Below are 63,468 nucleotides of genomic sequence, written 5' to 3' on the forward strand. Positions count from 1 at the left end.
CTGTACATGGCTGTACATGGCTGTGCATGGCTGTACATGGCTGTACACGGCTGTACATGGCTGTACATGGCTGTACACGGCTGTACATGGCTGTACATGGCTGTACATGGCTGTACATGGATGTACATGGCTGTGCATGGCTATGCATGGCTGTGCACAGATGAGGCCCCAGATGGACCTCGATGGGAGTGTGATGCTCAGCTGAGTCGGAGCGCGGCACGGCCCGTTCCCCACCAAGGGCAGCCCCAGGGACAAGGACAAGGCAGCTTTTCAAGGCTGTTGGGAAGCTCACAGTGTTCCATTGTACGTTTTCAAAGCGAAGCACAGTCTTTTTTGGATGAAAGGACCTCCTGCCCCAATCTACCCAGTGACCAAGAGGGAACGCCACAGGAAGTGCAGGCGTAAGGCTGTGGGCAGAAGATGAGATTACAATGATCTGCTGCTCTGTAGGGCTAATTGTTCCCCTTACGGGATTAAACTGATTGATTTCCTGTCTGAAGCAGCTCCTGGAAGATCAGGGTCAGAGTCTCAGACGTACTGAGCCAGTTCCTGAGCAAACCCTGATCCTCTCTGCTTCGCCCTTGTGAAATCACTGCAGACATCAGCTGCATGGCTGCTCTGCAGACAGACTACACATCATCGTCGTCATTATTTCATAAGGTAGAAAGCAAAGCCATTGCAGCTACTCAGCAGCATAGGCTTTAAGCCTTTCTTTGGGATTTTGGCATTTATCATCCTACCTCTGGTCTTCACTGATAGCAGTGCTTCCTTTTTTGGGTGTCGTGCAGCTACAGAACACAGGGAATCGGAGAGAAGTAAGCTGAAAGTTTCGAATTCATGCAGGTCAAGAAGAGTTTGCCCTTTATCACTCAGAGATAAGTTCAGCAAATGCAATGTTTTTGGTAGGCTGAGCTCCCCAAATGCCTACTTTAAGCCCTAGGAATCACTGAGGATTCTGTAGGTGGATTTCCCAGAATCTGTACAGTTCATTCCAGAATAATCCACAGACTTAACCTGATGGGGACAGAGAGACAAGGAGCGTGCTAGGGAGTGGGTTGAAGGCACATGGTCACTGTGCCAGGACTGGGGGTAAGCAGGGGGCAAAGCACAACACCCAGCACTGCACTGAGGCCTTTCCCCTCCTTTCTCATCACTTACAGCACCTATACAGAAGTTATCTACAGAGGCATCCTCTGTGTCTTTTCTTGTATTTCTCTCTTCATATTCCCTAACTTGGTGTTTGTGAGATCACAGAAAAATGTAACAGCCCACGTTTGGAGCCCTGAGTGCAGGCGGTAGCTCTGCTGAGTGGACAAAAAAATAGAAGTGATTGCCAGTGTTTGGATTTGAGCACATAAGCACAGATTCATAAATGCCTGCAGGAATGTAACGCATCAGCCTCCTTCGCTGTCGCATCCTGTTCCCTTTGTTCCCATTCTGCTCCTGCAGCGACTGTTGCCACAACACCATCCATCACTGCTCGCCCAGCTGCCAGCAGCCCTGCCTGCTGCCTCCAGTCCAGGTTCCCTCCCTACATGAGCAGTGTTGAGCTGTAGGTGCCAGCCCCTTCCAGCCATGTGGGTGAAGAGGTTGTCCCCTTTGGTTCATCACTCCCCATACCTGCTCGACGGGTTGGCTTTAGCCAGACGAGATGGGTTTGAACAGGTTTGGTTGTGGGCCATCCTCACCCAGGGCTCTGAGAAGTGCAGCCATCCCTGCATCTGGCAGCACTGAGGTCTGCTCACACACAGGGCTGCAGGGCTGATCCCTTCCGAGCACACCCCATGGAGAAACTCATCCTGCACGAATGGTAACCTAATTTCCTCTTTCCCTTCATTCCAAGGATGCAGTTGTTACTAAGACCTGGAAAAGCTGAGCCTGAAAACAGCATTTAAAGTATGTTGAAGGATTTGTCATTACAGGGAGAAGTGGGTCGGCCATTTACTCTGCCAAGCAGAGGTTCTGTGCTGCTTCCATCAGGGCAGCTCAGTTAGGCTGAGTGCTATGTAGCATCATTTGGAGTAGAATTCGCCCTCAGAGTTTAAATGAAACTAAGGATATTTAGGATCCTGTACGAAGCCAAGTCTATCAGGATGGAAAGCTCTGACCGAGATGCAGCGATGCCCATAGGAGTGCTCCCAGCAGCAGCAGCAGGGATGATAAAGACAGTGGGCAAATGATCTGAGCACGCTTTAAGCATATGTCTGCCTCAAGCATGGTGTGACTTTACTGTAAGGAATATAGCTGACCTTTTATTTATTCTTAGGAAAATAAGCCCCGTCTGTTTCTCTAGCTAAGGCAGCTAAGCGCCTTTAACAAGCATTATCTCCAAAATTGTCCTCACCAACACAACAGTAGTACTTCAAGCAGATGACTTAAGGCCATTACCTCTCATCCTATCACTGGATGGGAAACACTGTGGCACCTAATGGTGAACAGCCAGCAGCAAACCAAGCAGGTAGCTGCGCTGAATGCCCCGGCTTTCTGCTGCATGCTCCTATGGATTCAGCCAAAGTGGATCTGTCTGAAATCCCACAGGACCGAGGGCTTGTGGCTGCCCCGTGGTTTGCACCTCTCTGGATAGAGCCCCAGTGAGCAGGAGCAGCTGAGGGCTCTGTTGAGAGAAGGCTATTTCAACTTTAAAAGGCATCGTACGAAGTAGCATTTGTTTGCCAAAGAATATGGAATTTTTATGGATGTGTAGGAATGCAAGGTGAGGTGTTACAAGATCAAACAAAGCCTGGCAGTCCTGGGGGCTCATAAAATGAGAAGGAAGAAGGAATTGTTCAGACCTTTCCATTTGGCCATGACTCGTTGAAGACTTAATATGTTTTTCTGGTTGGCTGTAGGCCATAATGGTGCTCTGAAGCTCACTTATTTTTTTCCCAGCAGCTCTGATGTTCACCCGTGGCTGATCCTGCCATCCCTATGCTGTGTGGGCATCACCTGGGCTCTCCACAGGAGGAGCTTGCAAGGCCCGTGTTGCACCACGTTCCTGAGGTTCATAGATTCTTTCAGGTTGGGAAAGACCTGTAGGATCCCCAAGTCAAACCCAATGCACCCCACCATGCTCACTGTGTCCCCCAGTGCCATATCCCCTCATTCTGGAATACCCCCAGGGGCAGTGACACCCCGCTCCTTGGGCAGCTGAGCCAGTGCCTGACTGCTCCTTCAGAGAAGAAACTGTTCCTGATATCCAACCTGAACCAGCCCTAGGGCAGCGTGAAGCCATCACCTCTCATCCCATCGCTGTTACCTGGGAGAGGAGGCTGACCCCCATCTCACCACGACCTTTGAGGGAGCTGCGCACAGCCATGAGGTCCATTCTGAACCTCCTCTTCCCAAATCAAAGAATTCCACTCTCAAAGCAGCCGGGGTCACAGCCGAAGGAGTGAGCACACAAATACTTGGCACAGGTCGATGTTTGCTGTTCTGTTTTCATGGACGCGGAGTCGATTGTGTCGGTTCAAAATGCCCCGGGAGAACCGCGAATAGTTTAAACATGTGCTGGAGGAAGCTTTCTGCTTTATGGATCCCCTGGTATTTCTCTGTGTTGTGCTTTTGCAGAATTTCTGAAATAGGTGTCATATTGTTCTTTTAAGAGATTGAAACAATAGTCCTGGACAGAAGAATTACTCTTTGCAAGGAAAGTGAAGCGTGGGGTTTGCACTTAGGGCAATCCTTGGCCAGAGGATGGTATAAATTGGGGAAACATTGGGTTTCTTGCATGGCGTTGGCACAAAGGTTTTGTTTTGCAACAAAGAGGCCGCCTGGAATGCCCTGTGCCACTGGGCAGGGAGGAGATCGAACTCACAACGGGCACCAGGGGAAAACAGCCCTGTATTCCTCATCCTGCAAGGGATCTGACAAAGGAAATGGTGGAAGCCACTCTCTGATCTTGGCAAAAAAACCTTGGATGGTGCTGTTAGGAAAATATTCTTCACCACACGAGCGAGGCAGCTTATTGGGTCTTGTCTCTGCTTCAGTGACGGAGAAGACAGAATCCATGAGTAAGAGGCTGTGAAGGATGGTGCCCAATGGAATATTTACAGCACTCAAGGAAGCACACTTTGACTTTCTTTTTGGACAAGCAGTTGTGGTATTTTTAGTCCTGGACAGAGCTTTCTTGTCCTGAATGATGTAAGGTTCCTGTTAGCTCATCAGGTTGGGTCACGCACTGTAAAAACCTAAAAAGAGAGAAAAATCGCCAGATCCATGGGGTCCGAGCAGCAGCACATCAGGAAGGGACGCGGGAGCTGAATGTGCAGCACAGCCTGCCTGGGTTCTGCGGAACTCCTGCTAATTATCTCCATTTAAGGAGCTATTTTATGCCAGACAGCGCTGCGCTACTTCACGGCTGCTTCATTTGAGACGAAATATGTGATGACCTAAACAAATACTGAAACCCACAAATTGCACCCAGGTGTCAAGTTTGGTGTTTGGCTTTTTGACGGCCTTTTTTCTTGTAATCCTCCTAGAGGCGGCCGATCAGCAGGGCTGCATCCTTGGCCGGTGTCAGTCTGCGCCGGCTCCAAGCCCAATAATCTCTGCTGCCTTGTGCCAGCTAGCAGTCTGCCTCATATATTTTCATGTTCTTATGCTGAGAAAACTCATATAACTTTGGTTGCAGTGCTGATATTCGCGGAAAACGGAGGCCTTGACAAAGCTGGAAGGGTTGCTGTAAGTGGTAAGGAAATACTGTAATCGTGTAGGGCCGTGCGTTGCATAATTCTGCTATAAAGGGTTTTCAAGAGGGGCTTTCCGCCTCTTGTTTTTTCTCTCTTGGGCAGTCCAACCACTGTCACCTAAAACCTTCTATGTAAGAAACTCAAGCAATTTCCTTTGAACGCCCATTTGTGGCTCGTTAGTTTATAAAGAGACCTGGTTCCATTCCATCGCCCTTCCCGGCCACTTCCTTCAAATTCCCGAGGAAGCCGTCACCAGGAAGCAGCAGGTGATGGCCTCCAGCCCTCCCTTGGCTCCCCAAACCCCCCCAGCACAGAAGTTTGCAGCTCCTCCCCATAGCTGCTCACCTCTTCCAAGCAGACCTGCAGCGGACAGGTCAGGCACATCAATTTGGAGCAGTAGAAAAGGCAGTGTGGCGTCCCAGCCTTGGTGGCTCAGTGGTGACCCGTTGCCACTGGTGGTGATGTGGGCAGGGAGGGAGCAGCCCGAGGCTGATGGATGTCAGCTGGAGCGGCCCTGTGCACTGAGTGTTGGCTCTGGCCCAAGGAATGTCAGCCCTTTTGTCAGTGTGGCTTTTTGGGTCGGGCCAGAAACAGGAATGGATGGATTGCTTGTGAAATTTCCCAGGTCTTTGCTTTGTAGTCGCTGAATACAAAATCTATCAGGTTGCTAATGGAACAGGGATGTTTCTGAGCACAATGCAGCTCTTGCTTTTGTTTTGATTTCCACAGCCCAGCAATCTCTGACATATAAAACCACCCCATTTGTTTTTCATTGCCTGTAAGTAAACTCCCCTACAGGACCACCGCGGTGCAGATATTACATGGAAGCCAGCCCCGCTCCCAGACACATCTTCTGGCCCCAGCGACTTTCTTCTCAGATCTTTGGTCCCCAGCTCAGTTCCCTGTGCTGGGAATGAAGTCATCACTCCCCGAAGGGCTCCACAGAATATTACTGAGCTGTTAAAGATGTGCCAATGTTCCCTTCACAAGCCTTTGGTTCCCACCAAAGTTAATGGAACGATGTGCCTTGCCGAACTGGGGCCTTAAATGGAGTTCACTTCAGGGTAATGCTGAGGAAACCTGTTGTTTTCAAACCGTGGAAGAAATCATATATTCCACTTGCTGTGATTGCCAAGGAAAAAACTGTAAGGTTTCCTAAGCTTTAGCTTTTCTGCTTCTTTTGCCCTAGGACCGGGTGTTTGCAAAGAGTTCTGCTGAGAAAAGTGTGCTTAGGCCAGTTGCCATCCCTGATGTAAAACTAGTGTTACCAAATGTGCGACTATAAAAGACTGTCCCATTAACAAAATCTGTTCCCCCTCGCCGTGTATCCACTGGGGTTCTTTCACTGAACTCAGTTGGTGGTGGTTAATCTGAGTTGGACCAATGAAGACACAGTCATGACTGCATTCAGGGCAGCAGCGATGCTCTGCAGAGCCTCCTGATTACTTCTGAGAGATGTTTTATGAAAGTGAACTGATCTTTCTGTTCTGCTGTGTCAGATCTCCCTTCCCACAGTTCTCAAGGAAGCTGAATGCAGAGCTGCTGAAGTCCAACAGGTTTGCAATTAGCACCATAGGTAATCTCTCATGGATGTGTGATGCTTCTGTGTGCTCTTCAACCAGCTTATAAGGCCACTAATTTATAAATCAGTTAAATTATAAATTATTGCAGAGCTCAGATCTGTGGATAAGGGCACCTGGTGAATACAGGCTGCCCTGTGCTCAGCACCAGCCCAGCCCCATGCCCCCAGCCATGGAAGCACAACAACCTCCCAGGGACAGCATCTTTGTTCTGGGGTCTGGTCCCCACATAAACCTCAGTATTGTGTGCTGTTAGCTCAGTTGGAGTCTCCACAAAGACGCTGTGTTTTGGAGAAACTTGTTAAAAATATCTATTTTGTTTTCAAGAGAGTCTCTGAGGTCTGTAGGCATTTGCTCTTTATTTATTCCTTGAGCCCAAGCTGCAATTTTTTACCCTTTTTCTGTCTGACTGTAGCCAAAAAACCCATTACAAACCTTGGCCTGCAGCTCTTTGTGAGTCAGTGTCTGGTTTTACAGCGGAGCACAAGCTGGAGGTACCAGTGGGGCTGTTTACATCGGATCCCATTAATTAACTGCTGAAGGTACGCTTTGGGTTTACATCACCTCATTGTTATGGGGCTGTGCTCATCCTGGCAAAACAGTTTATTTCAGCTGCTGCCCTCTCCTTCCCTTCCAGCTGTTCATGTCCAGGAGCCCACATTGCTGTGCCCCAGCATGAAATTTGGATGTTTTAGCCAGAAAACCCAAACTGCTGTCCCAGCCCTCACACTGGTTGCAGCTGGGAGAGCACCTCCAGGAGGAAAGAGGGAGCAGTGCTGGGTACCAGCATATGGAGCAGCTCCTGTGCTGCTTTCTGGGCATCCCAGCGCTCTGCTGGGCTGGCCGTGTGGCTGCAGTCCTCTGCAAACATTGCTCTGCCACCTCAGAACAGCTGAGCTTCCAGCCTCGTGTATTGATTGGCTCACTGCTAATTATTTATTTGGAGAAATCAGTGGTGATGCTTCAATAGGGGTTTTTATTTTTAACCAGCAAAACCATCGCAAGTGTTGGGCTTCCCAAGTGCAGCAGTACTGCTGGTCTCTGAGGTGAACAGCAGATGTGAGCAGGGCCTGGAAGCCCTCCTGATAATTCAGTGTAATAATGATGTTAGCGAGGGCCACGTCGCTAATTGGGTTGTGAATGAAACGAATTGCACAGCCACAGCATTACCACGAATGCTCAGAACCAGTGAAAACAGATTGCCCTGGAAGGAAACCAGTCATTGTATCAAAATGACCATAACATCATGCGTGCATTTATTGCCAAGTATGTTGGCTTTTGGTTGATCTGACACAATACAGCCTCAGCTGCTCTCTGCTGTTGGCACAGTGTCAGGAGGCTGTGCAAAACAGGGGCTCCTATCCCCCAGGCTTTTGGAAAGGAGGTGAAAAAAGGCAAAAGCAACGTGAGGTGTATTTACAGCCACGTCTTAATTACACAGGCGAGGAGTTTGATGGATTTGGTGTGATTTTTATTTCCTCTCTACAAAGAGGGGATCTTTTCTGGGGGATGTGTTCCTAAAGCCTCTCCCCTATTCCTCCCCATGACCTCCTCGTTACCCCAGCTGGGGATGACAGATGTGCTCAGGGGAGGGAGGTGTAAAGGAGGAGTGACTCACACAGCACGGAACCCCCAGGAAAAAAAAATTCTCAATGGAAAGAAGTGTTGGAGCAGCAGCTTTCTCTTAGCCATTCACTGCTTTCTCCCTGGGTTGACTTAGAATTCAGTGCCACGCAACCCAGCTGCCTTTGTGGAGGAATGCACCAGGAGCACCGTGCTTTGGTGCAGGCGCTGTGGGCCTGAGCTGCTGGCACCTGCATGGGGGGGGGGGACCAGGGGCAGCTGCACTCATGGCAGCAGGGGATGGAAACTCCCTCAGGCAGAGGAAGTGCCAAAGTTCAGCTGCGGCTGTGGGATGCTCCATTGGCACAGAGGCATGAAGCAAACAACCAACGGCAGCTCTGCTTGGACAATTGCACTTCTTGGCACGCTGTGTGAGATCTCAAGTTCAAAACTAGACCTTTCCCCCTTGTGCTTGTTTTTTCTTTTTTCTTTCTTTTTTTTTTTTTTTTTTTTTAAATCTGTCTTCATTAAAGGAGCAGAGATGGCATTCAAGTGCCATCTTCATCTCAAGATCTCACTGCGTACATCAGTTTTCCTGTCTTCATTTGGGAAGAGACTCAGGGATGTGCCATGTATCAAGAGTGTGCCAGGGCTGTGCCATGCACAGAGGCTGCCTTGGAGCACGGAGCAGCTCATGCTGCACAGCCCACACTATGGGAGCTGTTTGAAGAACCTGGGGTGCCATTAGCGAGCAGGCTGAAAGCAGAGCTGTGAGCAGCACTGCCATCACCCTGTAGCCCTGTTTCACACTCTTTAGCCTCATCAATTTCTGTGGTATTTCCACCTCTGAGTGCTCCAACATCTGGCAGCCCGGTCCACGCTGGCTTTATGCTGCAGCACCAACATGGGAAACACCGCAGGCTCTGCCCATCTGCCTCAGTGTGGGGTCAGGCTGTTCCCATCACTGCTGGATTTCCCAACAGCCGAATGTTCCTCTGCTGCTTCTCTCACCCCAGCACTCGCCTGCCCACACGCCTGCATCCTTCAGTGCTCACGTGGCCTCCATTCCTGGACAGGGAGAAATTGCATGATCCTATGGAAAATACCAATAATGTTGTTGAGTTTGGTTGCCATAGGAATGGGAGCTCGGACCAGAAGTACAGCAGCAGGCTGCGTGCTGCGTAGGATGCACAGCCCTGTCCTCAAACAATGACATAGCAGAAGAGTGAGGCATGAAAGGCTGCTCTGAGGGCTGAGCTTCTTTTTCTTGTGACCTTTAACTATAAACTGCCCCTCTTGTGATCATCTCATAATAAAATCTTACATAAAATTCTATGTGGTTTTCCATACACTTATGTTAATAAATGGGACAAGGCATCTCCTCCTTTCTCTTTATGTAACTTCAACAAGAAATGAAAGACTCTATTCACCTTCAGCTCACATAAATATCTGATTTTAACGTGCAAATGCACGAGAGCCTCTCTATCCTCTACCCAGATGTTGGAAAGATATTCGATCTTTCAGTCATTTGTTTGGTTACTGTTATCCAGAAAGGAAGAGTGAGATTCCAAGAGGAACGAAGCACTTCTGTGGTTGGTGAGCACATCTGCAGCTCTCATGGTTGTGTGGGAAGGACGCACAGCCCACATATGTCCTGCAGACAACACAGCCCTGCTGAGCCCTGGGGCAGGTGCTGCAAAGAGCAGGGATGGCTTCCCAGTGCTTCTGGCAGAGCAGAACCTGCTCCCACCCTGATTTGCTTTGTCCCCAGAGTCCTTTGCAGCAGCATCTCTTAGGTCCCACTTGTGCTCATGCATAGCTAGATTGGTGTCATTATCCTACAAACATACAATCAGTAGGGTTGGAAAAGACCACTAGGGTTATCAAGTCCAAACACTGACTCAACACCACCATGTCCACTAACCGAAATTAATTAGAACCAAGCCATGTGCTTTGGCTTTGCAGAAAGGCCACGACATGGAGCGAACCCCAAGCATTTCTTTGCTGGGAGTTCTCCACAAAAAAAAGGCAGGTGGGTGAGAGGCACAGATTCACCAACTTGGCCACCACCCCACCTGTGTCAAGGCACAGAAAATGCCCACTGAGAGGAGGGCTCCCGCAACAGCCTGCGGTGAGCTACTGTGGATTTAATCCATGGGAGCCAATAGGGATTTGGTTCTGGGTGGGTGTGGGACGTGTTACATCTGTACAGCATCACCTGCATGTGCAGCCAAGTGTCACAGCAGGAGAGGGGAGGGATAACAAGCTGAGTTAATGCCAAGGAGCAGCTCTGGCAAAGCAGAGTGTGGCAGTGAGCCCCCAACCCCTTGATGGAGTCCCATGGATCATCCCAAGCATCCTCACCCATGGGGCCCTCACCAGCATCACAGTGCCTGGCCATTGGCCACAGCTGTCTCAGCAGTGCTTCAAAACATCTTTATGGGAGGGTGCATTCAACATGCTGCACTGCTGTGGGAAGTAGAGCCAGTTGACTGTGTCTGCTCAGGGCCGGCTGAGCTCCTGCTGTGTTGCTAATTGCCTCTCTGCTCATTTGGGAGGGTTGTCAAAGTTCTGGTTTCACTCTCTCTCTTTCTGGGAGGGTTTCAGCCCCTGCCATGTGTCTCTAAGACAACGCAAAGAAATAGCCCTGGTATGTCTCAGCCACTTCTCCACCCAAGAGAGCTGGTGGTGCAGCTCCTGGCTGGCCAAGGGAAAAATCAAAGGGAGAGCTGCTGATGCTGGCTTGCTTCTCACCCCATTTCCAACCCAGAAAGCAGCAGTGCCAGTTGAAGTAAATTAATTTAAAAACAGCTTCTCCCAGGCCACACACGCTCTGTAGGTCACTGGGGGGGCTGAGGGCAATCGGGCAGCTCGGGCCCCCCTGCTCTTGTTTCCTGGCCTCTCTGGAGATGCGGTGACAAAGGTTGCATTTAGCACCACGTTGTGGTGGCAGCTTGTGGCACTTGGCACTGCTCTGCTCGTTGCTGGAGATTCAGCAGCCTTCATAGTGTGTGCCTTTCAGAGCCAGCATTTGCATGGGCAGCAGGGCAGGGGCAATGGGAACAGATTTCCTTTCCAGCTGAATCATATCAACCCAAAATAATTCTGTCAGGATCAGGAGAGAAACCCGGAATTCCCCATCCCAGGATAATCGAGAGCCCACAAGCTCTGTGTGTCAGCTGAGCTGCTGTGTTTCACACACAGAATCACAGAATTGTAGGGGCTGGAAGGGACCTCCAGAGATCATCGAGTCCAACCCCCCTGCCAAAGCAGGTTCCCTACAGCAGGTCACATCTCCAAGGATAAGGTCAGGATGCTCAGGTTTTGCAGAACGTAAATCCACTCTTCTGCTTTAAGAGAAAATGAGCACACATCCTCAATACACAAATCCCCATTGTTCTGCAACTGGGTTGCAATGGAAGCATTAAATCTGCTTTCTGACTTTTGTGCCAGCTGTTTTGTTCATACCCAAACTATGAACAGCACAAGTTGGCATCGTGTAAAAAACAACAACAACAAACAAAAAAGCACATGTGGTGCATGATGAAATATATTCCTTGCGTGTGTAGCCACAGCGTGTAGGCAAAACGTGAATTGATGTTTAATGGTGAGCCAAGGTAACACGTACACTAAATTACCCCGTTCTGCTTCCTTGGCTAGCGCAGACTTTCCTCTTCGGGGGGAATCATTGCACCACAGCCACGCTGAGCCAACGCGGCTGCCGGAGGGAGAAGGGTTTCTTCCGAGCATCCCGGCGCTGCGGCTCGGGCCGGGCTCGGGCTGCTCCCTCCCGGCCGTCGCGGGAACCGCAGCCGGGCCGCTGCGCTGCTGCTCTACCAGACCCTTCTCTGCTCCTTTTACTGCGAGATTATGGTAGAATCATAGACCCGTTTGTGTTGGAAGGGATCTTTAAAGATCATCCGGTCCAACTCGTTGCAATGAACGGCGAAATTCGCGGATGGATTGGGCTGGAGCATCCCCAACTGCTCTTGTAGTCATTGGGTGAGTCAGGGAACCCGCCGGGGGAATGGGAGGCGGCAGGCAGCGAGGCGTGCAGGGTCCTGCAACAGCACGATGGTAACCCGGCTACGGCGTGAGGACCCAGCGCCGTGTGAGCCCGGCCCTGCCCTCGGGGTGCAGCCCGATGTCAGGTCATCGAGGCATACCCAGCTGACATGGCAGTAGGAACCATATTCAATCCTACGCCACAAAAAAGAGGTGTTTTACCCCCGTGGTGGGCTGGGCTGACCTCTCATTTCCTGCTGCAAAAATGATTCTTAAAGGAGAGGTGGAAAATGCACAGCCTTGCACCCTGGGTACCACCTCGCACGGTGGTATTTGCACCGGGTGCAACAGATTGCATTCTTAAAGAAACCCAGCACAAATGGTAGCTTTGCCTGGGATGCTTCACTTAATACTTGGCTCCTCAAAATCAGTGCAAGGTCTGCAGTGTCAGCATCTGATCTCCAGCTAATTAAAATTAGCTTTGTCTCTTGGGCTTGGAGCTTTGCTGATTGGGACAAAGCCGCTCTCCTGACATCAGGAGGGTTTCGCTCTTTGCACCTGCTGAAGATTTGTCTGTAGGCCAAAACAGTTTTCCTGGTGTTGTCTGCTCTGTCACATCCACACCTGTAACATAAGCCAAGTCCCGTGGGCTAGAAAGGCAACTGAAGATTATTTTAATGATATTTTAATGCGTTTCTTAAATTAAAAAAGTCAAAATGTATTTTCCTTTGTTTCACTTTTCCATCCAGCTGTAGAGAAAGCAAAAAAGCCAAGGGACATTTAAAATCTCTACCACAGGCATCATTAGTTACCCTCTTTGGTTTAATATGATGATTTTTCAAACGTATTCATTTTCTACATTAACCACAGAACTTTGGATCTTCATTAGCCATCATTAGCCTCCGTTCACTAATTGCTAAGTAGAGCTGGAGGAAGTGCATATAAAACAAGAAGCAGTCTGGGAAATATAAACACACAGTTATAGCACCCCAATTATATCAGGAATGACAAAAATCCCTGTAAAGAAACCTTGAATCTGCTAAAATGTTACGGTTACCTCCTTACATGATATGGAATTACATTTCCTGCCATTGCAGCTTAAATCCTTTGCCTGTTTACCTCTTTCTGCCACTTCTTAATTGGTGATTTCGTAACACAAAGGAAGAACACACCCCATCCTGATTGAAGCTCTCGGGTTTATTCACATGTGCTTAGAAAATGAGAAGTTAAAGGTGCTTCCAGCACAGGCAGTGCTCTGCAACCACCATGGGAGCAGAGTTGGGCTCCTGAAGCAGCGCGGGGTCACAGCTCACGTCTCCCATCACGGCAGTGCTTGCTCAGAAATAACCCCAATAAGTGCTCAGTGTGCGTTTACACACAGAGCTGGAGCACGGCTACAAGCAGACGACGTGCTTCCTCCTTCCAGCAGAAGTGAAAGGAACTCACTGCTTTATTTAATACCTCCATGCCAATGTTCACGCTCAGGCATTCATTGTTTACTTATGCTGAGCATACAGTGCGCACACTGTGCTGCCTGGGAAGGAATAAAGATCCACTGTTCCAGCCAGCCAAATATTTTTAAAATCCAGTGACGTGCCAAAAAGGATTTCTGGGGCTCTTGGAGTCACTGCACTGCTGCATTTTGCTGGGCAGACGCTGCTGCTCCAGGAGGGCCAGCACTGCTGCAGCACTGATGGGGAGCTCAGAGGGAGATGATGAACTGTCAGAGCTTGCATAAGGCCAACTGCCCTCTGTGTGAGCACTTCTTGGTCAGCTGGGTTTCCCCTCAGGTTGGGCAGCCTGGTGCTGTGCTGTGCTGGGACCCTTCTGTTCTTTGTGAGAACCCTCCTGGAGAATCATCCCAGCTCCTGCACTGAACTCGCAGGCAGGAGCTACACACCAGGACGACAGCCACGCAAAGCACAGCGACTGCAAACCACCCTCTGCCTCAAGAGAAAGGTTCCGTACCCATCTGACTGCTTCAAGATGTTGTTGGGTTTTTTAAGGCTTTTCATCCACTAATTAGTAGCCTCAGTAAAATAAAGGTTGAGTTTTTCTTTTTTCTTTTCGTGATCTTGTAATGACTTTTCCCCACATTTCTTAACTGCATCTTCCTCTAAACCTAAAAGGAATGATGTGACCGACTGGCCTTTCCTATTTCTGGATTTGATTTATGCTGCAGTCTGTAAAGGAATGACTCAGAGCTGTTCAGCACTGGCCTCATGCGAGGGCTGTGTACAGGCAGGAAGGTCTGCGTGGCTCAGGACAGTCCTCCTCCTCCTCTGTGCTCCCTCCTGGGCTTTATTCTATGTCAAAACGCCCTTCTTCTCCACAAAGCCCTCAGTTAAACCTCTCACAGGTTGCTTTCCAGGCTCTGGTGGTTCACTTGTGTTCCATCAAGGCTTCTGTTTTTTTCAGCCGTTAGCAGTGGCATTGCTGCTCTGCACTGAACATAAAGCTCAGACAGGTGATGCTCAGAAGCTGAGATTCCCAGGATCCAGGTGCATTCCTCCTTGCTCTCACCTCAGGGTGCAATGATGGAGATGGAAGATGCCTGTCCCAGGCTGAGCCCATCAGGAGCTCCTGAGGGTTCAGATGGCTGCCAGGACTCTCCCTTGGTGCAGGCAGGGGCTGTGGGGTGATTCACCGTCCAGCCGTGCAGGCGTAGCAGAGAGCTGACTCATCTGCTGAGAAGGGAGCCGAGCTTTGATTAAGAAGCCTAAAACATGGATGTGATATAGAAAATGTTTCACCCTGAGTGGTGCCTCCCATGCATGCCATAGAACTATGGAACGGCCTGGGTTGCAAAGGACCCCGATGCTCATCTGGTTCCAACCCCCGACTGTGTGCAGGGTCACCAACCAGCAGCCCAGGCTGCCCAGAGCCACATCCAGCCTGGCCTTGAATGCCTGCAGAGATGGGGCATCCACAGCCTTCTTGGGCAGTGTGGATGATGGGGGCTCTTTTCCCAGTGCTTTTGCAGTGCTGTCAGCCTCCTTCAGTGTGTACCAGCAGATTTAGGAGCAGGATATCCAGGACATCGTTTATAAAGTTGCCTCGGTCCCCACTTCACCACTGCTCAGTCAAAGCTGTGGTTTGCATCCCTACATCCCCAAGTACTTTTGGAGGACAGTTTAGAAAGTATAATTAAAATATGGGCAATGTCACTTCAAATAACATCAGGAGGATCGGCTATGGCTGTTCCCTTCCCTGTAGTCGGACCCTTTGAGTTCTCTGTGGGTGCACTTTTAAACGAGCTGCTCAGGCAACTGCTGGTAATTCCTATGTGTGCAGTAGTTTAAATGACCCTGTAAACGTGCAGCTGGGCACGGCTCAGAGCACTGCCAGACCGGCCCCGACTGCACCATAATTACGTGGAGCAGGAATTCGAGCTGTCGGTTCCTCCCCGTGCTCCTCACCTCCCCATGAATCCAGTTTCAGCCTCCCACCTGGCACAGAGACAGCTGGAGCTGCTGCTTGCTATGACAGCCCTTTTCCATGGGAGCGTTTATCTCACACTCATTCTTGTCTGGCTTATCTGCAGCAGGGGGTAAGGAACAAACCCCATCCTTTCACTTCCAGCGGCTGCACTTTGGTATATCCCCAAACCAGAGTGATCCTGAATACTGCTGTGTGCTCAGCAGCATCAGGGCTCGGCACTGAGCAGTGTGAGGCCGAGGGACCATTTGCCCCTTCCAGGAGGATCCTGCTGCAAGTTTGGCTGCTCAAAAAGTGTTCAGAGCAGCAGTTGGTGTGCAGCCAACGTCTCTGTGCATGACAGTGCTGACCTGTCAGTGTTTAACACACTGGATTTGCGCAGGGCAGCACTGCACCTGGGTCATGCAATGCCACTGCAATCCAGCAAGCAGACACTGAGTGAAGCACATCATGAATAAGAGGAGCGACATGGTGTGTCCTTCATGGCAGCAGTGCGCTGTGCATCACCAGAAGAGTAAATTGCACTGACGTTTGTGATATCAGGCTGGTCACGTCCTGCTGCACAGCGTTCTTCCTGTGTTTTGGGCTCCTATTCCTGCTCCTCCAGGATCCAGTGTCGTTCTTTTTTTTTCATTCATAAAAACAACCAGGGAAGTGCAATAAGTACACAGCTAAATTTAGAGTTTATTTGTGTACGAGGCCTTTCTACATGTGTACTTTTTAAAGTACTGTTTCAGAGAGAAATCTGAGCCCCACGGAGGTCAGAAAGAGTTCTGTTACCCAGACACATCCCTGCCTCCTCCGGTCTGACTCAGTGCACTGATTTATGGGAAATACTACAGTGCACTATGTAAGTACTCAGAGATCATTTTAATATTTCCTCTGCTAAGGCCTCAGACAGAAAACCTCGTAACATGAGAGATGAGGGGGCATCCAAAAATGCTTGTGTGTGTGTGTCTGGCAGCCAAGGCTTTTGATTCCACTCTTAGGAAAAGCAGTTGAAACTCCAGCAAGACGTGCAGTTCTCTTGTCCTTAAACCAGATCTCTGTGCCACAGCTCTCCAGGTGCCAGCGGGGCTGTGCTGATGGGAGATCAGCCTGGGCTGCTTGAGTCTGACATTAAAAGCCATCTGTGGCCCTGTGCTCTCTGAGGCCCTTGGCTGATGGCAGAACTCAGACAGGCAGTTCTCAGCCCCAGCGCAGGCAGAAAGGAGCTGTTTTTAACCTGATGCACATCCTGCTCCCAGCCAGGGGATCTCTGCGAGCTCAGCATTTTCCTCTAAAAGGATTTCAAAGCAAATATAGCTAAAGTAAAAATGGTACTTTACAAGAACAGCTCAACACGGGGTGTAGAACCGTTACGGAGTCCAGGCTCCTTGTGCTAATGCTAGATCAAGTTGTATATACAGTCAGAAGGACTGCACAGCTGGTTGTTTGCAAGAGGAAAGCCAGATCCTTGTGCTCACCCTACAAATACACTGTAAGTCCTTTCCACTAAACTAGAGAAAAGAAATCAACGTACTCATGACATAACAGCAAAAATCTGCCATAAAAAGAAGTTTAAAAGGGTCAGAAATGGGTTAAAAGCTCTGGCTGTGAATCACAGCGTTATCTTTGGAGGCTGACACTGTTTGTACAGTCTGCTATGGGCTCCCATATCTGCAGTGCAGTCGCAGTCCTGCAGACCGCTTCTGTCACTGACAGCCATGCGATCCTTTGTAAACAGAGGAGGGAAATTCACTTTGCCTAAATAAATGTTAGTTTGCAGAATGTACTATGTGAGATGTATGGAGTTCTGTAGGAAGCCCCGCTGACAAGGCAGCTGGGCCTTTTTGTTACGGTTTGTGATTTTAGTAGCTGCTAAAAGCTTCGGTGAAATCATACCCGTGTACTGTTTGTTTCCTTAATTCCTCCCTTTCTTTCTGGATTCTGGTAGGAATCATCTCCCCAAATCCCCGAATCTTGGCTCTTCAGCCACGTTTCATTGCATTTCTGCTCAGTGAGCAGAGCGATGATGGAGGACTGAATCTGGAAAGCAGGACGTTGCTTGTTCGCGGTGTCTTTTAAGATCTGATCGAGTTTCTGATTCCAGCTATTCTTTAGGAGGAGTTATTTTTGGTTACAACTGTAACGACGTTCGGCAGCGATCACTGTTCATGGTGACGATTGGTAATGAACGCTCTTAATTGGCGACCGCCTCCCACGGGTGGGAATCGCCCCCACGGGTGCCATGCAGCCTTCGGCCCTCCCCGCCCCACCGCCGCCGTAGGGCTGAGCGGATCGGACCTGGGCGGCCCCGCGCGGCGCTTCCACTCGCGGCATTACGGCGCGGGCGGAGCGGGGGGCGCGGCTCGGAGCGCGGCGGCGGCTCAAGAGCAGCGGGGCCGGGAGCGGGGCGGGGCGGCCGGCAGCGGGGAGCGGGATTGGGATCGGGCCGGGGAGCAGCGAGAGGGGCTGCGGTGAGCCGCGGGCGGAGGGGTGTGGGGGGTCATCGCGGCCGGGCGCGGCGCTTCTCGGCGCCCCGGAGGCTGCGGGTGCGGGGCGGCTCTTGCGGCGCTCCCTCTGCCGCCGACCCGGCGCATCTCGGCGGGGCTGGAAAGAGCCAGAACGGCTGCCTGTAAGCAGGCGGCGTTGCGGGCTGCGGCACCTGGTAGCGGCGACTTCGGAGGCGGTGCCCTGCGGGCGTGAGAGCTGCAGGGCAGCTGTTCCGTGTTGCTGCCCGTGCCGGCTGCCGCTCGGAGCTGCGGCTTTGCGAGGGTTCCGGGACGCGCTTGTTCCGCTCCCAGCTCTTTTCGCTTTCAGCTGGGATTCGTTTTCGAGAAGAAATCCTTTCCCTCCGTCCGGCTGTGTGCTGAGCAGCGGCGGAGATGTGACGGAGATTGGCGAAGAGCTCTGAGGTTCCTGCTCGGGCTGTCGGTGCTCCCTTGGGGGGGGCTGTTGGGGTATGGGGAACAGGGAGCTTCTCCGTGACCTGTGGCAGGGCTGCAGGGGTCCCATAGCTCTGTGCTGGCTGCTCTTAGGCTGCGTCTCCCCCGGGTTGGCTTTCCCTGAAGATAAGTGTGTAATCAAACCTCCTGTCCGTTGACTTTTAGTGCTTTGTGAGGGTGAAGCGGCTCTGGAAGGTCACACAGCCATCTTCTCCAGGCGGGTGCTGCAGCTTGCTGGTATCGAGGCCTTTGGGAATACAGGTATGTTGTAGATATATAGCAAAACCATTAACTGCTGCTCTGATTTCTCATAATGCCACCTGAGAACTGTAAATTACTGTTGCTGTGACTCTAAGGGGCAGGGATTTTGCTTATGCTGTAACTTACTGAGATTGCCGTTTCAATGCAGCTCAGTGCAGGAAGTACAACCATGAACGCGGTCGTGCGTTTCAGGCTGTAACAGCAGGGGGAGCACGATTTACTGCTCGATGCGAGGAGTTGGTTCTGGATTGAAGTCGGGAATCGAGTCTGTTTATAATACTCATGCTGTGCATGTTGGCAAGCTTCCAGAGAAGCGAGCTGTAAACATAGATTGCTTTCCTCTGCCTGGGCCTGATTTCTGTGCATGGCTCTCTGTATGAAGGATGCTGGGTACGTCAGGAGTACGTGTTCCAGGCTGAGTGGAGATTCTGCTGCACATCTGAGCTTAATTCGGTTGTTGTTACCAGTTGAAAGGAGTACCTTGCTGCCCACAGATGTGTCATTTAAAAAAAATATATCTTTCTGAATGGAGATTTTTTTGTGTGTGTGTAATGGAAGGTGAATATGTATACCAAAACTATGGGCTTTGCATGGCAAAATGCAGTCTGGATCTTAATGCTGGAAAGCATATTGCAGTGGGAGAAGAGTGTGTTGCCATGCTCATATGTTCACCAACAGTGTGGAGTCTGGCTCCAGCTGCACGATGAGCTTGCGTGCACTGCGGAGTGAGATGCAGGCAGATTTGCTGTGCTGTGTGAGTTTTCTTGTCTTCTACAGTGCTGGAGAAATATTTTTTGCTATAGTTTAAATAAGTGGAAACTGATCCAGATGCTTATGCTTTCTGGGGTAATATCAGTAAGGATAACACAAGGCATTTTAGCCTTTAAAAAGATGCGTGCTGTTTTGCATGGACATACTGTGTCCTTGTCAGCGCATGCAAATGAACAGCTTTTCCTGTCTTCCTTTTGGCTTGTCATGAAAAGTACAAGGAGATCATGTTGTATTATTTGTTAGGCAGTTATAATTGTTTTCAGATGCACATTAAGCCCTTTGGCAAGAAAGGTGGTGATGTAGGCATAAGCTGCTTTGAGCTGAGAACTTAAAGTATGCTGGAGGAAGGAATTATTAGGTGAGCCTTAAGGGAGAAAAGAACTTGCTTGTGAGGAGCTATGTGATATTGGAAGGAAGCGATGCCTTTTCTCTCCCTCACTGTGAGCAGGAGCTGCTGTTTTAGAAGGGTAACTGCATGCTGACTGATGGTGTCAGTAATCCTGGTGTGAGGTTCAAATCCTCTGAGTGGGACCCTGACAAGAACTTGATTTCGTACTTTTTAGGTCAGGGGAGTGGTTGGATGTTGGAGCACCTTCTGCGTCTGGGTAATGGATTATGGCCCTGAATAATGTCTCAATTGTCTGCTAGCAGTGAAGATTTGCTCTATTGGGATAAAATTCATTTCCTCGCTATTTAATCACTTTAATTAGCTGTAGAGCTGCCATCGTGTGCCAAAGATCTGCTGGCTGTGAGACTCACTACTCTGAGCTGGCTGTTTTTATGGCTGCTTTTCTTATAGCAGTATTAAGAGAAGCTCTTTACAATAATCCTGAATCCATTTACAATTCAGCCCATCCTCTGGCCTTAAGCATGAAAAGAATCTAGCAGGCTTTTGTTTGCACTGCTGTATTTAAATACAATTAGCGTGATGTGCACCCCTCAGGACTAATGGCGAGTTGTTGACCACTTTTGAAGCCACTTGCCTTGCGTGCAGTGAGGGGGATGGAGCACTTTGTGCTGTGTCTGCAGGTAACAGATGCAGGGTGTAAAGCACTGGCATTTGGAGAACGTTGGCTCATCCAAGAGTCCAACCTCCAATTGCTGTTGGAAGATGGGCTGCTCTTCAAAGCCTGGCGTACGGACCTCAGCTGTGTGTGCACTGAGAGCCCATCTGTGGCCTTGAGTGGCTTTGAAATAGTGACTTGCTTGTTACACTGCCCTATGATATGTTAAATTTAGATGCAGTGGGGAAGCACTATTTTAGCAGTGGTTTTCCAGGTCTCTTTAATAGCATAGGCAGGCACAGAAGAAGAGTCAGTCTGTAACCCTCATTTGTGGGTGAGAAGCTGGTAATCCCGGTAGGCGTGCACATAACTTCTATAGGTTGGGTCCATGTTCTTGCATCTTCTGGAGGATTTTTAGTGTGTTTAATAAAGAACTCAGTCTAACTTGTGAAGAAAAATTCCAGCCTGGTTTATTTGGTCTACAAGAACTTTTTCCTGCTGCCTGTGCTCGCTGCAGCCTGACGGCGCTCTTTCCAGCGGGAGCAATGATTCATTGAGGGCTTACACTCCTGAAAAGTGTTTATACAGTATCCATTTGGTTGGCTTCTGGTGCTGCTGGCTGGATACTTTCAAGAGGAGGGAAGGAGCAAAACACAAAGTGTTGCTGTATGTGGTGCTGTTCAGCTTTAAGTGTCCATGGAGTGGCCTCTTGTTGCAGCCCCATAGGTTGGACAGTGGTGCACGTGCTCATCTCCAGGGAGCAAAAGCACTTCAAGGTATCTGTGCCCTTAATATAGCCTATGCTGCCTGCTCTCAGTTCCTGCATGACCCCTGCATGTTTTTAAACTTAGGCTAAACTGAGCTTACAGAACCTGTGTGAGTCTTCTGAAACCTGTTTTAGAGCAGTGTAGCTGTTCTCATTGGAATGAAAGGAAATCCTAAATTCACCTGTCTGGGTAACAGGCATACCATGCTGAAGAGGCTGCTGAAAAAAGCCAGGAGTGCAGGCAGTACTTGTCCTGCAGCTCTCTTATCTACAGAGTTCAGGCATTTCTGTGCAACTAAGTTCTTCCATCAACCAAGGAAAGCAGACAGGCTTCACTGGTCTCTTGGTCCTGGTTTTTGAGGTGGGAGGTGCTAATGCCCCTTCTGGCTCTGTTCTGTGTTAGCAAACAGCCTGGCTGTAGTGTGGGGGGGAAGCCATGCACACGTGTGTGTGTGTACACATGCACTTGTGCTTTCCAAAACTGTGGTTATGACATCACTCTTAGTCTCCTGTAATTCATTATTTCTTGCTGGTTTTCTGAATAACAGCTGTGAAAAGAATGTATACAAACAGTTTGGAAGTCCTACGGCCAGGTGTCTGCTTCTTCAAGCAAGAGCTGGTTTGTGTTTACAGAGGGTTTCTGTTTATTGACTCAAGAAAACCTGAGTAGGATGGCAAAGCTGTTAAAGATATGCTGTAAAGACAAGCTGCTAGCTGTAGTAAGTGTTCTTCTTGGCAGGTATCCTGAGCCATGAGTGCACATGGTGGGGAGGTGCAGGGAGAAAGCAAAGTTGTGTTGTTTGAACTGGAAAGCTCCCTGGTAATTGTTTTGCCAGGCTCTGTGTAGTGTGTCCAAAAAACCACTCTGTGAGACAAGAACAGCCCATGCAGATGGATGCTTCTGGCTGAATATATCCCAACTGATGTGCTTCCCAAGTGCTCTCGAGTCGCTGTGCTTTCTGCTATATCACTTATAGTGGCTGTCAGTGTTGGCAGACCTCTGCGTGGTGCTGTTCATTCAGCTCTGCTTGGTTCTCACGTTACCCATGTATGAGTTCTGAACGAGCTTGAACAAATCGTTTGGGAATATGTGGTTTGCAGGGGGGTGAGAAACAGCGTGGTAAGAAGTATTCTGCATTCCCTGTCTGAAATGCTGTTTTTCTGCTTGCTCATGCTTGCAAAGTCGTGGTATTTCTGACTTCTCACGTAGACTTTTAAGGCAATCAAAAGGAAAATGTAAGAAATACCTTGCAATGTGGTAATACATAGCAGAGCTGTATGCCCTGTTCTCTGTGATGGTGGTGTTGTTGTGTGCTTGTTGTTTGCATCCATGTACCAAGGAGCTCGGATTAAGGGTTGGGACTCCTATCATCATACTGCATTCTTGAAAAATGGAAAGGGAAGGTGCCATCCATCTGCCAGCTCCTCCTATCATCTTCCTTTTGTTCTAATGTGGGGACGCTGGGAGAGCTCCTCTGGTGGCTGTTCTGCTTGCTGAGCAGCAGCCTTAGAAATCCAGAAGCCATAAGGGCTGTGCCCAGAGCCCATAGCATTGGGATGATGTATTTTGAATGATCCAAGTTGGAAATTTTCACTTTAAAGTTTTCCAGCGTTTGCTGCCACTTCTACTCTACAAAATGTGTTATTTATTTGGCTTTCTCACTATTTGTGTTTCTCGTCAGTTTTTATATAACTGTTTCCTAGCATGTCTGTGTCTGACCATTTGACTGGGGCTTTATTGCTGCTGGAAGATGATACAACTCTTATTTTCCAGGCTTGAGCTTTCTAGAAGATGAAGCCCTGGCTGCAGTTGGTGTTCTTTACCAGTGTTTTCTTGATCTGGCATGCAGAGGCAGAGTTCTTCACTTCAATAGGTATGGGAACAACCAGTGCACAATGTTACAATGCAACTAACATGACTGCCAAAACTGTTAAACTTTACAGATGAACCATAGGACTGCCCTTGTGTGGCCCTATCAAACACCAGCTTCGTCAGGGAGAGCAGCACTTTGACATCCTTGGTGCTATTCTGCATTGCAGGCTTTGTATCACTGGTAGTTGTTCACGTTTGGTTAGCTCAGCACATTATGACTAACCTGTACGAGTTTCTCTGAGGTCTTTGAGTAAAAGAAGACAATATCTATGTTTTCTTGAGAGCTGTGCATCTGGTTTTGAATGCAGCACAAAGCTTCATCCTGATTTCATGCAGAGAAATTCTGTGACAAATATGTGAAATATTCTTTCACAAAATGTGGCATATCTTATCTTTTATAGAAGATTTGGGATTGGATTTGAGAATAGGAAGGAAAAATCTCCTCCAAAACCCTTCCTGGTTTTGTAAGGCTTCAGTAAATCTCAATGAATTCATGTTGCTGCAGGTCTTGAAAATAGACTGATTTGATGAAATTCTAGTTCTCGTCTTGAAGCTGTGATTAAACTGTGTGGCTTCTGTAGCAGATCCTAGAAGTAGGCACAGACTGATTTCTGCTGTGACTTGGTCTAATGCTTTCCTGTGGAATAGTGTGGAATCCCCCCGTAAAGATAAGAGGTGAATGGATCTGGCTGTCCTCAACTTTGAGCTCAGTGAAGCAGTGCTTCTGAATGGTAGAGCTCCAAACTCCTGCTTGTTTTGCACTCATGTATGGAATTTATCAGCCAGAGCAAAGCAGTGGAGCTTGAAGCACGTGTTCTTGTGCTCCAAAGTTGAGTAAAGAATGCTTACCTACGTGGCTGCAAGGTTACTGTGAAGGACCACCTGCTCTTTCCATTTGGCCATTTCTGGACCTTTCTTATCTCTGGGAAAAGAACATCCTGCTGCCTTTCTGCTTAATTATGCCCCACTAATAAAGACTTTAGAACACTGAAAGAAAGCTGTTCAATTCAGCTGTTGCTGTGAATATCCATTGGGTCTTTCAGTGTTGCTCTTTGAAAAGCAAAGTTTGTCACAACCCTTCAGATGAATGTGCTGGCAATTCTCTCTAATGCTAATGAGGAGAGACTTTGTCAGTCCATAAACATGAGTCTGAAGTTCCTCCTTAATGGTGGGTTGTGTATCCACAGATACCATACTGAAAAGCTGTAATTTTAAGTGAGTCAAATGGTGGAGTAGAAGCTGACCTCATTTCTGTCCATGTGCTGAACAGATGTTGGGGCATCTGGATGACTTGTTGCTTTGAGCAGTAGCTTCATTAATGTCAAACCTTTATTTTGTTTGCCTGGCACATAATTACAATAGCCAAGTAATTTGGAGATGGTTAAAAAAAGAGGCAAGGCTATGTGAACAAATGAAGTTGAGGCTTTAATAGCCTCTTGAAGCATTTAAATGTCAGACCTGTATGTGTAGTAAGTCCAAAAGCTTATTAGCTCTAAGTGCCCACCTTTTGATTTATCTTTTCTTAAAGGGGCTGCAGCATCTGAGATGTTTGCTGCTGTGGAACTCATCATGAGAGTGATTACTATTTGCTTGTATTCTGTTTTCAGGTCAAATGACAGATCTGATTTATGCAGAGAAGGACTTGGTACAGTCTTTGAAAGAATACATCCGAGCAGAAGAGACCAAACTGTCTCAGATTAAAAGGTAGGGGAGAGGTTTGCATAGTGAAGAGGGGCCACAAAGTGCGTAACCTGTTGTGTTCAGTTAAGCTCACCTTCCTGCTCTGGTTTGTACTTCCCCAGTAAATATAATGAGTGTAAGTAGTGCTCCTGTGGAGAAGACACTGATATCGAAGAGGAGCCTTATCTGCATGAGCTAAATGCCTGTAGATGCTGTTGCTCTGGGCTACCTGTTGTAAGCAGCACACAGCTCCTATTGTCCTGGTGCCTCAAATCAGTTAAAGCTCTTGCTGACAACACACTTCTCCTCAGCTAGGCTGTTAATACTTACCTAGCTGCAAGTTGTACCTAACAGGGCATGACACCAGAATGGTCTGAGGTCTGGGTTGGTAGGAGCTGTGTGCCTGTAACTGGAGCCATGCTTTCCAAGGACTTTCTGAACTCCAGATGGTATCTGGCAGCTTGATCTCCCTTTGGGATTGTTGGGTGGGGATAGGGTTATGAAACAGTGAAATGAGCCAAATTCCTCGTCACTTTTGTACACACAAATATTTATTTCTTGAAAAGTTGCCCTTCTGAAGGAAAATTGTCTCCTGTTCAAGTATGTTTAGAGTTCAAGCTATGTATAATACTTCTAAAGCAACAAAAATCATCTGCATATGTCAGATTTCTCTTTGCGTGTGCTGAATTTGCAGTTGACTTTTTCCTGTATTGGTAAGCAAGAGGATATTTCAGCTGTCACAACACTTGAGCTCTAGTCTGAGGGATATGCTTTGTAACATGCTGAATTTCATCACTTGAATATGGTGGCATTTCTTACAATTGCTTTCTATGCATAGAGATGTTTGATTCAAAACACCCCTGTGAACAGAGAGTAAAACTTCACCTTATTACTACTTTGCAAAATAAGCACTGGATGCAGTGAAAGCTGATTTTGTTAGGAGATGTGAGACGTGTCTCAAAGGTGTCACTAATCTGCCATCTCTGCTAAGGGTTCTCATCTTGCTTTGTTGCAACATCGTGATACGCAGAATAAGGCAGCCTGGCAGCTTGTGCCAATGGCTGTACTGAGCTGCTTACAGCCATGGTTCAGTCATGGCTTGGGGTTAGACTCAAAGGGGATTTCTAATGTTCAGTTATTAGCTTACCTCAAAGCTTTTTTCATACCGGGTACTGGAGAGAGGTTGGCCAAATGCTTGTCACAAGGGATGATAGGGATTTGCACATTTCTCAGATAGACAAGTGATGCTTTTTATTATTTGCTGAAGTGCAATGTGTTGAAAGCGGATGGCTAAGACTCATTGCAGGGGAGATGAATGCCTACTGAGATTTAAATTAATAGGTAAGGAAATAAATCTCTTTGAAAAGAGCACATTGTGATTAAAAATATATATGTCAATGAACCTCACTTCATCTGGTGAAGTTAAAAGCCTTACATCTGGGTACGGTAGCAAAAGCAGCCAGTTGGTTCCAGCTATGTAATTAGGATGACTTCAGAAGGAAGGTATGCATTCAGAAATTGTTCTCAGGCTGAGGAATACCGTTCTCTCTTTCCAGCTGGGCTGAGAAAATGGATGTGCTGACGAGCAAATCCACTTCGGATCCAGAGGGGTACCTGGCCCACCCTGTGAACGCTTACAAGCTGGTGAAGCGTTTAAATACTGATTGGCTGGAATTAGAAAACCTGGTTCTTCAGGATACAACAAATGGTGAGGAGCTGCAGGGAAGGTGTTGGTGGGAGGTTCCCCTACAGCATCATTGCTTCCCCTTTTGTTCTGGAAACTGCAGGCTCTGCTGTGGCTTAAATACCGTTGCTAATTTGGTTTGGAACTTAAACTAATGACTGGGCTCTTGCTTACTGGGTACCCAAGAGGGGAAACTTGCTGCTGAGTCAAGACTCAAAGCTGTTACTTGTCATAGGCACATTACATTTGGCTTGCTTGTGTAGCTTGCAGCAAAGGAGAATAGGATGTCCTAAAGTGGCCAGCAGTTATCAGCTGTTCTATATCTTGTCTTGAGTTCTATATTCCTCTGTGTAACAGCTTACTCATCTTACTTCCCAATCTGCTGCATCACTTCCCAATCTGTAAGCACTCACTTTGGCCATGTTGGTCAGTAAATAAGAATCAAAATGAGATCTGTGCCAAATTGGCAAAGGACTTTTTGTCATTGTATGTCAGTAATTATGTGGTGCAAGTGAATGTATTGATGGTTATTTCTCTTGTCATTTGCCTGTTAACTCTGTTTCTTATAATTGGACAGAAAGCAATGCCTGTATAAATGGAGAGCCTAATGAGAGGTTTCAAATCTAGTTAATTTGAATCCTGGAATTCAGAAACAAAGCAGATGCGTTCTGTGTTAATCTGGTGCTGCACTTATTCAAACCGTCGAAGTAACAGCTTTTCCTTTTGTTTTCCTTTTGCTATGAAGGCTTTATCACCAATCTCACGATTCAGCGTCAGTTTTTTCCAACTGAAGAAGATGAGACAGGGGCTGCCAAGGCTCTGATGCGCCTGCAGGACACATACAAACTGGACCCTGAAACTCTCTCTCGAGGGAACTTGCCAGGCAAGTGCACAATGGTCTCATCTGCTATAAAGAGATGCAAACAGTAACACCCTCAAACTCTCCAAAAGTCTGTTTTGGGTGGAAATAAAGGCCTGTGGTTCTGAAACCGTGTGGCTCAAGCAGTAGAGGTTGCATTTGCTGTAATGTTCTGAGAATGAGTTTTTTTTCTATCCAAGCCAGGGATCCACACTGACAAGTAGCACAGATTTTATTTCTATTTAAGGGGAAATCTGTTCTGGCTTTTTCTGTGGTCTCAGTACCAAAGCTAGGAAGCTGCTTGTGCTGGTAGCTGTGTAGGCAAATGGTGTGGTTGTTTCCCTGGGAACTGAAGAGCTGAGCAGAGGCAATGCTCCCTAATTCACTGCTCTCGTGGCTCTTCGCAAAGCGTGGTTCTCTTCTTGCCCTCTTGTTCTTTATCTATGGAATAAAGGCTAACGATATTTGCCACAAAGTTATTTTTGAGACTAGATAAACATATTGTGATGTGCCACTGTTCTCTCGGGAGTCCCAGTGGGTGTTTGTAAGAGATGTGCTAGCAAGTGTGCTGTTTCAGTAGTGCTGCTTACAAATTGCCTGGACTTCGTTAGTGTGGGTAGTTGAGTTCACAACATAGCTGTAGTTAAATGTAGGTCACAAACAGTGAACTGAAGATGAAGCCATATCTGTGCACCTGATCTGGAGCAACCGGAAATCTGTACACAATTGAACCTAGTTTGCCTAAATAACAATCAGCTGCTTGTGCACAAATGTACACCTCAAGAGCAAACGAGGCAGTGTGCCGTGTAGCCAGACAACTCTGATAATCTAACAGTGTCACCTTAGTGTCTGTCAAGTCTGCTGAGCTTTTAGTGTGTTCTGCCTTTGTCTACAGCAGAAGGCAGAACAGCTTAAGAGAAATCTGTTGAACTTTGGTTCCCAAACAGATGAATCTACGATGATGATGGGATGTAATTTTTGACTCCTGAGCGTGACCAGTTTAGCATGGAATGTAAATCATTGTTAGTGCATTCTTCAAAAGATGTTTTTTATTATAGATCTGTGTATTTACTGATATTTCTTAATGTGCCTCCACATGTGAGGGCAAGGATGCTTCTATGCAGGTTGCTTAAAGACCTTTTTTTGTTATTAGGAACAAAATACAGGTCGTCTTTGACAGTGAGTGACTGCTTTGGTATGGGCAAGACTGCTTACAATGACGGTGACTACTATCACACAGTGCTCTGGATGGAGCAAGCCTTAAAACAGCACGATGAGGGGGAGGATACTACAGTCAGCAAAGTGGAGATCCTGGATTATCTCAGCTATGCTGTCTTCCAGTTTGGGGACTTGCACAGAGCCATGGAGCTCACAAGGCGCCTGATATCCCTTGGTAAGAGCATTGCCAGTAACAGCCAAGAGCAGCCCATACTTATGGGTGAGCTGACTGGAAGGATTTCCTGCCAGATGACCTGTAAACAAATATAAGTTATGGAGAAAAGCCTACTTGTGCATGAAACGTCTTCAGCAAGCCATCCTATAGGCCGTGCTGTTATTACTTGAAACCTAAGTGTCTGTCTGACCACTGTATTTTCTGGTGTACTGTGATGTGTCTGGTAATGGTTAATGCCTGAGCTTAAGGATTCCAGTAAGGATTAAGGCTGCCATGGGCTCAGCAGAGTACTACCTCTGCTGTCAAAACCTACTGACTTTTTAATATTTCTTGACATTTTTCTGTGCAGATGCTCTTTGTTAGGTAGTTTCTTTGCCTGAGATCTCAGTGTATTTCTCTGAGCAGTCAGACCATAGATTAGAATTTCCTGAGACCTGGTTTTATCTGTGCTCTGTTTCTAGGTTTCTTCTGAGTGAGCAAATAGGCATTCCTTTAAATACAGCTCTACTTGTGTTGAGGAAGTTTATTATCTCTAATTAACATCTTCTGACTGAAATATTTGTATGGTTTTTAAATCAGCTGTTATTCTTAACCTAGATGCTGGCAGCATCCTGAGAGTGAGTGAAGCTGTTTCATTAGCAGGGAGGAGAATGGGAAAGATGAATAACTTCTGCAGGCATTGAGATTCCTAGATTGAAGTTTATAAAATGACTGTAGTGAATCTAGTACCTTCTGCAGGAATGCATAGCACTGATAGCACAGTGCACATCAGCATCAGAGCGGAACAGACTTGACAGTCTCTTGTGGGAGCCTCCTCTACTCTGGGCTAACCTTTATCTAGCCAATATCAGCCTGTGCTTTAAGGGGTGGTTACTCCAGTGACCATCTGGGTTTGCTGAATAAGAGACACAATGAGCTTGGGAAGGTCAAAAGCAAAAAAGTGTTGTAGGTGCATGTCCAGAGACACATAGTTGTGAACTGGGACTTGTTCCTTCTGTAGTGTAACTATGATAGGTGATTAAAGTCATCTACTGATGATATTTACTAGTTCATAGCAACAGCAGTAATCACTAATGATAGGTCTAATGTGTTCCAGCATACCTCTGGCATAGGCATGAGAGAATGGATGCTGTAGGTAAGCTGGTAAATGGCAATGCTTAACTTCTGAGCTTCCAGACTTCACAGGAAGTGTTTGAGACTGAAGTTTGTGGCTGGGCTTCCACTGAGGTACTGGGCTGAAGCCTGCTTGTGCACTGTAGATGAGAGGCATGGTGAAGGGTGCTGCAAGTAGCCTAGCTTGATCTCTTGTGGTCTGTTCCTCCTGGGTGGAACTAGGCAGACAGCATTTGAAGTGCAGGAGAATTGGGATGACCAAAACCTCCTTCCACTCAGATTGCATGTTTTGTGACAGATCCTTTCAGAAATTACTGCAGAAGGACGCCAGCTTCCCTCTGCAGAGACAAACGGGAGCCAGAGCACTTGGTTGCTTGATGGTGCTCTAGGAAGGAGAGAATTATTGCTGAATCTTGATGCAAACTCTTCCTTGCATTAACAATTCCTGAGACTGTACCAGTTACTGGTTCTGTCTGTTTTGTCCCAATGAAGACAGCACTCATGAGAGAGCAGGCAGCAATCTGCGGTACTTTGAGAAGCTGCTGGAGAAGGAGAGAGAGAAGTCCTCAAACAAGACAGTGGCCACAACGGAACCCGTGGTGCAGAGTGGTGCCTATGAGAGACCTCTTGACTACCTGCCAGAGCGTGATATCTATGAGGCCCTCTGCAGAGGTGAAGGGGTGAAAATGGTAAGAGAAAGGCAGAGCTTTTCTGACTGCGCTGCCTTTGCATAAGGATGGTCAAAGTTGGCTCATGTGTAAAGCTGTGCAAGAAAAACTGAATGTAATTGTCCAGTCTGAGATATGCACTTATGCCTCAGCCTCTGTCTTCACCTGTTAATTCTGTACAGAACAGCTCTCAGCTTGTTCTTCTTAAAGGTTGTTGAGAATTGAGTCTCCTGACAGTCTGTCTATCCAATCGTTTCAGGTGCTGGCTGTTTTGGTACAATAGGAGTCTTTTTCCACTGTCAACTAGTTACGTTTTGCCACTGTTATGGCATCACATTTTGTGCATCTTGATGGGTGCTTCTGGGGGTGACTGTACTGACCTGCCAGCCTTTGGCACTTCAAATATTTTTAGTGCAGGAAGAAATCCATTTGTTTCTCTGCGCAGCTGAAATTGTAAGAGCCAGGCATTTCTTACAGCCAAACTTTACTTATTGAATCTGAATTTATAGCCTATTAGGATTTAACTGAGAGATTAGTTTTTCCAGATCTTTTTAGTGGCATCTGGAGCAGCATGTTTTCATTCACAGTAAATATCAGCACTGCTGCTGCTTACCTCTGACACTAGCTGTGTGCTGACTGCTCTTGCTAGTGCTTATGAAATAAGACACACTCTTTTCCTGTTTCTAAGCTTATGAATAATGGTTGAGCAAACAATGCATTTTACTTGGTGCCTTGTTTCAGACGCCTCGGAGGCAGAAAAGGCTGTTCTGTAGGTACCACAATGGAAACAGAAACCCCCATCTGCTCATAGCTCCCTTTAAAGAAGAAGATGAATGGGATAGCCCTCATATTGTACGCTATTATGATGTCATGTCTGATGAGGAAATTGAGAAAATTAAACAACTGGCGAAACCAAGGGTGAGTTTCCCTTCATCTCACTGACTGCTAATTGCATGCTTTGATCTACAAGCAAAGGCTAGGCAAAGGATTTGAGAGAATGGTTTCGTAGTACGGATAATACACTGTGAAGCTAAGGGGAACAGTTTCAAAACTGCCTGGTGATGTAGGACCCTAAATCCCAGGCTCATGAAGGGGTTTGTGCAGTGTTGTGTTTAACTGTGCAAAATTCCTTAGTAAATAAGGGCTGGAGCTGGAAAGGTAGGTGACTGCCTGGCTTACAGTGGTAGATGCCTAACATAGCTTCAGTCACCTTCTTGAAATGAGGCTGACCTGAATTGCAGTAGCTTTAACCTGTGATGTGAGTGCACACAAAAATAATCCCACAAAGTTAGTGATTCTATCTGACTTCCCTAGAGGTGAGGTTACCAGTCTTGTTTCCTTTCTGGCAATGTGAGATCAGCAATAGATGCTCCATCTTCTGTGCTTGCCAGGTCTCACAGGAAAGTAGAATTGTATAGGATTGGTTCCTTCCAGCACTTCTGTAGCTCCTGCTGACAACGGTGGTGATAAGATTCCACTCAAGGATTGCCTTCGTGCATTTCTAACTGTAAACATTAGTACCTACTGATGTTTTCGTGGTCTGGAGAAGCACCAGTTCCTCAAACACCCAGAGTTATTTGTTATGCTGGGCTTGTGAGTACTGGCTAGCTGTGGGAGTGCTGGCACAACACTTCCCTCTCAAAGAGGATTCTGAGCTCTACAAACAGACTTTTCCTATTATGTCATACTGTAAAACTTTGAGCCTCAGATAAAACAGAAACACTGAAAGATTGAATCATTAAATCTACTTTATGAAATCAAGCACCTTCTAAATAGGGCAGCTATTAGTTTTTTTCCAGTTTTACAGCTTTTGTTCAAAGCTTTAATGATGGAAAATATTAAGACTCACTAAGTTTTGCTTATGTCAATAATGTGAAAGGAATTCTTCATGTTACCTATGCAGCTGTAGGATGAGGATCAGTACAACAGGAGGTAAATACTGTCATCTTAAGATTCGGGCTTCTTTAATTACAAGAAAATGGTTTCTTATAACTTATTACTCAAATCTGTCTGACTGTTCTGTAGGAAGAATAGCTTTGAGTTCTGCAGTACTACTGAAATACTGGAAAATGCAAGTCTTGTGATGAGATAGTGTTAATGTAGCTTAATTTCAGTCAGGAAGCTTCAGTTAGTAGTCATGGAAGCTTTGAGACAAACTGAAGCACTGTGTTAGTTTTGGGCTCGGAAGGATGAATATTTCCTTGTATTTGCAAGGAACTTTTACTTCAGGGTCTAAACACTTAATATTATCTGCAGCTTATGCTTGCCAGTATTTCTTGTTTTGTAGAGAAACAACATCTGTATGTGATACTCAAGTTGGTTTTGGTTATTGTTTTGCAAAATGCAATTGCTTTTACTCCAGTTCCAAAAAGTAGTTCCAACTCGACAGGCAATACATCAGAGCTGACTGTGTCAACTGTTCAGTGCTGGAAATGGTCTCCAAAACTCTTAACTTCGTTGGTGTGGGGGCCTGAAAAGGCCAAGATATGCCACTAGATCTAAATGCAAAGGGCAGAAATCAAGCAGGCGTGCGCAAGCTCAAGTAGCAGCGTAATAGAAAGTTTAGAAAGCTAAATTGCATCCCTGAAGCTGTGCTTCATTGCACAGGGAAGAACAACATTGTCAGCCTGCTTATTCTGCTGTGATTTTCACAGGAGAAATCTGGAGCAGAATAACTGAGTCAGAATTAGATGAGCAGATGTGCCAAGAGCTCTCGCACAGGGACGAGACGAGGGTTGTAAAACTGGCTGGAGGCTTATTTGAGGAGAAATGAAGGAAATAGCTGCCTACTGGGAAGAAAGCGCAAATAAAAAGGCTTTCTGGGGCCTGTAATTAAGCGGAAGGAAGAAGGCACGATTTTAAGTGTTTGTGGTTTTCAGGAGTTAAATTTAAATGTGGTTTGACTTTGCAGTCAGACAAATGAGTGTCCCAGTTCTTGTTCTCAGTTGCGAGTATGAGACCCAAGTTGCCTGTTAAGCAAGCAGCAGGCTGTTGCTTTGCTGCCACAGTGGATCTGCTCAGTTCTGCAAGGTTCCAGGCTCCTCCTATATACTAACTGTGTGATGTGGCCTAACAGTGATGCATTATTTGCTGTGCGAAAGTGCATAGGTAAGCTGCTATAAAAGTATCTGTCACTGAGAGCAGATGTTGCAGTCCTTTTCCAATTGGGAAAATCTAAGTAATATTGAGTCTTGTCCTCAGGACAAGTGGATTTGTCTGCCCTGTAATTTGTAATTCATTTTTGCAAATGTTTTCATCTGTATTTAAATCTAAGAGTGAGCTTTTTCCAGTCCACATGAAGAGAGGGCTGATTAAATGTATGCAGCATCCAACAATTCTTTCTGCCAAGAACATAAGCTTCATATGTTGACTTTGTTGTTGTTCCATCTTGTTAATATGGACTCCAGCTGTTTAAGAAGTCTTTTTATAAGGTACCTCAGTTAGCACTACTTGTGCATTTAATGGTTATCATGGCTTTTGCAGTCAATTGCTTTCTCTAGAATCAGCTGCAGGTGATGGATTGCATTTGCATTTTTCTGTGTACTGTTCTAGCCTGAGTCTGGGACAAACTCTAGGTCGGAGTTTAACTTTCATGCTGTGATACACTGAAACTTGATAAAGCAGCTGCTGGTTTTGTTAGGATTGAAGTCTGTCTTTTGATCTGTAGTTGATGTTTCTTCCTGTTTGGGATTTTTTGGCACAGCTGGCACGAGCCACAGTTCGTGATCCCAAAACCGGTGTCCTTACAGTGGCTAGCTACAGGGTATCAAAAAGGTAAGCCTAGAGAAGAGTTCAGCCTTAAGTTTTCTGTGCTTAACAGCCCTTGTGTGCTACCTCCATTGGAGAACTAGAAATGCTTTGCATGCAGCAAAAGCTTGCACAACAAGTGCATGGTAAATGGCTCATCTGTGTAATTTGGGGTAGAAGAAATCCTTCTCTTCTGGGAAGCTCACGGTTTGGGGCTTTGTATTCTAAAACAATGTTTCACTGCTTCCTATTCCCTTCTCTTGCCCTAGTTCATGGTTGGAGGAAGATGATGATCCTGTCGTGGCTAAGGTGAACCAACGAATGCAGCAGATCACGGGGCTGACAGTGAAAACAGCTGAGCTGTTGCAGGTTGGTGCACTTTCACCTCAGCAGGATGAGATCTGATGAGTAGCTCTTCAGTGGGGTGGTGTGGTATTAATGCAGAAACCAATATCAGCATTGCTCCTGACCAGCTCCTCCTAGGCATTCTGTTAACTGAACACACGGGTTCCTGGTGAGTGGGTGAGTAAGGTCATGAACAGCACCATCTCCTAGATCAGACGTGTGCTAAAGAAACACCCATACTCAGATTCTGCCTCTTTGGAGGAGGAGGGAGTAAGTGTGATAGCAACTGTTGCTGCATGTTCATGTTTATCAGGTTGTTGTGGTGATAAGCAAAGAGTGCTGCTGTTAAGAAACATCAGTACTGAGAAATTCTCGGTGGAGCCCTTAAGCTGAAAGGGAGGGAACTCTCAATGCTTGTCTGCACACCTCATTACTGGCAATCTGAAGAAAAAGGAGTTGAGTGGATATCTGTTAAGCAGATAGCAATCTTGCCACAGAGCACCATTTCTCAAAGGGTGTTTTGGATCTTTGAGAGTCATCTTATGCAGCAGTCATGCAGTTCACTGCGTACAAATATTTTGCTTTGTTCTTCTGTAGGTTGCTAATTATGGAATGGGAGGGCAGTATGAGCCACACTTTGATTTTTCTAGGGTAAGATTACTTTTCCAATTACTCCTTGGGTACGGGGTGAGGGTGGGAACAGATATTTTTGGGAACTGTTGAAACCCTTATTAAAATGTCTTTTCTAATAAAAAAACCGTTTAGCCCAGTTGCATGGAATGGATTATGACCTCTGGAAAACTCTCACTCCTTTCTCTGGTGCTGGAAGTTCAAGAGACCAATGAACAAATCTGCCTGCCTGCTTTTGTCCCATTGGTTCTTTGCACAATGTAGAGATATTGAGAGATAGTCCTACTGTTCTTATATGTACTTCTTCTGTTACCCTGCTAGGGAACTCAGCCCTGGATGGAGATAGAGTTGTTCCATTGGGTTTATAAATTTAGCAAGGTTGTCAGTCCTCTTTTGGGTATTTTAAAGTACTTTGGCTGAGCAGGACATGTCCCTCCAAAAAAAGCAGCATGTATGGAAGTCTTTGAGTTGGAACCCTTCTGGTAAAAGCCTTTAAAACCTTTGTGATTGCAGCTATAGGGAGTCAGCAGAGTTTTGTCATCCCTGTCCAGGATGCCAGTGCTGTGGGGACAGCAGGGAAACTTATCACTGGCACTTGTTGGGTCTATACCAGGCACTAGAGGGCTCTACCTGGCAAGAGTGAGCTCAGGTTAGCTGTGAGAGGGGAGAAGACAAACTCTTCATTGCAGTTGCCTTGGTTCATGAATAGCTGTGATGACTGTGATGACATAGCTGTGATGAACACAGCTGAAGAGCTGTGATGACTAGTTGTCACACATACAAAATCCGTCTTGGTTTCAGGTAGAATCATCTCCAATCGAATCCATCTTAATTCAAACTATTCCAGTGTTTTTACCTGATAGAAAGAATGGATTGCTGCAGCCAGAGGGTAACCCAATAATTGAGAACAGCATTGAAGGGGCCCTACTGAATGCTGTTCATAAATAATCTTAATCCCCAGCACTGTGGAAGCTCCTACTCGTTGGCTTTGGCCTGTTGAGAGAATTTCTCTGTCAACTTTAAGACTGCTTTGTTTCCAGAGTGAAGTCAATGCTCTTAAATTCTCTTCAAAGCCTTTGAACTCAAGGACCTCAGATATCAATTTGGTCGTTATGGTCTTTACTTTTGGATTAGGCAGCTGGGACAGAGCTCCATTTGGAACATAGCCTTGGCTGCAGTCATCAGTTAAAGCAGGGCAATTGGGGAGTTTGCCGTGGGCTTGGGCTGGTCTGCCAGGCTCTGTGCGTCACAGATTCCAGTACTGGAATCCAGAGACATTGCTCTCTCACTGTCTGATCAGCCTCACAGCTTTTTGTTCCCTTACAGCTCTCAGATGGGGAAGCTTTAATACTTAAGTATTTCAACTTCCAGATTATGTTGGGTACTCGAAAGTTACAGAAGAATCTTATATATTGAAGCTCAGAAATGCATGGCTGGACCTGAGTTTGGCCTTAGAGGTCTTGGAAACAGGGGAACTCCTCTTATCTGAGCTTCAATGTTGGCTATTAGATTGAATTTGCATGTACTGATGCAGGCATGTAGTTCTTAGTGTGAACCCATTTCAGGAAAGATATCTTGTTGAAATAATGAAGTAGATTGAACTACAACATCTCAGAGTTTTTCTTGCTGCTTGTCTTTTCCTAATGCTGGTTTCTGCATTTTTTTTAAGTGTTAAAGTTTATTTTTGTATTGAAGAATTCATCTTAACGTTGCTTGGCTGAATCTTGTCAACAATAAGCAATACATATAAACCTCTAACTGCATTTTTCCTCTGTGCCCTTCAGATGCCCTGGGCTTCTGGGTGTTTTCTGCTTATAAACTGGTGTTTGTATGATCTCATACTTCAAATGAAACTCACAACACTTGGTCTTCTTGATACAGTCATCAACTCTAGATAGACGACCACTTGAGATTAATTACTGTTATTCTAACTTGTTGCTGTTAGAAGTAAATAGATTTTCTTATGACGTTTCTCTGAGATCACACACTGAGAATCTAAATGCTTATCTATCTTACCTAAATGCTGTTCAAGCTGAGTTTTTCATAACCTCAGTTGTTGACTTTAGACCAGCGTCCACCACAATAACAGCCTGTTGGTTACTTAAATACCACCTGAAAGCATTGCTTCTACTCTAATGCCCTGAGAATTACTTGCGTGCTACTTCTCCTTCTAGCACCAGAGTGCAACGTGCATGCATCTATGCACTGTGGCTGCAATTTGTGCTGGCTTTAGTGCTGCCCTGTGAATCCCCTCTTAATTCCAGCTCTTTGAGCCTGAGGCTCTTTGTGCAGAGCCGCATATGTAACTCTAGCGTGAGCCCATTCAGAATGAGAGGTTAAAGTTGTTGTCTGTTACAGCGACCCTTTGACAGCACTCTCAAATCGGAAGGAAATAGGCTAGCGACGTTTCTTAACTATGTAAGTACCTTTGTTTGTCTGCTGTCTGTGAGCTTGAAGTTTGCAGTTATTCTCATTTAATTTTATAGAAAGATGAGCCAGATGCTTTCAAGCGGTTAGGGACTGGAAATCGTGTGGCCACTTTTTTAAACTATGTAAGTATGATGCTCCTTTGTGAATTGGGTGTAACTCAGGGATGCTTTGTTTGCAGCGGGCACAGTTGTTTGTAGAGGTTTGTGGGTGTTTGGAAGGAGTGTCTTCAGCTCCTGCAGCATCAGGTGCTGTCCTGTGTGAACGGAATTGGGATTCCTGCACAAACCTTGATTCTCACAGTGAATAACATGCATCTTATTCTCTGCTGGCTGTACACGGTCAAAGGCATTTCACCTTTTGTGTGTCCCATGCAGAACATATCAAACATGTTCTGATGTCTCTACTAAAGAGTTTGTTGTTAAGGTGTAGGTGTTAACTTGCAGAGTTGCATGCACAAGCTTTCTAGCTGGAAGGGGCAAAGCACTGTGCTCCTATGGCATCTTGTGCCCTTTTATTGTAGGTACCAAGCAGGAAGACGCCAGAGTGGTAATAACATAACAGCAATCCTAGTTGCAGTGAAGAATGTGGGGATTGTTTTTGATTGTTTGCACTTTGTGGGAAGTGGATGTGACTGATTTGTTTCTCTCCTTCAGTTCCTGATCAAAAACCTACTGAGATCAGTGAAAATATTACTTAGTTTCTTAGAAAGTGTTTCTGGGGACTTTGGGTTTTGAGTCACATCTGTAGGGCTTAAAGTGAATCCATCTTTGCTAACAAATTCATTAGTTCATTCCAGTGTAGAACAGCAGAGCATAAAGATGTAAGCATTTCTTTAGAGCCTCGTTGGTGTATGAATTATTAAGGCACTTGAAGTAGAATAGAACTATTGGGGAACAGCAAAGAAATTGTGCAGAAAACTGAGGTTTTCCACTTGCATTGTTTGTTTTTTTTTTTGAAGTGGTTGACCAGGATGCTAAACTAAATTATGAAAATGAGTTCCAAGGACAAGGTTTCAGTTTGAGGAAATGTGGTTTAACAGGCACTTATTTTTCTAATTGAATCATAAACCAGAATGAAATTCTGAAGCTAACTTGCTCTGAAGTCTTCTCCCTTGTTTTGGAGTACTGCCTTATTAATGCTGCAGGTTCAGTTTTTTTTATGGCTAATTTGTGTAATATGTACTTGTAGATCAGCTCTTCATCAAGCTTACATATGAATAAAAGCCTTCAGCTGAAGTAACAGCCTTCAATAAGCAGCTTAGCAATTCATGCTGGTTGAAATCCATCTCTTCTTTGTTACTGCAAGTCACAGAGGTGCGAGTTGTGTTAGGACAAGGGGTGCTTGAGCTTGGGGAGCCATTTGTACAAAAGGTGCTGTAAATGATTGGTTTGACTTTGTTTTCTCACTTTGTTTTATTAGATGAGTGATGTGGAAGCTGGAGGAGCTACAGTTTTCCCAGATTTTGGGGCAGCCATATGGCCCAAGAAGGTAAAGTCACTCTGTATGGCTGCTTCTCATCTCCCCTCTCCATCTACTGTCTTTTCTCATTAGTCTTGTATCTAAGTCAGTTAATGTGCCCGTGCAGCTTGCTTGACGCTCAGAGGTTATAGTGGGAATGGTTTCAATGTAGAGCTGTTATTAAATCTTGTTTTCAATCTCTGAACACAGCTGAATTAGAGTTGAGAGCAAGTTGTCTTTTCCATGTGCTGCTATTTGTGACCTATGCTGAAGTGTTTCATAAGAGCTTGCAATTGGGTTCCTGGGCATTATTCCTCTTCCTCGTGTCAATGACTTCAACATGTTGGCTGGGTTCTGGTTAATCCACATCTGGTATCTTTTCTGCAGGGAACAGCAGTGTTTTGGTACAACCTATTCAGAAGTGGTGAGGGTGATTATAGAACAAGGCATGCAGCTTGTCCAGTGCTAGTAGGGTGTAAATGGGGTAAGTAAAACTCCTTGAGGAACAAAACCTTTGGTGTATACAAAGATGGTGATATACTGAACCATTATAGCAGCCATTTATTGCCATTTTAAATGCTGGAGTCATTTGGCAATAATGAAAGCTCGCATCTCAGTACGTAGCATGAAGCAGCTACACTGCTCAGCTGTCTCTGGAGAGAGCTTTTGTGGTAGTAATGTTGCAAAGCATGTAAGAATGGCCTTGTGTGGTATAGGACAGCTGTAAAACGATTTGGGTTGGAAGGGAGCTTAAAAGATCACCTGCATGTCCTCAGGTTTTTTTCCCTATACCACCATCCCCCTTCAGTTTTCCCAAAAACATCTTTCCTGATCGTGTTATCTGATCAGATGGATCTGTGCTTTCTGGAGGCAGGCAAACCTGATTGCATGGCTCATTGGAGACAAATGCTCCCTCTTGCCTTGGATGCCCATAGTCTGTACTCCCTGCTTCGGGTGCCTGGCCACTGGGAAGTTGTGTTATCTGCTGGAAGTAGCTTATGTCTCCTGTCATCCATTTCTGAACCCACCTCCCATTGCCTCTGTGGTGTTCTGATTGCCAGAGCACAACGACCTGTAATAACACCAGATCCAAAATACACTGCCTTGTTACTGTTGGCCAACTGTGCAACTGGAAATCTTCTTCCTGGCCCTGTGAATCTTTGTTTCCCATTGGGTGGATGGAGAACTATAAGACCTCAATGGAAAGAAGAGTCTGGGTTGCAGTGCTGCACAGAGACTGGGTGCATGGTGGTAACTAATTCCATGTCTTTGTTCCACAGTTTCAAACAAATGGTTTCATGAAAGAGGAAACGAATTCTTACGACCTTGTGGGAGAACAGAGGTTGACTGATATCCAGCCTGCTGCAGACCTTTGTTTCTTTGTCTCCTTTTCTACTGTTTGTTCTTCCAGTTCATTTCTAAGAAATGATCCATCTTTGTTTTTCCCCCCCAAGAGTCCTGGCACTTGTCACAAAAAGACAAATGTAACACCTGTGAGTGAAAGTAAATGGCTTTGTACACATCTCTTGTCTTAGTTGCTGTCATTTGTCTCCACCTTCCTTTTCCCCTGCCATGTTCATCATTTTAGTGGTCTTCCACCCTCAGTGTTCTCTTTAGTAATGATGCAAATGATGTTGTGGGTGATCCAGAATGCTCGGGTGCCTGGTCTTGTGCCTTTTGTACCTCAGAAGTTTTAGATGTTAAATATTTCTTCAAACCAAAGTTTTTAAGTTTTGTGTACGTGTTAATTTTATTGTATTTCTATGGATCACGAGTTTTGAAATAAATGTTCTTTCAAAAATCTTTGTGTCCATGATGGGTATCAGTACTGGGTTTAGGAAACAAGGGGCCTCTATTTCCTCCTTTTCTGAGGGTCTGTTTCTTCGTTACCCTTTCTTTTAGAAAAACAACATGGCTTTGGATGATGCTAAAGGTTGGAGCATGAGACAATTCTTGCAGCTTCTACTGAAGTTGGAAAGATTAATTTGTTTTGAAACTGTACTGTAAGAGCAGACAGGCTGCACACTAATGGCCAGTGTGCAGAGTGATCTCAGTATCACACTCATTGTATCACACTCATTATCAGAAGCCCTGCCCAGTGTTACTTGTGAGGAGCTTTCAGGAAAACCTGATGCCCTTTCCAAGCAGTTGTGACCATCCTTGATTGTAAGAGTAACTGTCACTGATGTAATGCTGACTGTTTTTTCCTATGGGAGCACTTGATCTGGCAGTTGTTAATGTCCCAATGTATGAGACAGGCTTGTAAGCAGAAGACTCTTCAATCGCACTGAGACCTTCGGTCAGTCCTAAAGTCAAACATAATGAACACTGGGTTCCTCTGCACAATATAGAGTGGAAAAAGTATGGAGTGAGCTAGAAGGTAACACTTAAAGCAGCTCTCAGGCACTGCCAATCTCCTAGACCATCCCCCTTTACCTGCTCCAGGCTCAGTGAAGTCGAGCAATTGTTTCTGCAGGGCAGAGTTTAGTAGTTGCTGCCTAATTTCACAGCACTCCTTTGCCTGCCATGAATGCTGTGGTTGTTGGCAGGCTGCTCAGAATATTTCATTTCTGACCTCTGCTTTTTCCTGGTAAAATGTCTCAGCGCAGCATAAACGTGGGGAACAAGGAGCTTTGCTTTATTACAAGGCATTCAACATGACTGCCTTGCAGATGTGAAGAACTGACGGAGAGCCAAACCCCCAATTTCTAGTTGGACCACTTTGATTCTGTGGGGAGGAAAAAGAATCTACTTAGGCTTTCTGTCAACATACCATGTTGACAGCTGAAGTTCACATCAGGCCTCCAGCCCAAAACCTGTACATCCTCCTCAAATTGTGGTGTTGGCTTGGGAATGCTGTTGTTAGCAGAGTTATATCACACTGAACCTTTAACACTGATTTTTTGCTTGTTTTCTCTAAGGAAAAGCTGCTTTTTTGTCCTCCAATTTGACTGAGGCCATTCCTGAAGTGGATGCAGTAAGTGGGGATGCAGAACTGCTTGAACACTAAAACTGCTTATTGTGCTGTAATCAAGTTATGCTTACTGCTATTATGAGCTGAAGCATAATGCTTATTTCAGGGAGAAGAGCACATGTGACTTGGGGGCATTCCATAACCTCCCAGGCGTGTTTGTGCAGTTTGTCAGATTATATTCTCTATTCTGTCTTGTATCAGGCTGAACAGAATATGATGGTAAGCCTAAAATGGAGCTCAAATAATAGTCTTTAGACTTAGAATTCTTATGCTGGAATTCAGAGGCAGGGAATTTCTGTAATGTCTCACTGCTGTGACAATGATAGATGCTTAAAAGTTTGGTTTGGACTGAATCTTCTGACACGTTGCTGACTCTGCTTTATTTTGTAGGGTCTGAGTATTTGGCACAGATATTTATGCTTTGGGATCTTTCAGAGCTCTTCAGGCCCTGCCTGTACTCACTGATGTGGTCTTGTAGGTACTGATGGAAGCAGATACCATGTGAATTGTCATGGAGCTATGGTCTCTTATCACTGCTTTTGTACTCATAAGAAGAGCAGCCACCCCCAGACCTTGCTGGTAATCCACATCCACTGTGAGCATGTGGTTTCTTAAACCATGGCCTCAGCACAGCTGTGTGGGCATGTGGTGTGTTGCCAAGCAATACTGCAGCCCTCCGTGCAGATTAGGCATCACCTAAAGCACAGATATTCAGCGCTGTAGGCTCAGCGAAGGATGTTATCTTCTGTGTTAGAAACTGCTGCTTTCTGATTACAGTGAACAAGCATCTCCTATCTGATCATCTGAGAGGGGAAAACCAACATTTGGTCCGAAGGGTAGAGAGTGGCACCTGTGATGGTACAGGCAGCACTGCTGCTCCTCATGGCTACAGCAGCTCAGGTGCTGTGATGCCTTCCAGGCCCTTCTGCTGTGATCTCACAGCCTTTGCTTGGGTTCCACGCTGCCTTCCTTCACTTTCATCTCAGCTCTTGAATGAGAAGAAACAAACAAAAGACTTCCGACTCTGTGCGATGTGTGAACTCGTACGCTCTGCTCCCCCTCGCAGCCTCAGTCTGTCGCTTCCTCAAAAGTGTTCACTTTTTACTGCTGCCCAGCCCTGCTCTGCCTCCACCACAATGCAACATCTCAGCAGTACTGCGGGCTGTGAGAGGCAGCAGCAGCGCTGTCCTTGGGAGCCATAGAATCATAGAATGGCCTGGGTTGAAAAGGACCACAACGCTCATCCAATTCCAACCCCTGCTGTGTGCAGGTCACCAACGAGCAGCCCAGGCTGCCCAGAGCCACATCCAGCCTGGCCTCAAATGCCTGCGGGGATGGGGCATCCACAGCCTCCTTGAGCAACCTGTGCCAGTGCCTCACCACCCTCTGGGTGAAAAACTTCCTCCTAATATCCAACCTAAACCTCCCCTGTCTCAGTTTAAAGCCGTTCCCTCTTGTGCTATCACTACCCACCCTCATAAACAGCCATTTCCCCTACTGCTTATACGTTCCCTTCAAGTACTGAAAGGCCACAATGAGTTCTCCCTGCAGCCTTCTTTTCTCCAAGCTAAATGAGCCCCGTTCCTTCAACCTTTCTTCGTAGCAGAGGTGCCCCAGCTCTCCAATCATCTTAGTTGTCCATATTTGCATTTCCAGGGCATGCTGCTCCCTGCTTGTTCACTGTGTGCAATGTTTTAGAGTTTGGCTTTCATCCCTGGGGCTGGGGAGGACGCAGCAGGAGATTGGGGCTCCAGGAGAAGAGCCTTTGCTCCCTCCTGACTTCACACATCCCTTCCCAGGACAGCTTTCTTGTGTGCAATGCCAATGGTGGAAGGGCAGCTATGCCCCTGTGCTTGTGGGGAGAGCTCTGCACAGCCCGCATGGCTGTGGTTGGTTTGCACTCTCTGCTCTACTTGATGACCTGGGTTTTCTTGGTAAGCAGCAAGATGCACTTGCAGGAAGTGGGAAACAGTGAGCAGAGTTTGGTTGTGAAGCCGTGAAAGCCGGGGTGCATCTAATCTTAGAGACAAACAGTAGCAAGGGGCTCATCTCCTACTGTTATTTACTGTGGCCACTTCCTCTAGGGTTGGTTCTTTGCAGGTTCTTTCCAGTGTTACGCTCTTCTGTTTCTCTTCTGTACCTGTCCTAAATTTGAAGACAGACACCAGAGTAAACGCTGGGCACTGACACAGCCCTGTGAGCAAAATGGCACATATGTGCTCCCATGTCAGAAAGAAACAAAACAAATAGACTGCACACACTGCAGCCAGAAAGTGCATGAAGCATTGCTTGCTGCAAGCACCAAGGCTGTGGCTAGGTGCTCAGTTTGCTACGTGTGAGCAGATATCTCCCCAAAACAGCAACATCCAATTTGAAATACATGAAATGAAACTGAAAACAAACTCCCTCCTTCCCGAAGCCCTGCTTTCCTTGCATGTGAGTGATTCTTACTTTTTGGAGCAGTGGCCACCGTGCTGCTGGCCCTTGGGGTGAAGGCATCACAATTTGCACAATGCAATGTATGTTGTTCCATAGGATGAGTCATAGGAATCCAGTCACTGAACACTGTCTGCATGGTAAGGTAGTGAAAGATCCTCATGAAGAGGGGAAAACACAGAAGTGGCTCTGCCTCCTTGGCTCGTTGTTTGTAGTAAACGTATTTTACCCAATTTTAGCAGCTTCTTTAACTCCTGGGGTAAGGTCGTGTCCGGCTGATGCCTGGGAAAGTTCATCTGATATCTGCAGGGTTTGGTGCATAAGAATAACCAGTGCCACCAATCCTGTCAGTGCAGCTTGTGTCCCCTTGTGCAGGCTCATTGCCATCTGGGGACATCTCAGGGTGAGACGTGCAGGGTGGAGGTCAGTGGAGGTGACACCCAGAGCCTGAGAGACGTTGGAGAGACTCATCCCGAACTGTGACCTGATGTGGACACTTCACAGGGAACCCACATCAGGGGCAGGTCTGAGCCACCACGCACACTCCTGAAACCTGGGAGATCAGAGCAGCAAAATGAGACACAGCTGAGCTCTGCCTCTAGCAAATGGTTTTCCCAGAAGGCTTCACACACCTGCGTGCCTGGAACCTGGCAGGGCTGGGTCTTGTGGGTTGGTGGGTTTGCTGGCAGCAGAATGCTGTGCGCTGCTCCTGCTTGGGACACTGAGCAGTGTAAGGTCTTCTTTGGGGTGTTGACAGAGGTTGCTCTGTGCCCACCTCCCAGGGCTGCATCCTCTCCTTTCTTGCTGCTTTTTGCACGCCTGAAGCGGAGTGCCTGAGCCAGGTATTGGGATTACAGTTCTATTAAAATGGGGTGGCAACGATGCTTTCAGGAGCTGATTTTTGTTGTAAATAAATCTACCCTGGCTGCAAAGCAGCACTTGGAGAAATTATTTGGAGATGGCTGCAGTGCTTTTCTGAGTGGTGTAATCCTCCACGGGTGCTTTGGGGTAGAGCAGCTATTAGTTCTGCAAGCAGCAGTTATGAGCAGACCTTTTCATGTGATGTGGATTGCTTGTAGGCCTGGAGGCATCTGAGATGTTGCATTATTAAGTTGATAGCTATAACTTGAAGAGCTTTGGAAATAAGGGCTACAGTGCAAGCAGATAGTGCCTCATGTTGTGTTTTAAGGCTCTTGCAATTTGGAAATGTTATTGTCGTTGGGAAGCTGCAGAATTGGAAGAGCTGAGGCTAAGGAGAGTTCTGCAGAACCGAGATGCTGGGCTGAGTAACAGTAGGACGAGGGGTGCTCTGCTGAGTCATTTGGATTCTGCCTATATTGCAGAGAAGTCACCTGTGTGTCGGGAAGCTGCACTGTGTTTCCTGTGGGCTGCCAGGGCCGGGTGCTGCGGGATGGAGATGTGGCAGATGCAGGGTTTTGTGCTGGAGCTCTGCAGGGTGGGGATGTTACGAGTGCAGGGCTCTGTGCTGGGGCTCAGCCTGCATCTGCTGTATGTCACAGCCCTTTGCTGGGAATGCAGCTGGGCTGTGCAGGAAGCTGAGGCACAGCGATGACCACTGCGTGCATTCTCAGCTCCTGCTGCTCTTCAACCACAGCCTTATCATGGGCCGTGGTCTGAGGGAGGGTGTTCCCTGCATCTCACCCCTTTCTTCTTGATTGTTGTAGCTATTGTCTATGACTCCTCAGAAGCTGAAATACATCGTGAATGTCCCCCATCGCAGACTGCACCCGTCAACATCTCCGTTCCTGTAGCATCCTGTCTGCAGCAGCAAAGCCAGCAGGTAAGTGTCTTTCTATGATGCAACTTGCTGATGCATTGAGGCAGCCTCTGATCTGTGGGAACAAGGTTTGCACTGGTGGTGCATTTTTTTCCCCCCCACCATTTCATCAAAATAAGCAATTCCTCGATGGCAGTGTTCAAGCTGAAGCAGAACAGCCATTGTTTTGCAGCATTTGACATTGAAGTGGGTTCTGGGGGGCATTGCTTTACAAAAACCCAGTGTCTGGGTTCCAAGAGTGGGCACAGGTGGGTTGGTGCTGATTGCTGTGGATCCATTACTGAAGGGGCAGCAGGGCAGTGTGCTTCCTGTGCTGCAGCTGCCCACGGAGGTGACTCAGACTCTGTCATAAGGGCTGGGAAGAGATGTTTAATTGGCAGTAATAAGAATTAAAATCCTTCTCACATGGACTGTATCACATGTAAAATATGCATGAAAACACGAGAGCCCAGCGCTTATGGAAGTTGTTAGAATGGAGACTGTGCTGTTGCCAATGATATCAGATCCAGATTTCACTTTCTTCTGATTGCTTTTGAGAATACTTGGAGTTTTGTGCTGCAAAGTCTGGATGAAGGTTCAAATAGCTTAGGAAATTGCATACAGAGAAATAGGGTGAGTTCAGGACTTCCTGAGCAGGAGCAGACTGGGTTTCTGGAGAACTGAAGCCTTTGGGAAATGATTTCTCTTACACTTCCCATAGAGATACTGGTGCTGGTATCTGCAGTTCCAGTCTACAGATTTCTGATGGAGTGTTAATGCAAGTGAATGATTTAATGCCTGCTATTTCTTCCCCTGACTTTTTCTTTTCAGGGAAAGGTATTTTAAAATTATTTTCCCATTCTGTGTGATAGTGCTAATATTATTAGAGGCAGTTCTGGTGCCTCTGAATAAGAACAGGTGCTTTACCCCCTGCAGCTCCTTGCACTCATGACTGGTGGATGTGGCTAACAGCTCTGTCTTTAAAGAGAAAAACAAAGCATGAAATATCTCTGCAGTGATAAATAGGCACCGTAGCCTCAGCACCCCTTGTATTTCCTCACTCTTTGATAAAGGCATGGGAAGGGAGGAACTGTTTCAGTGCTGAAAGTGTCTGACTGTGCCTCCTTTGGGTTAAATCCTGCAGGTTTGGCATCGTCGTCTTCCTGCCTTGACTTCAGTATTGCTTTCAGATTGCTGTGGTGGTAGATGCTATCAGCCATCCCTCTCAGTGGGCCTCTTTGTTTTTCCACAGAAGTACTGATGTTAAGCACAACCTGCACCAGAGTCTCTCATCATCTCTGCCCACCTCTGATTGCTTTCTCATCCAAATCCCAAATTTTGTGATGGCCACATTAAGGCTCAGTGCAATTCCCTGCAGCTCACGGCTTGCTCTGCTCTCTCCAACCACTGAAGTGGTGATGTGGTGTGCACCCCTACAGCAGGGTGGGAGGAGCAGGGGGAGGGCTGCTCCAAGCGTGTCATTTGTACCAGAGGTCTGATTCATCTGTTGGAACAAAAGCTTGTGGTGTTACTTGTTTCCAGTGAAAACCTCCTGGTCGAGACATGAGAGCTGTGTGAATGCTGCCTTCGTTTCTCATTTCAGCTGCTGTGCGTGGTTGGTAGGGATTGGTAGCATGAGATGAATCTGGTGCATGCAGGTTGGGCAGGAGCTGTTGTGTGCATGCACTGAATGACAGCACGGTGCTGGGGGCTCCTCCCTGCAGAGCTCTGGCAGCTCCCTGGCCGTGGGGATGGGCACCTGGCTCAGGTGGGACCCAGTGGCCACAGGACCTCAGGCAGTGTGGGTTCTGTGCTTGCAAGCAATGATTGCTTTGGGGTAGGCTGGCCACCATCTTCAGCTCTGTATGTCCCAGCACCTGCCAGGCTCAGGTGAGCAGCAAGGCCTCCATCCCCGTTGCAGAGCTCACACATGGGACTTAGAAACCTGTGATCCAGAGAGCTGGATGTGTTGAGAAGTAAATGGCAATATGGAGACAGTGAGCTAGAGCTGTGTGTGGGTACAGTGGGAGTGAGAGTGGGTGGCTTGGGTTTTACCTCTGTACGTACTTAAAGCAAATATGAATCATGCTCGGGGTGCTAGGGGCTTTCTGGTAAGGTCAGTGGAATATCAGAATGCCGTTGCTTCTGAAATAAGGCCAAGCATCGTGCTGAGAATGTTTGCAGTAAAATTAATGCTGATATTCTGGAGGTAAGGGCAGAGTTGGTTCTTGGAGCAGAACCCCAACATGGCTCAGCAAAATCAGCTGCAGGAGGTGTGGAATGGCATTGCCGGCTCCTTGAAATTATGGGCTCCTCCACAGTAAATGCCTCTCACAAAAGCATGACGACTCTGCCAGCCGTCATGGTCCATATGTTGAGAGGTGTATCTGCATTTCTGTGAGGTTTGTGATCCTTGGAAATAGTGACAGATACTGTTAATATGGATCAGCCCTTCGTGTGCATGTTTGAGCAGACAGTTCTGGGCACTTCTCAGGTTTGATTCTGTTCTTTCTCATTGGGTTGGACAGGAGCACTTCTGTTCATCTCTAGGCTGTATGAAGCCAAACTAAGCATTCTTTTGTTCCTTTCTGTTCTTTAAACAGAAGTATTTCGTGGGATAGCAGTGCTGGTGAGTGAGGGAGATGCATCTCCTGGAGTAAAGCACTAGAAGAATGGCGAGTTTGCACACAAGCGACGTGAAACAGTGATTTCAGGGATGAGAACCATTGCAAGACAGCCACTTTAAAAGTGGTTTGTTGAAAACCTGCTGCTTTTTGAAGCGTGCTGGAAGGCGAGATGGAACCAAGCACATGAGCAAATTCAGGTATTGCTCAGAGTGCTGAGTAGTGCTCTGTGAGGCAGGTTGAGTGCTGGCTGTCCCACTGGATGTGCATCATCTCTTACCTGCTTTCAGAGGTCACTGCGCTGTGGGTCTTTGCATAGCAGTCGTTGTTCACCAGGCACAGGGAGTGCAGAGAGCTGAGCTGAGACCCACAGTTCAATCCCAGTGGCTGCTTTAGCAGAGAGATGTCCAACAGCTTGAAACCTTCTGAGCATGCTGGAAAAACAGTTCTTTTGCACAGAAGTGTGGTAATTCAGCAGCTCTTCTGTTCGTGTGATGTAAATTGAAAAGGAGTTATTGATGCCCCATCCCTGGAGGTGTTCAAGACCAGCTGGGTCTGAAATGGTGGGAGCAACCAGACCATATGATCCTTGAGGCCCTTCAACCCAACCATTCTGTGATTCTGTATTCTATGATTCTAACGCTCAGTAAGATGCAAGCATCTCCTCTGACATCCTGCTCTGCACTGGATGCTGTCTGAGGTTTGGTGGAAATGTTTTGGATAAATGTATGCTGAAAAAACTGAGCAGAAGCTCTTTGGAGTGCAGTGAAAGGGCAAAAGGTGAAACATCCATGTTAGTTTGGTCAGATTCCTATTGAAGCTTAATGCAAACACCACCAACAAGCAACAGCTTCAGTGCAGGGTGGGCTCTGGTGGTGCCACATCTCCAGCAGGGTTGCTCTGGGTCCCATTGGTACCCACTGAGCATCTCAGCCCCTTAGCCCTCATCCCCATGTGCAGACCCTTCCTGTCCCCACTTGACACATGTGAGCAGGTCAGGGCTGTGTTTGCTGTCCCTGTGTGCTCAAACCCCAGACCCAGCATCTCTCCCTGCATCCCAGGTGCCACAAGCACATTTCACATCTGATAACCACAGGCAGGGTAAATGATGACACTTGGCTGTGCGTGGTTGATAAAGTTTTAATTGATGTCTTTGGTTTTCAGTCACTTACTTGCATTAGCTCTTAGCACAGATTCATGTTTTGTGGGAGCCCCTCCTTGCCCCCCATTCCCAGGCAGCCCCACTGCTGCTGTGGGAGCTGCTCCTACAGCCTTTCTCTGCAGTGCTTCTGCAGCAGAGAGCAGCTGCTTTTGCTGCTGCCATCCAGATCCAACTCGTCCCTCTTGATGTTCCTGCAGCTCTTTGTCTGGCTGAGCCACTTCAAGAATTCTTCCAGGTTGCTTCTGAATTTGGAGAAATCTGCTCTGATCTCATTGCAGGAATGTCCATGGGCTGAATTTCTCTAAGGAAAAAGAGTAGAGAGTGATGCAGGAGTTACAGAGGCACTCCATCCCAAGGCTCTGTAATTCCTCGGGGCTCTTTAGCTGCCTGGGATGAGGCTCCAGCCCCACAGCACTTTCCACCATCCTTGCAGACCAGCAGTGAATGCAGCCCTGGCTATCATAGAATATCCCAGATTGGAAAGGACTCATATGGATCATCAAGTCCAACTCCTATTTGTACACCCAATTTCCCTCGTAATATCCATGTCCTGGAGAAACTGGGGAGCTTGGGATGCTCTGTGTGGTCCCAGCAGCTCTGTGCTCTCTGAGAGAACTAAGAGGAGACTGAGGCAGCTCAGCAAGCACAGGAAGCCTGGGCAGGTGGAGAACTGCAGGGAAATGTTTGAAATTGCCACTGAACATCAGGAGCTTACCTTCAGAATTGTGCAGTTGTCTCTTAGCTTTCTCATATCGCTTTTAACTATCTTCATACATGGAGATTCCAACTTGTTTAGCTGGTGAATAAACTCCTCAGTGTTGTTACAGGCACAGTTTGTGCTCTAGAAGGAAAAAATGGGAAAGAAAAAGGCATTCTGGTTTGTAGGAGGATGTTAATGGTCCATAAACCATCTCGAATAAATCACCTACAATTTTTCTCTGGAGATATTTCTTAGTTATACCTTTCCTTAAGACTACATGAGTGCAGCATTCGTAACTATTACAGACACAAACTCTGCAGAGGAAGTGCAGCTTCTGTCGATGGAGGATTTGACAACTCTTGGAATTAAGTTCCTTCTGGATGAGAGTGTTTTGTCTTGGATGTAGGACGCTCATAGATAGCTACTCCAAGCAGTTCTCCTTGTAATGCATCATTTAGTGAGAAGACCTTACAGACATTGCTGGAAATCTCTCCTGAACAGCATTAAAAAGAACACAGAGGTACTGAGGAGGATGCACCGTCGGAGAGCTGCTGGAATGGGATGCTAGCCACGTTCAAGCAATTTTTTGAACAGTATAACATGATACTAGGGAAAGAAGCAGAGCACTCAGGACTGTCCCTGAGCCAGCCTTGGTCTTCGTGGTGGTCCTGTGCCCCTCCTGGTCCAGTTTCTGAGCACACGTCCCCCCTACCTGTGGCTCACAGGGCTGTTCTGGAGCCCATAAGCCTTTCACTGCCATTGGGCACGTTGTCTTGAAATGTGCCCGGAGCTTTACTCTCATACATACACAGTTATACCGTAAGCTGGTAAACTGTGAGTCCTCATGGCAGTAAGAAATGAGAAACGGCCATTCCTTACCTTTATGCAGGTCGGTGTGTTGAGCTGCTCCTGAAAAAGACAGAAACCTCCATGTTACAAATTGGAAATCACCTCGAGAGGCAAATCTGGCGTGGGGCAAGTGGAAAAGGGTTTACATTTTCATGTGTGTTTTCATTTTCAAGTAAGCAAAGCATTTCATCAATGATGGCAGATTTGGTCTTGCTCTGCAGAAGCGGTATTTCCTTTGGAGGCAGGCAGTGGCTGGATGCGCTCCAGCTGCACAGCAGCAGCAACAGCACGTATGGATGCATTTGGAAGGTGCTGCACTGGAGGCTCGGACTCCAACCTGAAGAATGGGTTGAATTCAGGCTCCTCTCTTCTGGCTGGGCTCGCTTATATAGAGAAGCTCATATGGGCAGGATGTGATTACTCTCTTATCTCATTTACAAATCGATAAGGTAGGAAATAGGCGACAACTTGAGCCTTCGAATTAGCAGCATATCTGATACGAGAAGCGTTTCTGATTAATGGTCCTGTAAACTTCCTTACTCCTCTAACCCTGGGGGCTGTGCTTCTGTGCAAGCAGGAGCCATGCGAGGGCACTAATGTTGTGCAAGGTGCTGCCAAAGCAGGGCTTGTTAATGCCCGAGGAAATTGTTCTAGCAGCACAGCCTGGAAGACCATTGCTTCTCATCAGAGGAGACTGCGTTCTATATTGCTGCATTTTATCCTGCTTTAATGGTTTGAGTGCCTCTGTAGCTGATGCCAGCTGAAGATGGAGCCCTCGGGGTCAAAGCGATTGTCTGCAATGTGACCTCGGCAGCAGTGTGGGAGCAGAGGTTCACGTCCATCTATAGCACTGCCATTTCCTATGGGAAATGTCTTTTTTCTGACTTGTCAGTGAGACAGAAGGTCGTTTGTTTGCCATAATTAGTAGGAGCGGGGAGCAGACCTTATCCAGACATCGCTAATTTTTCTGACAGTGCTGTGTGAGTCTTCATTCTCAGCTGCCAGCTGCAGCTCTGCGTTCTTAGGGAACTGTCTGTAGAATGGAAGTGTGGTTCATTGTGTGGCCCTTATGCAGCACCTCCTGGGGGCAACTTTGGTGCTTGGTTTCACTCGCATTTGTGAATGCGTGAGCCAGAGGGAAAGGGGTTGGAATGAGGTGGAAACTGTAGCAGTGCCTGGGGGGTGTGATGGGGGAAGGTGGGCTCAGGGCAGGGGAACTCAGGAGGGGTTCAGCTCCTGGTAACGTGGTGTTGGGAGAGTAGAATTTCAGAGCGACTGGGGAACCAGGGCTGGGGGAGCTCTGCAATATTGCAGCTCTAAAGGGAAAAAGTCATGTAATTAGTTCCATGGTGGGAGGCAAGGGGTAGTATGGTTCATACAGGGAGTGGCATCTGAGGGAGGCTGTGGTGAGAAAACACTCCTGACCATGGGGAAAAGTGGAATTATTGGTGACCAGCACTGGAGCTGCCAGATGGAACAGTGGGAGACTTTGATGTCTGCCAGCACAGCCCCTGCTGTCCCACTCCTTGCCTGCTCTGTGGCAGCTCTGACTTCAGCTGAGAGCTGTAAGGAAGGCATTTTGCAGTGGCAGAAGTGAGCCTGGCAAGTGCTGTTGGGACAGGGTTAGCACAGAGCCAGGCTCTCAGCTGGAGCACATCGATGCAGAGCTTTGCAAATATCCACATCAGTCTGTGCCAGCAGAGCGTCTGGCCCAAATATGCCCCATATGTTCCCCTTCCTTCTATAAATCTGTTGGATTTCTAGAGGCAGTATTTCAAATAAAATGCCTGCTGAAGTGCAGGAGTGGCAGGTTGGTTTTACTGGAAGCAATTAGGGAAATCCTCGCTGTTGGTTCAGCCCGCATTTTACTTTGGAGAGCTCTTAATGTAATAAGAGAATTTGAGGCTGGATGGTGTTTTAAGCTCTTTGTCTATATATGTTTTGGATTATCCCTACTAGAAAACACATAATTGCACGTTCCCTTTGTTCCCATCACTTTGCTGCTCCCTTTCTGCCGATTTGCAGGGTGGGTGCTGCCCTCCTCAAGCACGGTGTGAAGGTTCTCCAGCAGCAGCTGTATGGGAGGTGCCCACCAGTTCTGCCATGATTTCCATCACTAAAGACAGTTCTGAGTCATTCTCTTAAAAAAAAACCCACAAACTTCAGTCCCAAACTGCTCAGGAAATGGCTCCTGGCCCCTCACTTCCCAACCAAGGAACTCAGGCTCTGCAGGCTCTGGCCGTCCAGCAGCTTGGGGCAGAAGTGATTAAGATGAGTTGTTGAAGAAAATGTTTAAATGTGCTAAGATGGCATTGTGAATGATGGAAAACCAACAAAGGTTTTTCTGCTTTCTCTGATGTAAGCTTCAGAGCCTCCTGGCAATGGCATGGAGCAGGAGGTGAGGGCAGGACCTGCATCTCCTTTGCCTTTCCCATGTTTTAGATGGATGTTTGCTGCTGGCTGCTGCCCACTGCCTCTGTGCTCTGTATGAGGATGTAACAGCTCGACTCACAAGGTGCAAGCCACAGTATGGGCTGCATCTTCAGCCAAACCATTAGGCAAATATCAGCACCCACAAGCCCTTTTTCTGAACCTTTCATGCCAGATTTGGAAGCATCCTCTTTCATCTGTGGAAGGACCACCTTGGCCCATCACCAAATGCAGTTAAAGCTGTTTGAGAGAGGCAGTGAGATGTTATCAATACAAAAGGTCCTGTGTCTTGCTCTGCTGGTGCAGCGTGCTGGCTGTGGCAGGAATCATCACTGCTCCTTAACCTCCCTGTGATCCTTGGTCCTTTGTAATAAAAGGATGCTCTCTACCAAAAACATGATGAGAAAAGCTGTTGGCATTTGTAACCATCTGGAGACTTTCTGTGGTTGCCAGTGGGGAGCGTTGCGAGATGGGGGAAACAAGCGCTCACAGCCCTCCGAAGTGCAGCAAAACCACGAGTGCCTAAGATTTGGTGTTTGCACACAGAGGTAACAGCATCCCCAGCAGGAACGGCAGGAATGCTGCAGGGCCCTCAGGCACACGGTCCCTTCTGCGGCTTTGTTCGCAGCCTCTCCGCGCTCTTCCACCTTTCTGCGTCAGCCTCAGCCTCTGCAGCCCGGCGCAAGGCATCGCGCATCCCTTCCTCTCCTCCCTCCAACCCTCGTGTCGCGCTTTCGGCAGGAGAGGAGTGCCGCCTAGAGAGCAGCCTGCGCCAGCAGCACGCGGACCGCTGGTATTGCTGCTGCTTTATTCCTGAGGAGCAGCGCTTGCCAAACCTCAGCACGCACCGACTGCGACGCATCAGCCGCAGCGAGGCGAACCGCTTGATTTGGGAGCTCGAAAAGCAAAAGCTCGGCTGGGGGGACCTGGTTACAGCACAGGGGATGTCAGTGGTACGTGGAGAGGGCTTCAACGAGCAATAGGAATGTGCCATCGGGATGTGTCTGTGGTCGCCCTGGAAGTGACTGGAGCCCTCGGCCAGTGGAGCTCCCTGCATCGCAGCAGATCGTGGCCCCTCTCAAAGCACCGCTTCCCTCACTGGAAGGCTGTAAGCATCATTGCTCACGATGGTGAAAATCACATCATCTTTTGTCATCCGTGGGTTCTGGCTAACACTTACTTGGCTTGGAGTCAATCCCATTGCCCGTGTTTATTCCTCATCTGGCACTGCTGCACTCAGTGGGCTGCACTCCTGCAGAACAAGAGGCATTGACATGGATCACCGACAGGCCAAGTTGCTTCTTCTAAGCACCCAGTGCTTTGGTAGCATTGGCTAAGGATTTATTCTGGAATACCTTTGGTATGCACAGTGATAATGACACCTTTTGGTTTTCCCCTTGTTCACGCTCTGGCTGCTGTTTCTGTCCTTTTGCAACCCTTGAGAAACTCCTCTCCAGCAGTTATTAAAAATGCCAGCAAACTGCTCAGATGTGTCAGCTCCCTTCTGAGCCTCCCGTGGGCTGTGGCATTCCCCGGGCCTCTTCTGCAAGCAGCGATTTGCAGGGCATCCTGTAGGCACAAATGCTGCTGCTGGAGATGCCCTTCCTCAAGCAGAGCACTTAGGAAATCTTTATCCAGGTGTGCAGCAGTAGGTGGTGATGATGGAATTGTGAAACAAAGAAATTCCAGCAGGAAAATCCCTTGGAGGGAAGGTATGCATGTGATGCTCCGTGGGGATGTGGGTGCAGCCGTGGGCTGGGGCTGCTCCCATCCCATCCTGCCCCAAAGGAGGGTTTTGCCACGTGTTTTCCTTCTTCTGTGTGGACGAATCTTCCTGAAGTCAGAACATCCAGTTGGGGGGAAGGCGAGGGGCAGCAGTCAGCTGTCTGTCCCACAGTGCACAGAAGAACAGCCACATGGGCTGCTTTCATCCCAACAGGAAAACAGATGTGGTGGTTCATGATGTCCAGACCCTACAAAGAGGTATCAGCCATCTCTAAAGCTGCCCCCAAAACTGCCAGAACCTCACCATTAGGAGAGACTGATGAGATCAGTCTGGCGTTGTCCGGTCAAACATCCCTTAAAGCACCACAAATCACCACAAAGGAAACGATGACAGTTACACATTTGTGCAAGAGATTTATTTTGCATAGATTCCATTAGAGTTTGATTACATTTCATAGAGTCCTGCATGCGAAATTCCCAAATATTTTACTGTGTTAAATGCATACGCAACGTCTTGGCAGCGCTCGGGTCTTGGAGAACAGGTAATTTGCACCTCACTTTTTCTTCTATTTTAAAGCAATTGTCACTGCCTTTGTAGCACAGCGATGTTCTTCAGCTCGGAGAGGCACCATTTAAAAGCAACATCCAACGTCCCATCCTTGGAGGAGACTGTTCACCAAAAAGTGCTGTCCACTCTCCTAAAAAGATGCAAAAATTGAACTGAAAGCATCTGCAAACTTCAGGAGCAGGAACAAAGTGCTGACCCCAACGTGTGGCCAATGCGTGGTACAAAATGGTGCACCAGGCTCCTCCCCACGCACCAATGAAGTAAACAACTACTGCGTTTCTTCATCGTAAAAATAAATAACTTGAAGTTCCTACCAATAAATAGAATAAATATGAATAATTATAGGAATAAATAACGTCTCCCAGGAGCTTTGCTTGTCAATGAGGGTGTGCAAAGGAGGGTTCACGGAGCTCCGTGGCGTGGCAGGCTGCTCTGCAGTTATGTTGTCTCCTCCGAGAAGCCATACATGTTCAGGAACTTTAATAGTTCTTCCAAATTCTTGAAAAAGTCATAGTTTTCCATTGGCTCCCACTTATGTTTCTGGGGGACGGATAAAGGAGAAGAGTCAAACCAATGTAATTTGGACACACGAGTTGTATTTTGTTTCTTGACTGGTGGATTGTTTCGTTCTGTCCTTTTTAAGACCACGGAGGCACCAAACCAGGTGGCAGCTTCAGCAATGCACACATTTTGCTGTTGCCTGGACAAACACTGGGATTTGTACTAACCCAAACCCCATAGAACAGCGAGCAGAAAATCCACCCTGGACCTACCAGCCACCCAGTGCACGTCTCCCTGGCAGCAAAGATACTCCGGAGTTTGCAGATAAGCTGCCGTAGTTGCTTCTTTCTGCTGCTTTCCAGGACCTTAATGAATTCTTCCAGGTAGACGACTGCATTCTCTTCCCCTTGCTCCATCATGAGAATTATGTTATTCTGCAATAACAAAGCACAGACTTTTCTGTATCGCCTCATGGAATCACTAAGGTTGGAAAAGACCTCCCAGATCGCTGAGACCCATTCCCACTGTACCCACTGACCGTGTCCCCAGTGCCTTCAGAAGGGGCTCTGATCTGCCTTGTGATAAGAAAGAGCCAGTGCTGGTGGAAGCAAGCTCTTACTCGTGGCTCTGATCAAGGCAGCAGCTGAGCACTGATTTTTCAGGGAAAGATTTTGCCTTGAGTGAAGCCCATGGAGGAGCAACCATCACAACTCATTGGTGGCATGGTAGCCAGGGGACACCTCTTCCAAGTGCACAAAGGATGAGCTCTGCCAACTGCCAGATCCTCCTTTAATCTCCAAAAGCGCATGGCCACACCATGGGCATGCAGCATTGCAATGTGAGCTGAAACACGACCTTACCGGAGGCACGGTTTCATTGCTGCCCTGCAAGAGATTGTTAAAAAACCACATTAGCAGATGCTCCGCCAGAACAAAAACTCAGGCGTGCAACAAAAAGCAAACAGAACAGGCGAACCTGTAGTCCCTGAACGTCTCGAATGACTTCCTTCCGGAGGGAGCTGATGGGGCAGCCCTTGACCAGCGGCAAAGGGCTGGGGCAGCTGGGGGCCCAGCAGGACAGCAGCAGGCAGAGCAGCAGCAGCATCGTGGCGAGGCACCGCGCTCCTCTCGTGGGCTGGGTATGGCTGCATCCTGGCTTCCTTTTATACGTGCGCCGTGCGAGGAAATGATTAATACCTCACCACAAAGAAGCTCAAGCTGAAGGCGAGAAGTCACCTGTAGAGTGGAAGCTGTTACTTTCTTATCTGCTGGGGGAAACTACATGTGTCTAAAATAAAGACTCCCCCAGAAGTTCAGTGGCTGCAGTGCAATTCAGATGTTTGAGCCCATCTTGCTTTCAGGAACTGAAGCAATTTTATGATGCTGAAAGTATTGGTACAAGATAAAGCTTCCTAAACATCACCCAGACCTTCACGCTTTCATGTACTGACATGTACCTGTGTTACTGTGATTACTCAAGGTAACACCCATTTATTGCCCCTTTGCTCTGCATTGGGTGACTTCATCTGAAGCAGTGCATCCAGATGTGGAGTCCTCAGCACAGGATAGACGTAAACCTGTTGGAGCATGTCCAGGGGAGGGCCATGGAAATGATCCAAGGGGTGGAACACCTCCTCTTTAGGACAGGCTGAGAGCTGGGGCTGTGCAGATGGAGAAGAGAAGGCTCCAGGGAGAGCTGAGAGTGACCATTCAGTACCTAAATGGGCTGTAAGAATGAAGGGGACAGACTCTTTAGCAGGGTCTGTGTGGTAGGACAAAGGGAAATGATTTCAGACTAAAAGAGGGGAGCTCTAGATTGGATATTGGCAGAGGCTGTCCAGAGAGGCAGTGATGCCCCATCCCAGGTCAGGCTGGAGGGGCTGTGAGCATCTGATGGAGTTGTGTCCCTGTTCATTGCAGAAGGGTTGAAAGAGATGGCCTTTAAAGGTCTCTTCCAACCCAAACTGTTATATGATTCTATAGTTCTCCCTTAATTAATACTCCTTAATGCTTTCCACCACTCACATTTACAAGCTGATGGATTGCACGAGCCCTTCTGAAAGCAGGCATGGGTTGCGGGGCAGCCTGTCCTCCCTGCCCACATGACTCCAGTGCCGCATGGATTGCTTTCCTGCCTTGCTGCAGTCCCCTAACACAGTCTCCCCACTTTTCCTGCAGTCAGCAGAGTGGCATTACCACATAGCTGAGGCTGAGCCACTGCGCTACTTTGGTGGTAAGCAGAGGAAGGCCAGCTTTGCCTCATGCCAACAAGGGGTTTGCCTCTGTTCAGTGCATCCCCATGATGCTCATCTGCTTTCTTTAAAGAAAACTCTCTTCTGATCGTAGAGATTCCACGGAGGCCGTGCATCACCCACGGTGGGAAGCAGAACCACTGGCTCAGCCCTCTCCTGCATTTGCTCTCCTAGAGAAAGGGTGTCTATGGTTGTGTGCATGGCCAGCCCTGTTGAGGTTGGCGAGGAGAAAACAGAATGTTTGTTTCAAAGGGAATTCACAGGTCTCGGGTGGATGAGTGCACATTCTGTGCACTGATCATAACCAGGTGTGGTGGAATCTTTTCCTTTGGAGGAGGCAGGGGGAACTGATGCTCATCTCACAGCTGGCTGAAGAGATGAGTCTCTGCAGGAAGGGCAGAAGGGAAAGGAGTGGGCAGCATGGACCTTTACTGTTGGAAAAAAAAGAACTGCTCGGTTGGAACCCCACCTTGCTCTCTTTATTCTTTTTATAGCAGCTAATGACATGCAAATACATTCTTAGATTGCAGCCAGGGTGGAAAAAGAAAGACCTGATAGCATCAGAAAGGAGGATGGAACTTGCGGTGTGCTGCTGTGCGTACACCTAGGGCTGGCCTCTGACACGCTGACTCATTTGCAAACATTCAGAACAGAAACCCCTGCGGCCACTCTGCTCATCTCATCGGATCAGGGCTGACCTTTCTTTCCTTTCTGCAGCACGGGGATGCTTCTGTGGGATGCTTCTGAGGGCGCGGGGAGTTCCCAACAGCGCTGTGGCCAACCCCACCTCCGCCAAAAAATCCGGGCAGGATTTGTGTGAGGGCGACGTGGGGCTCCGATCTGATTTCACTGATGTGATTTCACTGATATGATTTCACTGGGCAGAGCCATCTGAAATACCCGGGTCCTCCCCACACGGAGAACTCAATCAATGAGCAAAAAGGGGACTGGGTCTGTTAAGCATTGTCTGAAAGCCAAATAGAGAATTCGCTGTGAAACTGAAAAAAAATAACTAAATACAAAGGGAATATGAACAAGTCTGATTTTTTTGTAGTGGTCCTGTGTGGAATAGGAGTTGGACTCAATGATGCAGATGGGTCCCTTCCATCTCTGGATGTATTTTCGTTATTGACTCTGGTTGCTCCTCCGATCAACCTCCTCACACTTGCGTCAAGATTCTATCTATGTGTTCTTGTGCAACCTATAAGTGCTTGTGCTTCTCCCCATGCTGATAGCTGACAGCAGCACTCCTGGACATCCAGACGGATGTGATGGGCTCCCAGCTCCCCTGCTTGGCCCTCCCATGCATCTCCACTCATCCTGAATGCAGAAAGCCGAAATGCATTTATAGCATTTGCAGCACACTTTGCACGGCAGCGTCGATACCTTCCTGTCTCAGCACTGCAAGGAGTTAAAAGCATTGTAACTCTGTGGTCTGCCCCTGCAGAGTGAAGGAAACCGAGCTTCCCCATGCAGCTCAAGGGGAGCTCTAATGTTGTTTAGAAACAGCAGAAAGTAAAATCGTCGCCGCTGGTGACTGTGCTCAGCCAACGCATCTGCAGCAGCTGTGCAGCCCCGCTCCCAGCCGAGGACATTCCTTCCCCATGCCGTGCTCTGGCTGCAGCTGCTGGTCCCTGTCTGGTGTCTGCAGAGTGATCTGTTCCTGGAAGCAGGCCTGAGCACAGCACAGCCGGGTGAAGCCACGCGCAGGGCTGTGAGCCTTGAGGTAACCGCTGGGCACAGGATGGCTTTTCCATTAACAGAAAGGTATTCCCCTTGTTTTTTATGGCTTCCTCTGTGATTACTCCAAAAAATACCTGTGAGTCACAGTGGCATGCCCTTTCCTTACACTGCCAGGAGGGTGTTATACAGATGTGTGAGCTCAGAAATCAGTCCAAGGCCAACTCATTTGTCGCATCTTGGCTGCTGGACCCCTGCCTGCATTGCCTTTGTTTAGGGGTTTGTGCCCAGGCAGCCTCTCTTAGGGGAGATTAGCAGGTCTGGATGCCTTTGGACTCATGGGCTTTTTTTGTGGCTCACCAGCTTTGGGGAAAGGAAGGGAAATTTCCCTGCTTGCTCAGAGGTGCTGCCTTGGAGAAGCCAAAGCTCCTTTCAGGCGCAATTAGAAATTTGGAGTTTCGTGGATTCATATCTCGGTTTGGATCAGAAGGGACCTTTAAGTCCATCTGCTCCCACTCCCCACAGTGAGCGGGGACACCCACAGCTCAGTGCTCAGAGCCCCCCCACCTGACCCGTGCTGTCAGCAGGGAGGGGAAGCACTGCCTCCCTGGGCAACCCGTACCAGTGTTGAATTCCAAAAACTGAGATTTCACAAGCATCCCCTGTGCCTGCCCAGCTCCAATGGCTGGCGCACAGCTCTAGGCTCAGCTCCATGCTGCCCCAGCTCCCTGGGAACCACTGTGCTCCTTGGGAGCACCCTCACCTCCTGCAGTCCTGCTGCTGCTCTCAGACGTGTGCAGAGCCTTTAGCTGGAACTCAGGCCAGCAGCCGGGCAGCGTTTAACAGCAGTGATTCACAGCCGGAGAAGGCACTGTCTGAAACCCTGCAGATGACCCAAACAATTTGTAATGGTGCTTTTGAGTGCGCTGCACCACCCACCGACCATCTCACATTTGGCTCTGAGAGTGGGCTGGCAGGAAGGGACAATTAATTTCTCAGTTGCAAAACTACCGTGTATTATTGAGAAAAGGACTGTATTCCAAACACCATTGTGTGAAAGCAGGATAACATTTGGCAGAAAATGTAAATAATTTATGACTTCTGACAAGTGACTAATAAAAGATGAAGATAAAATAGGAACAAAATAATAAAGGAGAATGAGTAATCCACCAAATCCTTCAGGAAAAGAAAAAGGGGAATTTCTCTTGAATATGAATCCAGATTTAGCAGCTGACTGCAACTTGATGGAGTCGAGCTGCCTTCACCTGGCTGTGACAGCACCGTCATCTCCATCAGGAGTGTGATGCCACCCCTGAGGCACTGTCCCTTCTTTCAGGCTAGGAGGCATCACCCAGAGCAGTGTTGGACAGGAGAGGAGGGGAGAAGGGATGGAGCAGAGGGACAGCTCTGCCCCAGGGGCCCTCCAGCAGGGAGCTGGGTCAACACTGCTCTGTATGATGCGGATGTTGAACCAGGCTGCAATGGGAAGTGGCCTCCTGGGCACCAGGATGCATGGCACAGCCTCAGGGTCGTGGCTGGGTCTGGTCCTGTGAGACCAGAGCAGATGCTACTGTGAGGATCTCCTCTCTTATCAAATAAGCAGCAGCCTCCCAAAGCTGAGCGTGCTCCTTGCAAGCGACCTGCACTGCTGCATCATGATCTCACAAGTCCCTTCCACTGTGCAGAACAGGCGCTCACCTTTCCCGCTGGGGATGTACGAAACACAACAACAATTTCACAGCAAACTTCTCCTTCCCATGCGAGCAGGTCTGCAGCTGCCCTCAGGAGGCAAAGTCTGAAGGCAGATGCGCTTCACTGAGCTTGATGATGCAAGATTCTTATCAGCAGTGTTACAGCAGTGAGGCAGCAGTGTGGCATCAGAGCTCCACGCATCGGTGAAGCCACGCCAGCAACATGAGTGTGCCGTCTGCCTGAGGCTGGGCAGCCCCTGCCCCTCTGTTTGCACATCAGTCTGCCGATGGGCTTAGCAATATTTGGGTTATTGATGAGCTGGCGTGGGATGGGAGCTGAGGGCAGGGCTCTGGAAACACCGGTAGAGCTGAGCTTTTCTCAGGGCTGAGGAACATCGGGGTGGTGGGGAGAAAGGGGGCTGCATCCTGAGAGCATCACAGCCATGGGGTCTGGGTCTGTCCTGCAGGTGCAGCTCCAGCTGTCTGCTGCCTGGGCAACACTCAGCCTGTGCCCATCCGGAGCCAGCCTGGTGCTGACTGTGGTTATTAACGCTTCTCTTTTCCCTTTTGTGCTTCTCAGAATTTCCTGGACTGCTGTGCTGGGAATGCTGAGCTTGAGTAATGTTTTCTACTTAAAACATTGCATTTTTTCTTGTTTTCATGTGCCTGTGAACCCACAACTTCCCATTTGTCTGAAGGATGAATTAGAGTATAAAATATTCAGGCAGGATTTAAAATAATGCACGTGAAAAATTAAACACTTCATCGCTAATTCAAACCATCAACACTCGGTAGCAGCAGGAGTCTCTGGGGTGATTCTTGTTACTGCTGGGATCTTTGTAGCACCAGTGAGATCACTGAGGACCAGAGATTGTGCTGCTTAATGCATGGGGTGCAGCCAGACTTTCACTGCTTTAGGGAAGAGGTCCATGGCTCAGTGTCAGCCATCCAGCTCTGGTGGGAATGCAGTGCACACCCTGTGTAGGTGTCTGGGGGGCTTTGCTGGGTTGCTGTGGGAAAACATCTGTCCTGTCCACCTGTTTGTCCATCCATCCATACGCCCATCCATCCTTCTGTCCATTCATCTGTCTATGTACCGGTCTATCCAACAGTTTGTCCATCAGTCTGTCCATGTATCCATTCGTATGTGTGTCCGTCCATCCATCCATCCATCCATCCATCCATCCATCCATCCATCCATCCATCCATCCATCCAT

General features: G+C 47.5%; 1 protein-coding gene across 5 annotated transcripts; it reads left to right on the forward strand.

The window, feature by feature from the left end:
- Positions 1 to 17,677: 17,677 nt before the first annotated feature.
- Positions 17,678 to 40,685, forward strand: P4HA2 (prolyl 4-hydroxylase subunit alpha 2). 5 transcript variants are annotated; one of them, XM_042881648.1, is made up of 16 exons: positions 17,678 to 17,733; positions 18,367 to 18,462; positions 22,778 to 22,877; positions 24,484 to 24,580; positions 26,113 to 26,264; positions 26,986 to 27,123; positions 28,253 to 28,492; positions 30,098 to 30,294; positions 31,015 to 31,191; positions 33,977 to 34,047; positions 34,290 to 34,389; positions 34,963 to 35,016; positions 37,354 to 37,413; positions 38,845 to 38,913; positions 39,271 to 39,367; positions 40,164 to 40,685. In XM_042881648.1, the coding sequence occupies exons 3-16, from the start codon at positions 22,796 to 22,798 to the stop codon at positions 40,232 to 40,234; spliced, it is 1,605 nt and encodes a 534-aa protein (XP_042737582.1). In that variant the 5' UTR covers positions 17,678 to 17,733; positions 18,367 to 18,462; positions 22,778 to 22,795; the 3' UTR covers positions 40,235 to 40,685. The 5 variants fall into 5 exon arrangements, 4 of the variants coding, with proteins under 4 accessions (XP_042737582.1, XP_042737578.1, XP_042737580.1 ...); XM_042881644.1 differs by lacking the exon at positions 37,354 to 37,413 and adding an exon at positions 37,482 to 37,547; XM_042881646.1 differs by lacking the exons at positions 17,678 to 17,733; positions 37,354 to 37,413 and adding exons at positions 18,057 to 18,171; positions 37,482 to 37,547.
- Positions 40,686 to 63,468: the final 22,783 nt, after the last annotated feature.

This window comes from Lagopus leucura, unplaced genomic scaffold, assembly GCF_019238085.1.
Source record: "Lagopus leucura isolate 7727_CA_CO unplaced genomic scaffold, USGS_WTPT01 Super-Scaffold_100030, whole genome shotgun sequence".
Classification (NCBI taxonomy): Eukaryota; Metazoa; Chordata; class Aves; order Galliformes; family Phasianidae; genus Lagopus; species Lagopus leucura.

Coding starts and splice junctions, on each gene's coding strand:
- P4HA2 (XM_042881644.1), top strand. CDS start 22,796: ATGAAGCCCTGGCTGCAGTTGGTGTTCTTTACCAGTGTTTTCTTGATC. Junction 22,878..24,483: donor AGAGTTCTTCACTTCAATAG/GTATGGGAACAA, acceptor TTCTGTTTTCAG/GTCAAATGACAGATCTGATT. Junction 24,581..26,112: donor AAACTGTCTCAGATTAAAAG/GTAGGGGAGAGG, acceptor CTCTCTTTCCAG/CTGGGCTGAGAAAATGGATG.